A 72,089-nucleotide genomic window follows, 5' to 3' on the forward strand; every position below is an offset into this window, starting at 1 on the left:
GATGCTAATGATGAGGATGACTCTGCTCCCACCTACTGCTTCATGGCACGTGGCGCCAAGGTAAACTCACGCGATGCTTACTTTCGAACATCAAGTGAAGATGACTCTGATTGTGAATCCAAACCTAGCTACAAAACACTTGCTAAAATTGCAACTGAACAACAAAAAGCTATGGAACATATTCAAAAATTGCTAGACAAAAGCGATGACCTGTTGGACGTGGAAATGACCCGATCTCAGTCCTTCATTGAAGACATCAAATATCTTCATGTTAAGTACGAAGAACTTGAAAGTCGTCATGAAACGCTCTCAACAACTCATGAAAAGCTTTCCTATGATTATCTTCAAAGGAAGCAAGAACTTGAGAAATTGAGAGCGGCTCATGAAGATCTTCAAAAAGAGAATGAGTCACTTCGCGCTCAACAGATCAGTCCCGCTCAGGAAGGATTTGAACCATCATGTCTAAAATGTCTTGAGCGTGATAACGTTGTCTCTATTGTTGAATGTTCTACTGCTGCTACTGTTGCAATATCTTCAACTGCTGATGTGGTAACTAACCCCTCTACTGAGGATAGCACTACTATTGCTGATGAGAACGCCAGGTTGAAGACATTGCTTGAGACAGGAATGTACAAAAGTCTCAAAGGGCATCAAACACTATGTGATGTCTGATGTCTACTACACAACCTTCTTCTTGTAGAGGTTGTTGGGCCTCCAAGTGCAGAGGTTTGTAGGACAGTAGCAAATTTCCCTCAAGTGGATGACCTAAGGTTTATCAATCCATGGGAGGCGTACGATGAAGATGGTCTCTCTCAAACAACCCTGCAACCAAATAACAAAGAGTCTCTTGTGTCCCCAACACACCCAATACAATGGTAAATTGTATAGGTGCACTAGTTCGGCGAAGAGATGGTGATACAAGTGCAATATGGATGGTAGATATAGGTTTTTGTAATCTGAAAATATAAAAACAGGAAGGTAACTAATGATAAAAGTGAGCGTAAACGGTATTACAATGCTAGGAAACAAGGCCTAGGGTTCATACTTTCACTAGTGCAAGTTCTCTCAACAATAATAACATAATTGGACCATATAACTATCCCTCAAGATGCAACAAAGAGTCACTCCAAAGTCACTAATAGCGGAGAACAAACGAGGAGATTATTGTAGGGTACGAAACCACATCAAAGTTATTCTTTCTGATCGATTTATTCAAGAGTCCGTAGTAAAATAATATGAAGCTATTCTTTCCGTTCAATCTAGCATAGAGTTCGTACAAGAATAACACCTTAAGACACAAATCAACCAAAACCCTAATGTCACCTAGATACTCCAATGTCACCTCAAGTATCCGTGGGTATGATTATACGATATGCATCACACAATCTCAGATTCATCTATTCAAACCAACACAAAGTACTTCAAAGAGTGCCCCAATGTTTCTACCGGAGAGTCAAGACGAAAACGTGTGCCAACCCCTATGCATAAGTTCACGAGCGGAACCCGCAAGTTGATCACCAAAACATACATCAAGTGGATCACGTGATATCCCATTGTCACCACAGATAAGCACATGCAAGACATACATCAAGTGTTCTCAAATCCTTAAAGACTCAATCCGATAAGATAACTTCAAAGGGAAAACTCAATCCATTACAAAAGAGTAGAGGGGGAGAAACATCATAAGATCCAACTATAATAGCAAAGCTCGCGATACATCAAGATCGTATCATCTCAAGAAAACGAGAGAGAGAGATCAAACACATAGCTACTGGTACATACCCTCAGCCCCGAGGGTGAACTACTCCCTCCTTGTCATGGAGAGCGCCGGGATGATGAAGATGGCCACCGGTGAGGGATCCCCCCTCCGGCAGGGTGCCGGAACAGGGTCCTGATTGGTTTTTGGTGGCTACAGAGGCTTGCGGCAGCGGAACTCCCGATCTATTCTATTCTTCGATGGTTTTAGGGTATATGGATATATATATAGGCGAAAGAAGTCGGTCAGGGGAGCCACGAGGGGCCCACGAGGATGGAGGGACGCGCCTGGGGGGGTAGGCGCGCCCCCTGCCTCGTGCTCTCCTCGTTGATTCCCTGACGTGTACTCCAAGTCTCCTGGATTGCTTCCGTTCCAAAAATAACTCTCCCGAAGGTTTCATTCCGTTTGGACTCCGTTTGATATTCCTTTTCTGCGAAACACTGAAACAAGGGGAAAAACAGAAACTGGCACTGGGCTCTGGGTTAATAGCTTAGTCCCAAAAATAATATAAAAGTGTATAGTAAATCCCATTAAACATCCAAGATGGATAATATAATAGCATGAATACTTCATAAATTATAGATACGTTGGAGACGTATCAGCATCCCCAAGCTTAATTCCTGCTCGTCCTCGAGTAGGTAAATGATAAAAGAAATAATTTATGAAGTGTGAATGCTAGCAGGTGCACAAGTTTGATCAATGATAATTTCAATCACCTTTTCTAGCATCATCATATGTCATAACAGTAGCTCAACTCATAGAACTTTTCATGATCAAGTTACAAACTATTCACATGTTAAAGTATAGATCATAAACTTTCTTGAAAACTAACAAACCGTGTTATCAGTCATCAAACAACTGCAATTCATCTTATTTTCAGGAAGAGTCTATGTCAGAGCTTTGATTCAGCAAACTTCACATACTCAACTATCATTTCGTCTTCCATGATTGCTACCACTCAAAGCATATTTTTTGAACAAATAGTATTCATCGAACACAGAGAAAGGTAGGGGCTTAATGTTTCACCTCCCAACCTTTTACCTCAAGGGTAATGTCAACAATAATAATTCATGCTCAAATATATTTGAATGGCCATATATGCTTAGATCTTTCCATCACATGATGCTTGCCAACAAAAGAGTGGGTTGGAATGAGAAGGAATACTACGGACTCTTGCATAAAAGTAAAAGATAGGCCCTTCGCAGAGGGAAGCAGGGATTTGCAGAGGTGCCAGAGCTCGAAGCTAAAACAGAGATGAAAATAATTTTGAGAGGTATGCTTTCAGTGTCAACATAACGACCATGAGTTCCCAATATCTTCCATACTAGATACATTATAGGCGGTTCCCACGCAGAAAGGTAAAGTTTTTACTCCCCCTCCACCAACATTCACACTCCATGGCTTGTCCGAAACAACGGGTGCCGTCCAACTATCAACATTCCTGGGGGAGTTTTGTTTAAATTATTTGCGAATTTGTTTTTGATCTTTTGATCATAGGACTGGGCATCCCAGTTACCAGCCATTTTCTCGTGAATGATGAGCGGAGTCCACTCATCGTGAGAATAACCCACCTAGCATGGAAGATACTGACAGCCCCTAGTCGCTACATGAGCGATTCGGGCATACAAAACAGATTATTATTTGAAGGTTTAGAGTTTGGCACATGCAAATTTACTTGGAACGGCAGGTAAATACCGCATATAGGTAGATATGGTGGACACTCATGGAAGAAACTTGGTTCAAGGAATTTGGATGCACAAGCAGTATTCCCGCTTAGTACAGATATTTTGGCTAGCAAAGGATTCTAAATAGCAAGCACCACATGTTAGAGGATCCATAACAATATAACTTCTATACAAATATACCCCAGCATAACTCATTATGTTGTCTTGTCCAACTTCAACTAATTTGCTCAGGTTTGAAATAATTAATGGGGCTCACAATCATAGAAGATGTCCAAGATAGTATATTTATATGTGAAATCTCTCTTCCTTCAATATTCTTTCATGAATTGTTCAAGTGACCAATACAATGTTTGCTAACCTTCAAAAAATTACCACCTCTACTTCTTATATGTGAAGTCATTACTCCCCATGGGATAAGCATATGAAACATATATAATTTCAGATTTATGACATTCAAATCATTCAACCATTTACTCATAGGATATAAGTGAAGCACACGAGTAAATGACAAACTACTCCAAAAAGATATGAGTGAAGATCAATGAGTAGTTAAATAATTATGTAGCTTTGTGAAGACTCTCTCTCATTTAAGAATTCAGATCTTGGTATTTTATTCAAACAGCAAGCAAAGCTAAAGAAAATAAAATGACGCTCCAAGCAAAACACATATCATGTGGTGAATAAAAATATAGCTCCAAGTAAAGTTACCGATGAACGAAGACGAAAGAGGGGATGCCATCCGGGGCATCCCCAAGCTTAGGCTCTTGGTTGTCCTTGAATATTACCTTGGGGTGCCTTGGGCATCCCCAAGCTTAGGCTCTTGCCACTCCTTATTCCATAGTCCATCGAATCTTTACCCAAAACTTGAAAACTTCACAACACAAAACTTAACAGAAGATCTCGTGAGCTCCGTTAGCGAAAGAAAACAAAACACCACTTCAAGGTACTGTAATGAACTCATTCTTTATTTGTATTGGTGTTAAATCTACTGTGTTCCAACTTCTCTATGGTTTATAAACTATTTTACTAGCCATAGATTCATCAAAATAAGCAAACAACACATGAAAAACAGAATCTGTCAAAAACAGAACAGTCTGTAGTAATCTGTAACTAACGCAAACTTCTGGAACTCAAAAATTCTACCAAAATAGGACGACCTAGATAATTTGATTATTGATCTGCTGCAATTGGAATCAGTATTTTATCACGTTCTGGTGATTTTAAACAATTGTTTTCGTGAACAAAAAGTTTCTGGAATTTTCAGCAAGATCAAATAACTATCATCCAAGAAGATCCTATAGGTCTTACTTGGCACAAACACTAATTAAAACATAAAACCACATCTAACCAGAGGCTAGATGAATTATTTATTACTAAACAGAACCAAAAATCAAGAACAAAAATAAAATTGGGTTGCCTCCCAACAAGCGCTAACGTTTAACGCACCTAGCTAGGCATGATGATTTCAATGATGCTCACATAAAAGATAAGAATTGAAACATAAAGAAAGCATCATGAAGAATATGACTAGCACATTTAAGTCTAACCCACTTCCTATTCATAGGTATTTTGTGAGCAAACAACTTATGGGAACAATAATCGACTAGCATAGGAAGGAAAAACAAGCATAACTTCAAAACTTTAAGCACATAGAGAGGAAACTTGATATTATTGCAATTCCTACAAGCATATATTCCTCCCTCATAATAATTTTCAGTAGCATCATGAATGAATTCAACAATATAACCAGCACCTAAAGCATTCTTTTCATGATCTACAAGCATAGAATTTTTATTACTCTCCACATAAGCAAATTTCTTCTCATGAGGAATAGTGGGAGTATCATAAGGGACTCGAATACTATAAATTGTTTCCACATTAAAAGAGTAATATTCAGAAAAAGGTAATCATAATCATGACAAAGTTTCATAAATATAATCATCACTACTTTTTATAGCATAAGTTTCATCACAATAATCATCATAAGTAGCAATTTTGTTCTCATCATAATCAATTGAAACCTCTTCCAAGATAGTGGAATCATTACCAAATAAAGTCATGACCTCTTCAAATCCACTTTCATAATTATCATAAGATTCATCACCCTCCAAAATAGTGGGATCATTACTTCCTAAAATTGACACTCTTCCAAACCCACTTTCATCAATATAATCATCATAAGTAGGAGGCATGCTATCATCATTATAAATTTGCATATCAAAACTTGGGAGACTAAAAATATCATCTTCATTAAACGTAGCATCCCCAAGCTTGGGACAAACATTAATTGCAGCAAATATATTCTCAAAAACATCATCTTCATCAAACATAGCATCCCCAAGCTTGGGCCTTTTCATATCATAAGCATAATCACTCTTATCATTAATAGTATGGATAGCACCAATAGTATAGCAATTATCATATTCTTCCAAGCAAGTGCCAAAAAGATTTTCAAGATCATAAGAAGTATAATTATCTTCCCAATCATAATCATCACAATAAGCAATAGGCATAACGAGATCATCATCAAGTGCATCATCTTCCACAATTATTTTTGATTCATTTTCATGAGGCACAACAATAATAGGAGCAACATTATTTGGGAGAGATATCTTTTTACCTCTCTTCCTTTTTCTTTTCTTCTTCTTCACCACATCATGTGTGGGTTCAATCCTCTTTTTGGAGCTCCTTATTAATGAGATTGGTTGAATAGAAGGCTCCTCCTCGTTACCTGATTCATCATAAGAAATAATAGGAGGATATTGGGAAGTCTCTTCCCTTTCATTAGTATTCTCTTCATCTTCTATTTGTTTTCTTGTCTTTATGTAATTGGCAATATAAGGATTTTCAATGCAATTCACCGCACAATACATATAAATTTTCTCTAGATCAAAATCAAGAAGTTTATAACGGGCAAATTCTGGAAGATGCTTAGTTATACGTTTCATTTCTTCGTAACCCATAAGCAAACTAAGTTCATTATAATGTGCAAGGGAAATCAAGTCATCACAATTTTTGGACACGATTAGATCATGAAACAATTTGCATCGGATAGTTAAATGACCCCGTTCATTGCAAAGTTCACAAGTACGGCTAAGAAAATTTAAATTTTCAGCACAAACATCTAGCCTTTCTTGCAACAATTTAGTTTCTAAATGCTTATGCCTCTTGCAATATCTATCTTCCCTATTTGGTGTGTACTTGCAAACCCAATGCACTCCACAAAAATTGACATGTTTATAGGAGACATTTTCATCATAACTAGTGCAATCATCATTAGTACTATGGATATTCAAAGAGTTCATACTAACAACATTGCAATCATGCTCATCATTCAAAGATTTAGTGCCAAACATTTTAATGCATTCTTCTTCTAGCACTTTGAGCACAATTTTCCTTTCCATCATACTCACGAAAGATATTAAAAAGATGAAGCGTATGAGGCAAACTCAATTCCATTTTTTTGTAGTTTTCTTTTATAAACTAAACTAGTGATAAAACAAGAAACTAAAAGATTCGATTGCAAGATCTAAAGATATACCTTCAAGCACTCACCTCCCCGGCAACGGCGCCAGAAAAGAGCTTGATGTCTACTACACAACCTTCTTCTTGTAGACGTTGTTGGGCCTCCAAGTGCAGAGGTTTGTAGGACAGTAGCAAATTTCCCTCAAGTGGATGACCTAAGGTTTATCAATCCGTGGGAGGCGTAGGATGAAGATGGTCTCTCTCAAGCAACCCTGCAACCAAATAACAAAGAGTCTCTTGTGTCCCCAACACACCCAATACAATGGTAAATTGTATAGGTGCACTAGTTCGGCGAAGAGATGGTGATACAAGTGCAATATGGATGGTAGATATAGGTTTTTGTAATCTGAAAATATAAAAACAGGAAGGTAACTAATGATAAAAGTGAGCGTAAACGGTATTGCAATGCTAGGAAACAAGGCCTAGGGTTCATACTTTCACTAGTGCAAGTTCTCTCAACAATAATAACATAATTGGATCATATAACTATCCCTCAACATGCAACAAAGAGTCACTCCAAAGTCACTAATAGCGGAGAACAAACGAAGAGATTATTGTAGGGTACGAAACCACCTCAAAGTTATCCTTTCTGATCGATCTATTCAAGAGTCCGTAGTAAAATAACACGAAGCTATTCTTTTCGTTCAATCTATCATAGAGTTCGTACTAGAATAACACCTTAAGACACAAATCAACCAAAACCCTAATGTCACCTAGATACTCCAATGTCACCTCAAGTATCCATGGGTATGATTATACGATATGCATCACACAATCTCAGATTCATCTATTCAAACCAACACAAAGTACTTCAAAGAGTGCCCCAAAGTTTCTACCGGAGAGTCAAGACGAAAACGTCTGCCAACCCCTATGCATAAGTTCACGAGCGGAACCTGCAAGTTGATCACCAAAACATACATCAAGTGGATCACGTGATATCCCATTGTCACCACAGATAAGCACATGCAAGACATACATCAAGTGTTCTCAAATCCATAAAGACTCAATCCGATAAGATAACTTCAAAGGGAAAATTCAATCCATTACAAGAGAGTAGAGGGGGAGAAACGTCATAAGATCCAACTATAATAGCAAAGCTCATGATACATGAAGATCATACCATCTCAAGAACACGAGAGAGAGAGAGAGAGAGAGAGAGAGAGAGATCAAACACATAGCTACTGGTACATACCCTCAGCCCCGAGGGTGAACTACTCCCTCCTCGTCATGGAGAGCGCCGAAATGATGAAGATGGCCACCGGTGAGGGATCCCCCCTCCGGCAGGGTGCCGGAATAGGGTCCCGATTGGTTTTTGGTGGCTACAGAGGCTTGCGGCAGCGGAACTCCCGATCTATTCTATTCTTCGATGGTTTTAGGGTATATGGATATATATAGGCGAAAGAAGTCGGTCAGGGGAGCCACGAGGGGCCCACGAGGGTGGAGGGCGCGCCTGGGGGGTAGGCGTGCCCCCCTGCCTCGTGCTCTCCTCGTTGATTCCCTGACGTGTACTCCAAGTCTCCTGGATTGCTTCTGTTCCAAAAATAACTCTCCAGAAGGTTTCATTCCGTTTGGACTCCGTTTGATATTCCTTTTCTGCAAAACACTGGAACAAGGGAAAAAACAGAAACTGGCACTGGGCTCTGGGTTAATAGGTTAGTCCCAAAAATAATATAAAAGTGTATAGTAAATCCCATTAAACATCCAAGATGGATAATATAATAGCATGAATACTTCACAAATTATAGATACGTTGGAGACATATCAATGTCCTCAAAAAGTAGATTTTGAACCGAAACCCTAGGAAAGAGGGTGCTGGGTTTGAGAGGAAAATGAATGTTGATGGTTCTTACTGGAAACCTGAGCAGTATCCCAAAACCACATGGGTTGCTGCAAAGGGACCTTCAGCGGATCTGTCTACCTTGTCTGGCTTCACTTGCGCTAACCCGATTATCATTGATGAATCCTTTAATGCAAACTATAAACTATTTAAGAATCAGAATGGTGAAGTGTTTGCCAGGTATATTGGTACTAACTGCAAGAAAGGACCACCTATGAAGAAGATCTGGGTACCTAAAAGTTGTCTTGAGAATCTTCCTGTGAATGTCATCATGACACCACCAGGGAAGAAGACAAATCCCAGACCAAAGGCTTCATACAGACAGAGGACTCACCAGAGTCACCCTAACGCCAATGTTTTGCAGGGAAACCATACTCAGACTTGTGAATATGAGCGTGTTTCTTCAAACCGCTATGTTCATAAGACCAAGAACTATTCTGCTTATTCTTATGAGTATTATTCACCACCTGCAAGGCTATTTGCTAGGGCCCCAAAGCCGAAGTTCTCAGATGTTGCACTTAGACTCATTGCTTCTAAGCCACCCCTGAAGATGTGGGTGGCTAAGAAAAATTAACTCTCTTTTATAGGGAAAGGTCTCCATCCGGAAATCAAAGGCGTCTGATGCTTATGCTGGGGACCTAAAACATCTTGTGGGACGCACGATAAAATGTCCAAATGGTCTTACTATGTATTTCGTCCCAGGATTCCTTGACAATCGTCCTATCTATCCTATCCAAGATCTGAACTTTCATAATCCACTTGTTCGTCAAATGTTTATGATTCACAATACCCTCGGTGAAGCCTATCCCCCTAACTGCACTGTAGGGTATGACACCAAAGGCTTTAGAATGGATTATGGACAGTCGATGCACTAACCACATTGATACGTCTCCAACGTATCTATAATTTTTTATTGTTCCATGCTATTATATTATCCATCTAGGATGCTTTATATGCATTTGTATGCTATTTTATATGATTTTTGGGACTAACCTATTAGCCCAGAGCCTAGTGCCAGTTTCTGTTTTTTCCTTGTTTTGAGTATCGCAGAAAAGGAAAACCAGATGGAGTCCAATTGACCTGAAAATTGACGGAAATTATTTTTGGACCAGAAGAAGCCCACGGAGCATCGAAGATGGACCAGAAGAGTCCCGAGGCACCAATGAGGGTGGGGGGCATGCCCTACCCCCCTGGGCGCGCCCCCCTACCTCGTGGCCGCCTCGGAGACCCCCTGACTTGTTCTCGACGCCAAAACCTCTTATATATACAGAAACCCCCAGAACATAACCTAGATCAGGAGTTCCGCCGCCACAAGCCTCTGTAGCCACCAAAAACCAATCGGGGCCCTTCCGGCACCCTGCCGGAGGGAGGATCCCTCATCGGTGGCCATCTTCATCATCCCGGCGCTCTCCATGACAAGGAGGGAGTAGTTCACCCTCGGGGCTGAGGGTATGTACCAGTAGCTATGTGTTTGATCTCTCTCTCGCGTGCACGTTCTTGATTCGGCACTATCTTGATGTATCGCGAGCTTTGCCATTATAGTTGGATCTTATGATGTTTCTCCCCCTCTACTCTCTTTTAATGGATTGAGTTTTCCCTTTGAAGTTATCTTATCGGATTGAGTCTTTAAGGATTTGAGAACACTTGATGTATGTCTTGCATGTGCTTATCTGTGGTGACAATGGGATATGCGCGTGATCTACTTGATGTATGTTTTGGTGATCAACTTGCGGGTTCAGTGACCTTGTGAACTTATGCATAGGGGTTGGCACACGTTTTCGTCTTGACTCTCCGGTAGAAACTTCGGGGCACTCTTTGAAGTTCTTTGTGTTGGTTGAATAGATGAATCTGAGATTGTGTGATGCATATCATATAATCATACCCACGGATACTTGAGGTGACATTAGGGTTTTGGTTGATTTGTGTCTTAAGGTGTTATTCTAGTATGAACTCTATGATAGATCGAACGGAAAGAATAGCTTCGTGTGTTGGGAGGCAACCCAATTTTATTTTTGTTATTTGCTTTTTGCTCCTGTCTAATAATAAATAATTCATCTAGACTCTGTTTAGATGTGGTTTTATGTTTTAATTAGTGTTTGTGCCAAGTAGAACCTTTGGGAAGACTTGGGTGAAGTCTTTGCGATCTTGCTGTAAAAAACAGAAACTTTTGCGCTCACGAGATTAGCTGCCATTTTTTTTACTGGAGAGTGCTTTTAGGTTGATTCTTTTTGAAGATGATTAATATACAAATTCATCAGGTCCACCAATTTATTTCATAATTTTTGGAGTTACAGAAGTATTCGAATGATACAGATTACTACAGACTATTCTGTTTTTGACAGATTCTGTTTTCATTGTGTTGTTTGCTTATTTTGATGAATCTATGAGTAGTATCGGAGGGTATGAACCATAGAGAAGTTGGAATGCAGTATATATTACACCAATATGAATTTATAATGAGTTAAAAACAGTACCTAAGTGGTGATTTATTTTCTTATACAAACGGAGCTTACGAGTTTTCTGTTGAGTTTTGTGTTGTGAAGTTTTCAAGTTTTGGGTAAAGATTCGATGAACTATGGAATAAGGAGTGGCAAGAGCCTAAGCTTGGGGTTGCCCAAGGCACCCCAAGGTAATATTCAAGGACAACCAAGAGCCTAAGCTTGGGGATGCCCCGGATGGCATCCCCTCTTTCGTCTTCATTCATCGGTAACTTTACTTGGAGCTATATTTTTATTCACCACATGATATGTGTTTTGCTTGGGCGTCATTTTATTTTCTTTTGTTTTGCTTGTTGTTTGAATAAAATACCAAGATCTGAAATCCCTAAATGTTAGAGAGTCTTCACATAGTTACATAACTATTCGACTACTCATTGATCTTCACTTATATCTTTTGGAGTAGTTTGTCATTTGCTCTAGTGCTTCACTTATATCTTTTTAGAGCACGGCGGTGGTTTTATTTTGAAGAAATAGATGAACTCTCATGCTTCACTTATATTATTTTGAGAGTCTTAAACAGCATGGTAATTTGCTTTGGTTATGAATTTAGTCCTAATATGATGGGCATCCAAGAGGGATATAATAAAAACTTTCATATAAAGTGCATTGAATACTATGAGAAGTTTGATTCTTTATGATTGTTTTGAGATATGAAGATGGTGATATTAGAGTCATGCTAGTTGAGTAGTTGTGAATTTGAGAGATACTTGTGTTAAAGTTTGTGATTCCCGTAGCATGCACATATGGTGAACCGTTATGTGATGAAGTCGGAGCATGATTTAATTTTTGATTGTCCTCCTTATGAGTGGCGGTCGGGGACGAGCGATGGTCTTTTCCTACCAATCTATCCCCCTAGGAGCATGCGCGTAGTACTTCATTTCGATAACTAATAGATTTTTGCAATAAGTATATGAGTTCTTTATGACTAATGTTGAGTCCATGGATTATACGCACTCTCACCCTTCCACCATTTCTAGCCTCTCTAGTATCGCGCAACTTTCGCCGGTACCATACACCCACCATTACCTTCCTCAAAACAGCCACCATACCTACCTATTTATGGCATTTCCATAGCCATTCCGAGATATATTGCCATGCAACTTTCCAACGTTCTGTTTATTATGACACGCTCCATCATTGTCATATTGCTTTGCATGATCATGTAGTTGACATCGTATTTGTGGCAAAGCCACCTTCATAATTCTTTCATACATGTCACTCTTGATTCATTGCACATCCCGGTACACCACCGGAGGCATTCATATAGAGTCATATCTTGTTCTAGGTATCGAGTTGTAATTCTTGAGTTGTAAGTAAATAAAAGTGTGATGGTCTTCATTATTAGAGCATTGTCCCAGTGAGGAAAGGATGATGGAGACTATGATTCCACCACAAGTCGGGATGAGACTCCGGATGAAAAAAAGAAAAAAAAAGGCCATAAAAAGGAGAAAAGGCCCAAATAAAAAAATAAAAAAATGAGAGAAAAAGAGAGAAGGGGCAATGCTACTATCCTTTACCACACTTGTGCTTCAAAGTAGCACCATGATCTTCATGATAGAGACTCTCCTATGTTGTCACTTTCATATACTAGTGGGAATTTGTCATTATAGAACTTGGCTTGTATATTCCAATGATGGGCTTCCTCAAATTACCCTAGGTCTTCGTGAGCAAGCAAGTTGGATGCACACCCACTTAGTTTCTTTTTTTTGAGCTTTCATACACTTATAGCTCTAGTGCATCCGTTGCATGGCAATCCCTACTCACTCACATTGATATCTATTGATGGGCAACTTCATAGCCCGTTGATACGCCTAGTTGATGTGAGACTATCTTCTCCCTTTTTGTCTTCTCCACAACCACCATTCTATTCCACCTATAGTGCTATGTCCATGGCTCACGCTCATGTATTGCGTGAAGATTGAAAAAGTTTGAGAACATCAAAAGTATGAAACAATTGCTTGGCTTGTCGTCGGGGTTGTGCATGATTTAAATATTTTGTGTGATGAAGATAGAGCATAGCCAGACTATATGATTTTGTAGGGATAGCTTGCTTTGGCCATGTTATTTCGAGGAGACATGATTGCTTTGTTAGTATGCTTGAAGTATTATTGTTTTCATGTCAATATTAAACTTTTGTTCTGAATCATATGGATCTCAATATTCTTGCCACAATAAAGAAGATTACATTGATAAATATGTTAGGTAGCATTCCACGTCAAAAATTCTATTTTTATCATTTACCTACTCGAGGACGAGCAGGAATTAAGCTTGGGGATGCTTGATACGTCTCCAACGTATCTATAATTTTTGATTGTTCCATGCTATTATATTATCCATCTAGGATGTTTTATATGCATTTGTATGCTATTTTATATGATTTTTGGGACTAACCTATTAACCCAGAGTCCAGTGCCAGTTTCTGTTTTTTCCTTGTTTTTGAGTATCACAGAAAAGGAAAACCAAACGGAGTCCAATTGACCTAAAAATTGACGGAGATTATTTTTGGACTAGAAGAAGCCCATGGAGCATCGGAGACAGACCAGAAGAGTCCCGAGGCACCCACGAGGGTGGGGGGCGTGCCCTACCCTGGGCGCGCCCCCCTACCTCGTGGCTACCTCGGAGACCCCCCTGACTTGTTCCCGACGCCAAAACCTCTTATATATACAGAAACCCCCAGAACATAACCGAGATCGGAAGTTCCACCGCTGCAAGCCTCTGTAGCCACCAAAAACGAATCGGGGCCCTGTTCCGGCACCCTGCCGGAGGGGGGATCCCTCACCGGTGGCCATCTTCATCATCCCGGCGCTCTCCATGACGAGGAGGGAGTAGTTCACCCTCGGGGCTGAGGGCATGTACCAGTAGCTATCTGTTTGATCCCTCTCTCGCGCGCGTTCTTGATTCGGCACGATCTTGATGTATCGCGAGCTTTGCTATTATAGTTGGATCTTATGATGTTTCTCCCCCTCTACTCTCTTGTAATGGATTGAGTTTTCCCTTTGAAGTTATCTTACCGGATTGAGTCTTTAAGGATTTGAGAACACTTGATGTATGTCTTGCATGTGCTTATCTGTAGTGACAATGGGATATTCACGTGATCTACTTGATGTATGTTTTGGTGATCAACTTGCGGGTTCAGTGACCTTGTGAACTTATGCATAGGGGTTGGCACACGTTTTCGTCTTGACTCTCCGGTAGTAACTTTGGGGCACTCTTTGAAGTTCTTTGTGTTCGTTGAATAGATGAATCTGAGATTGTGTGATGCATATCGTATAATCATACCCACGATACTTGAGGTGACATTGGAGTATCTAGGTGACATTAGGGTTTTGGTTGATTTGTGTCTTAAGGTGTTATTCTAGTACGAACTCTATGATAGATCAAACGGAAAGTATAGCTTCGTGTTATTTTACTACGGACTCTTGAATAGATCGATCAGAAAGAATAACTTTGAGGTGGTTTCGTACCCTACAATAATCTCTTCGTTTGTTCTCCGCTAATAGTGACTTTGGAGTGACTCTTTGTTGCATGTTGAGGGATAGCTATATGATCGAATTATGTTATTATTGTTGAGAGAACTTGCACTAGTGAAAGTATGAACCCTAGGACTTGTTTCCTAGCATTGCAATACCATTTACGCTCACTTTTATCGATTGCTACCTTGCTGTTTTTATATTTTCAGATTACAAAAACCTATATCTACCATCTATATTGCACTTGTATTACCATCTCTTCGCCGAACTAGTGCACCTATACAATTTACCATTGTATTGGGTGTGTTGGGGACACAAGAGACTCTTTGTTATTTGGTTGCAGGGTTGCTTGAGAGAGACCATCTTCATCCTACGCCTCCCACGGATTGATAAACCTTAGGTCATCCACTTGAGGGAAATTCTCTACTGTCCTACAAACCTCTGCACTTGGAGGCCCAACAACGTCTACAAGAAGAAGGTTGTATAGTAGACATCACACATGACTGGTGATCGAAGTCTTCTGATGGATTCAACCTACGTCCATCTGACAAAAGTCACATCACATTTGCTTACACTGGTAAAAGCAAGGTATTGGGTCTAGGTAGAGTTGCAATCTCAAAGGATCAGCACATGGACAAAGTGATGCTTGTAGAATCCCTTGGTTTCAACTTAATGTCTGTCTCAATGCTTTGTGATCTGAACATGATTGTGATATTTGGAAAATATCGTTGCCTTGTGCTTATGGAATCTGACAAATCTCTAGTCTTTGAAGGGTATCGAAAAGATGATCTGTACATGGTAGATTTCTCAGCAGGACCACAGTTGGCCGTATGTCTTCTAGCAAAAGCTTTAGAGTGCTAGCTCTGGCATCGGAGGCTAGGGCATGCTGGCATGAGGAACTTGTACACTCTCGCGAAGAAGAAACACGTCGTTGGCATCGAGGGCGTCAAGTTCAAGAAGGATCAACTGTGTGGTGCCTGCGAAGCTGGAAAGATGACTAGGGCCAAGCATCCCTCGAAGACAATCATGACGACATCAAGTCCCTTCGAGCTACTACACATGGACTTATTTGGCCCTACTCACTAATCTACCCTTACTACCACTGCTTGCCTCTATGGCTTTGTCATTGTTGATGATTACTCAAGATATACATGGGTGCATATAATCCTCTACAAGAATGAAGTGCAGGATGTCTTCAGACGATTCGCCAATCGCGTCATGAAGAACTATGGCATCAAGATCAAGCACATCAGAAGTGAAAATGGCACAGAATTCAAGAACACTGGCCTCGACACTTATCTTGATACATTGGGCATCACTCATGAGTTCTCAGGTCCTTACACACCTCAGCAGAATGGCATCATGGAGCGCAAGAACAGTACCCTCATTGAGATGGCTCGGACGATGCTCGATGAGTACAAGACTCCAAGGAATTTCTGGCCTGGAGCCATTGATACTGCATGCTACGTCATCAACCGTGTTTATCTTCACAAGCTTCTAAAGAAGACATCCTATGAGCTACTAACTGGTAAGAAGCCAAACATAAGTTACTTCAGAGTATTTGGTGCTAGGTGCTGGATCAAGGATCCACATCACACTTCAAAATTTGCACCGAAAGCACATGAAGGTTTTATGCTTGGTTACGGAAAGGATTCGCACTCCTACAGAGTCTTCAACCTCTTTCACTATAAAGTGGTTGAAGCTGTGGATATGCGGTTCGATGAGACTAACGTCTCGCAAAGAGAGCACCTGCCAAATGTGCTAGATGAAGTCCCACCAAGTGAATCGATCAAGCTTATGGGTACTGGAGAAATCATACCTTCAGAGGCACAGGCTGAAGAGGAACTTATCATTTCTGCACCTAATCAACCTGAAGACACTGCTTAGCCTGACGCTAATGCTGATGAAGAAGACAATGGTCAGCAAGGGCAAAATCTTCGTCCAGTTCATCCTCGTGTTGCAAATGAAGTACAGATTGAGAAGATAATTGATAGCATCAATGCACCTGGTCCACTCACTTGTTCAAGAGCAACACAGCTAGCAAATGTATGTGGGCACTTTGCATTTGTCTCTATATCTGAACCCAAGAAAGTTGCTGAAGCCTTCATGGAACCTGAATGGATTCAAGCTATGCAAGAAGAGCTTCAACAGTTCGAGCTGAATAATGTGTGGAAATTGGTTAAGCGTCCTGATCCTCGCAAGCACAATATCATTGGCACCAAATGGATCTATCGCAACAAACAAGATGAGCATGGTCAAGTTGTCAGAAACAAGGCTCGTCTCGTTGCTCAAGGATACACTCAAGTAGAGGGATTGACTTCGATGAAACATTCGCTCCGGTGGCTAGGCTTGAAGCCATTCGCATACTGCTAGCCTATGCCAACCATCACAACATCCTCCTGTACCAAATAGATGTGAAGAGTGCTTTTCTCAATGGCAAGATTGAAGAAGAAGTGTACGTTGCACAACCACCTGGCTTTGAAGATCCAAAACATCCTGACATGGTATACAAGCTCAATAAAGCACTGTATGGCCTCAAACAAGCCCCTCGCGCTTGGTATGACACACTCAAAGATTTCCCGAAGAGCAAAGGCTTCAAACCTGGATCCCACTCTCTTTACGAAGACATACGATGGTGAACTGTTTGTATGCCAGATCTATGTGGATGACATTATCTTCGGCTGCACTGACAAGAGATACAGTGATGAGTTTGGGCACATGATGCAAGAGCAATATTAGATGTCCATGATGGGTGAGCTGAAATTCTTCCTCGGTCTTCAAATCCGTCAGCAGAGCAATGGCATCTTCATATCACAAGAGAAATACCTCAAAGATTGCCTGAAGAAGTTTGGAATGCAAGACTGCAAAGGGTACACGACGCCAATGCCAACCAAAGGTCAATTGGGTCCCGACGACAATGGTAAAGAGTTCGATCAAAAGGTATACCGCTCCATGATTGGTTCTTTACTCTATTTATGTGCATCTAGGCCAGATATAATGCTTAGCGTTTGCATGTGTGCCCGATTCCAAGCGGCACCAAAGGAATCGCATCACTTAGCTGTGAAGCAAATTCTTTGATATTTGACTTACTCCCCAACGCTAGGATTATGGTATCCAAAGGGCTCAGAGTTTGATCCATTTGGATTCTCAGATGCTGATTATGCTGGTGACAAGGTTGATCGTGTTGGAAATATGCCCTAGAGGCAATAATAAATGGTTATTATTATATTTCTTTGTTCATGGTAATTGTCTATTATTCATGCTATAATTGTATTGTCCGGAAATCGTAATACATGTGTGAATACATAGACCACAACGTGTCCCTAGTAAGCCTCTAGTTGACTAGCTCGTTGATCAACAGATAGTCATGGTTTCCTGACTATGGACATTGGATGTCATTGATAACGGGATCACATCATTACGAGAATGATGTGATGGACAAGACCCAATCCTAAGCATAGCATAAAAGATCGTGTAGTTTCGTTTGCTAGAGCTTTTCCAATGTCAAGTATGTTTTCCTTAGACCATGAGATCGTGCAACTCCTGGATACCGTAGGAGTGCTTTGGGTGTGCCAAACATCACAACATAACTGGGTGACTATAAAGGTGCACTACGGGTATCTCCGAAAGTGTCTGTTGGGTTGGCACGGATCGAGACTGGGATTTGTCACTCCGTGTGACGGAGAGGTATCTCTGGGCCCACTCGGTAAAGCATCATCATAATGAGCTCTATGTGACTAAGGCGTTAGTCACGGGATCATGCATTGCGGTACGAGTAAAGAGACTTGCCGGTAACGAGATTGAACAAGGTATTGGGATACCGACAATCGAATCTCGGGCAAGTAACATACCGATTGACAAAGGGAATTGTATACGGGATTGATTGAATCCTCGACACCGTGGTTCATCCGATGAGATCATCGTGGAACATGTGGGAGCCAACATGGGTATCCAGATCCCGCTGTTGGTTATTGACCGGAGAGGCGTCTCGGTCATGTCTACATGTCTCCCGAACCCGTAGGGTCTACACACTTAAGGTTCGGTGACGTCAGGGTTGTAGAGATATGTGTATGCGGAAACCCGAAAGTTGTTCGGAGTCCCGGATGAGATCCCGGACGTCACGAGAGGTTCCGGAATGGTCCGGAGGTGAAGAATTATATATAGGAAGTCCAGTTTCGGCCACCGGGAAAGTTTCGGGGGTTACCGGTATTGTACCGGGACCACCGGAAGGGTCCCGGGGGTCCACCGGGTGGGGCCACCTATCCCGGAGGGCCCCATGGGCTGAAATTGGAAGGGAACCAGCCCCTAGTGGGCTGGGCGCCCCCCCCCCCATGGGCCTCCCCCATGCGCCTAGGGTTGGGAACCCTAGGGTGGGGGGGACTTCCCACTTGCCTTGGGGGGCAAGGCAACCCCTTCCCCCCTTTGGCCGCCGCCCCCCCTTGAGATCCCATCTCTAGGGCCGGCGCCCCCCCCCCCCCCAGGGGGCCTATATAAAGGGGGGGAGGGAGGGAAGCAACACACAGCCTTGGGCGCCTCCCTCCTCCCCTGCAACACCTCTCTCTCTCTCGCAGAAGCTCGGCGAAGCCCTGCCGGAGACCCGCTACATCCACCACCACGCCGTCGTGCTGCTGGATCTCCATCAACCTCTCCTTCCCCCTTGCTGGATCAAGAAGGAGGAGATGCCGCTGCACCATACGTGTGTTGAACGCGGAGGTGCCGTCCGTTCGGCACTCGGTCATCGGTGATTTGGATCACGGCGAGTACGACTCCGTCATCCACGTTCATTGGAACGCTTCCGCTCGCGATCTACAAGGGTATGTAGATGCACTCCTTTCCCCTCGTTGCTAGTACACTCCATAGGTGCATCTTGGTGAGCGTAGGAAAATTTTAAAATTATGCTACGATTCCCAACAGTGGCATCATGAGCCAGGCCTATGCGTAGTTACTATGCACGAGTAGAACACAAAGCAGTTGTGGGCGTTGAGTTTGCCAATTCTTCTTGCCGCTACTAGTCTTTTCTTGTTTCGGCGGCATTGTAGGATGAAGCGGCCCGGACCGACCTTACACGTACGCTTACGTGAGACAGGTTCCACCGATTGACATGCACTAGTTGCATAAGGTGGCTAGCGGGTGTCTGTCTCTCCTACTTTAGTCGGAACGGATTCGATGAAAAGGGTCCTTATGAAGGGTAAATAGAAATTGGCAAATCACGTTGTGGTCATACGTAGGTAAGAAAACGTTCTTGCTAGAAACCTACAAACCACGTAAAAACTTGCAACAACAATTAGAGGACGTCTAACTTGTTTTTGCAGCAAGTGCTATGTGATGTGATATGGCCAGAAGATGTGATGAATGATATATGTGATGTATGAGATTGATCATATTCTTGTAATAGGAATCACGACTTGCATGTCGATGAGCATGACAACCGGCAGGAGCCATAGGAGTTGTCTTTATTATTTTGCATGACCTGCGTGTCATTGAATAACGCCATGTAAATTACTTTACTTTGTTGCTAAACGCGTTAGCCATAGAAGTAGAAGTAATCGTTGGCGTGACGACTTCATGAAGACACAATGATGGAGATCATGATGATGGAGATCATGGTGTCATGCCGGTGACGAAGATGATCATGGTGCCCCGAAGATGGAGATCAAAGGAGCATAATGATATTGGCCATATCATGTCACTATTTGATTGCATGTGATGTTTATCATGTTTTTGCATCTTATTTGCTTAGAACGACGGTAGTAAGTAAGATGATCCCTTATAATAATTTCAAGAAAGTGTTCACCCTAACTGTGCACCGTTGCGAAGGTTCGTTGTTTCGAAGCACCACGTGATGATCGGGTGTGATAGATTCTAACGTTCGAATACAATGGGTGTTGACGAGCCTAGCATGTACAGACATGGCCTCGGAACACACGCAATACACTTAGGTTGACTTGACGAGCCTAGCATGTACAGACATGGCCTCGGAACACGGAGGACCGAAAGGTCGAGCATGAGTCGTATAGAAGATACGATCAACATGGAGATGTTCACCGATCTTGACTAGTCCGTCTCACGTGATGATCGGACACGGCCTAGTTAAACTCGGATCATGTTTCACTTAGATGACTAGAGGGATGTCTATCTGAGTGGGAGTTCATTAAATAATTTGATTAGATGAACTTAATTATCATGAACTTAGTCTAAAATCTTTACACTATGTATTGTAGATCAAATGGCCAATGTTGTCCTCAATTTCAACGCGTTCCTAGAGAAAACCAAGCTGAAAGATGATGGCAGCAACTATACGGACTGGGTCCGGAACCTGAGGATCATCCTCATAGTAGCCAAGAAAGATTATGTCTTAGAAGCACCGCTAGGTGATGCACCAATCCCACAGAACCAAGACGTTATGAACGCTTGGCAGCAGCGTGCTGATGATTACTCCCTCGTTCAGTGCGGCATGCTTTACAGCCTAGAACCGGGTCTCCAAAAGCGTTTTGAGAAACATGGAGCATATGAGATGTTCGAGGAGCTGAAACTAGTTTTCCAAGCTCATGCACGGGTCGAGAGATATGATGTCTCCGACAAGTTCTTCAGCTATAAAATGGAGGAGAACAGTTCTGTTAGTGAGCACATACTCAGAATGTCTGGGTTGCACAACCGCTTGTCTCAGCTGGGAGTCAATCTCCCGGATGACGCGGTCATTGACAGAATCCTCCAGTCGCTTCCACCAAGCTTCAAGAGCTTTGTGATGAACTACAATATGCAGGGGATGGAAAAGACCATTCCTGAGGTATATTCGATGCTGAAATCAGCGGAGGTAGAAATCAGAAAGGAACATCAAGTGTTCATGGTGAATAAAACCACTAAGTTCAAGAAGGGCAAGGGTAAGAAGAACTTCAAGAAGGACGGCAAGGGAGTTGCCGCGCCCGGTAAGCCAGTTACTGGGAAGAAGTCAAAGAATGGACCCAAGCCTGAAACTGAGTGCTTTTATTGCAAGGGAAGTGGTCACTGGAAGCGGAACTGCCCCAAATACTTAGCGGACAAGAAGAATGCCGGCAACACCAAAGGTATATGTGATATACAAGTTATTGATGTGTACCTTACCAGTACTCGTAGTAGCTCCTGGGTATTTGATACCGGTGCGGTTGCTCATATTTGTAACTCAAAACAGGAACTACGGAATAAACGGAGACTGGCAAAGGACGAGGTGACGATGCGCGTCGGGAATGGTTCCAAGGTCGATGTGATCGCCGTCGGCACGCTACCTCTGCATCTACCCACGGGATTAGTTTTAAACCTCAATAATTGTTATTTAGTGCCAGCTTTGAGCATGAACATTGTATCAGGATCTCGTTTAATTCGAGATGGCTACTCATTTAATCCGAGAATAATGGTTGTTCTATTTATTTGAGAGATATGTTTTATGGTCATGCCCCGCTGGTCAATGGTTTATTTTTGATGAATCTCGAACGTGATGTTACACATGTTCATAGTGTGAATACCAAAAGATGTAAAGTTGATAACGATAGTCCCACATACTTGTGGCACTGCCGCCTTGGTCACATTGGTGTCAAGTGCATGAAGAAGCTCCATGCAGATGGACTTTTGGAGTCTCTTGATTACGAATCATTTGACACGTGCGAACCATGCCTCATGAGTAAGATGACCAAGACTCCGTTCTCCGGAACAATGGAGCGAGCAACCAACTTATTGGAAATCATACATACCGATGTGTGTGGTCCAATGAGTGTTGAGGCTCGCGGAGGATATCGTTATGTTCTCACTCTCACTGATGATTTAAGTAGATATGGGTATGTCTACCTAATGAAACACAAGTCTGAAACCTTTGAAAAGTTCAAGGAATTTCAGAGTGAAGTTGAGAATCAACGTGACAGGAAAATAAAATTCTTACGATCAGATCGTGGTGGAGAATATTTAAGTCACGAATTTGGTACACACTTAAGGAAATGTGGAATAGTTTCACAACTCACGCCGCCTGGAACACCTCAGAGAAATGGTGTGTCCGAACGTCGTAATCGCACTCTATTGGATATGGTGCGATCTATGATGTCTCTTACCGATTTACCGCTCTCATTTTGGGGTTATGCTTTAGAGACTGCCGCATTCACTTTAAATAGGGCTCCGTCGAAATCCGTTGAGACGACACCGTATGAATTATGGTTTGGGAAGAAACCTAAGCTGTCGTTTCTAAAAGTTTGGGGATGCGATGCTTATGTCAAGAAACTTCAACCTGAAAAGCTCGAACCCAAGTCGGAAAAATGCGTCTTCATAGGATACCCTAAGGAAACTATTGGGTATACCTTCTACCTCAGATCCGAAGGCAAGATCTTCGTTGCCAAGAACGGGTCCTTTCTGGAGAAGGAGTTTCTCTCGAAAGAATTGAGTGGGAGGAAAGTGGAACTTGATGAGGTGATAGTCACCCCTTCCGAACCGGAAAGTAGCGCAGCGCGGGAAAATGTTCCTGTGGTGCCTACACCGACTGGGGAGGAAGTTAATGATGATGATCATGAAGCTTCAGATCAAGTTCTACTGAACTTCGTAGGTCCACAAGGACACGTTCCGCACCAGAGTGGTACGGCAACCCTGTCCTGGAAATCATGTTGTTAGACAACGGTGAACCTTCGAACTATGAAGAAGCGATGGCGGGCCCGGATTCCGACAAATGGCTAGAAGCCATGAAATCCGAGATAGAATCCATGTATGAAAACAAAGTATGGACTTTGACTGACTTGCCCGATGAGCGGCGAGCCATAGAAAACAAATGGATCTTTAAGAAGAAGACGGACGCGGATGGTAATGTGACCATCTACAAAGCTCGACTTGTCGCTAAGGGTTATCGACAAGTTCAAGGGGTTGACTACGATGAGACTTTCTCACCCGTAGCGAAGCTGAAGTCCGTCCGAATCATGTTAGCAATTGCCGCATACTATGATTATGAGATATGGCAGATGGACGTCAAAACGGCATTCCTTAACGGCTTCCTTAAGGAAGAGTTGTATATGATGCAGCCGGAAGGTTTTGTCGATCCTAAGAATGCTAACAAAGTATGCAAGCTCCAGCGCTCAATCTATGGGCTGGTGCAAGCATCTCGGAGTTGGAACATTCGCTTTGATGAGATGATCAAAGCGTTTGGGTTTACACAGACTTATGGAGAAGCCTGTGTTTACAAGAAAGTGAGTGGGAGCTCTGTAGCATTTCTCATATTATATGTGGATGACATACTATTGATGGGAAATGATATAGAATTCTTGGAAAGTATAAAGGCCTATTTGAATAAGTGTTTTTCAATGAAGGACCTTGGAGAAGCTGCTTATATATTAGGCATCAAGATCTATAGAGATAGATCAAGACGCCTCATTGGTCTTTCACAGAGTACATACCTTGACAAGATATTGAAGAAGTTCAGTATGGATCAGTCCAAGAAGGGGTTCTTGCCTGTATTGCAAGGTGTGCAATTGAGCACGGCTCAATGCCCGACCACGGCAGAAGATATAGAAAAGATGAGTGTCATCCCCTATGCCTCGGCCATAGGGTCTATTATGTATGCCATGCTGTGTACCAGACCTGATGTAAACCTTGCCGTAAGTTTGGTAGGAAGGTACCAAAGTAATCCCGGCATGGAACACTGGACAGCGGTCAAGAATATCCTAAAGTACCTGAAAAGGACTAAGGATATGTTTCTCGTTTATGGAGGTGACGAAGAGCTCGTCGTAAAGGGTTACGTCGACGCTAGCTTCGACACAGATCTGGATGACTCGAAGTCACAGACCGGATACGTGTATATTTTGAATGGAGGAGCAGTAAGCTGGTGCAGTTGCAAGCAAAGCGTCGTGGCGGGATCTACATGTGAAGCGGAGTACATGGCAGCCTCGGAGGCAGCACAGGAAGCAGTCTGGATGAAGGAGTTCATTACCGACCTAGGGGTGATTCCCAATGCGTCGGGCCCGATGACTCTCTTCTGTGACAACACTGGAGCTATTGCCCTTGCGAAGGAGCCCAGGTTTCACAGGAAGACCAGGCATATCAAGCGTCGCTTCAACTCCATTCGTGAAAGTGTTCAAAATGGAGACATAGATATTTGTAAAGTACATACGGACCTGAATGTAGCAGATCCGTTGACTAAACCTCTCCCTAGGGCAAAACATGATCAACACCAGGACGCAATGGGTGTTCGATTCATCACAATGTAACTAGATTATTGACTCTAGTGCAAGTGGGAGACTGTTGGAAATATGCCCTAGAGGCAATAATAAATGGTTATTATTATATTTCTTTGTTCATGGTAATTGTCTATTATTCATGCTATAATTGTATTGTCCGGAAATCGTAATACATGTGTGAATACATAGACCACAACGTGTCCCTAGTAAGCCTCTAGTTGACTAGCTCGTTGATCAACAGATAGTCATGGTTTCCTGACTATGGACATTGGATGTCATTGATAACGGGATCACATCATTAGGAGAATGATGTGATGGACAAGACCCAATCCTAAGCATAGCATAAAAGATCGTGTAGTTTCGTTTGCTAGAGCTTTTCCAATGTCAAGTATCTTTTCCTTAGACCATGAGATCGTGCAACTCCCGGATACCGTAGGAGTGCTTTGGGTGTGCCAAACGTCACAACGTAACTGGGTGACTATAAAGGTGCACTACGGGTATCTCCGAAAGTGTCTGTTGGGTTGGCACGGATCGAGACTGGGATTTGTCACTCCGTGTGACGGAGAGGTATCTCTGGGCCCACTCGGTAATGCATCATCATAATGAGCTCTATGTGACTAAGGCGTTAGTCACGGGATCATGCATTGCGGTACGAGTAAAGAGACTTGCCGGTAACGAGATTGAACAAGGTATTGGGATACCGACGATCGAATCTCGGGCAAGTAACATACCGATTGACAAAGGGAATTGTATACGGGATTGATTGAATCCTCGACACCGTGGTTCATCCGATGAGATCATCGTGGAACATGTGGGAGCCAACATGGGTATCCAGATCCCGCTGTTGGTTATTGACCGGAGAGGCGTCTCGGTCATGTCTGCATGTCTCCCGAACCCGTAGGGTCTACACACTTAAGGTTCGGTGACGCTAGGGTTGTAGAGATATGTGTATGCGGAAACCCGAAAGTTGTTCGGAGTCTCGGATGAGATCCCGGACGTCACGAGAGGTTCCGGAATGGTCCGGAGGTGAAGAATTATATATAGGAAGTCCAGTTTCGGCCACCGGGAAAGTTTCGGGGGTTACCGGTATTGTACCGGGACCACCGGAAGGGTCCCGGGGGTCCACCGGGTGGGGCCACCTATCCCGGAGGGACCCATGGGCTGAAAGTGGAAGGGAACCAGCCCCTAGTGGGCTGGGCGCCCCCCCCCCATGGGCCTCCCCCCATGCGCCTAGGGTTGGGAACCCTAGGGTGGGGGGGACTTCCCACTTGCCTTGGGGGGCAAGGCAACCCCTTCCCCCCTTTGGCCGCCCCCCCCCCTTGAGATCCCATCTCTAGGGCCGGCGCCCCCCCAGGGGGCCTATATAAAGGGGGGAGGGAGGGCAGCAACACACAGCCTTGGGCGCCTCCCTCCTCCCCTACAACACCTCTCTCTCTCTCTCGCAGAAGCTCGGCGAAGCCCTGCCGGAGACCCGCTACATCCACCACCACGCCGTCGTGCTGCTGGATCTCCATCAACCTCTCCTTCCCCCTTGCTGGATCAAGAAGGAGGAGACGTCGCTGCACCGTACGTGTGTTGAACGCGGAGGTGCCGTCCGTTCGGCACTCGGTCATCGGTGATTTGGATCACGGCGAGTACGACTCCGTCATCCACGTTCATTGGAACGCTTCCGCTCGCGATCTACAAGGGTATGTAGATGCACTCCTTTCCCCTCGTTGCTAGTACACTCCATAGATGCATCTTCGTGAGCGTAGGAAAATTTTAAAATTATGCTACGATTCCCAACAGATCGCAAGTCCACATCAGGCACATGTCACTTTCTTGGACGATCTCTTGTCTGTTGGTCTTCAAAGAAGCAGAATTGTGTGTCTCTCTCCACTGCTGATCTGAATACATTACTGCTGGATCTTGCTGTGCTCAGCTTCTATGGATGAAGCAAACTCTCAAGGACTATGGCATCCACCTGAAGCAAGTGCCACTTTACTGCGACAATGAAAGCGCCATCAAGATTGCCAACAACCCAGTTCAACACTCGAAGACAAAGCAAATTCAGATCCGTCATCACTTTCTCAGAGATCATGTCATGAAGGAAGATATTGATATTATTCACGTCAACACTGAAGAGCAATTGGCAGATATTTTCACAAAGCCCTTGGATGAGAAAAGGTTTTGCAAGTTGCGGTGTGAGCTAAATATCTTAGAATCCTCGAATGTCCTGTAATTGGACACACATCCTAACGCTTATGCATGTTGATGACTTAGATGTGCAACACACGAAGTAACGTATATCTTCAATCAATGAAGACATACACTCTAAGTGTGAATACATTAACGCGGAATTTGACTACGGAGCGCCACGATAATTGTGCGTCATGTCTGGGTCTAATACTTCCTATACGCTGTGTAACGCCACCACCAAATTCTTTTGAAGTGTTTCATTTGGCGTCATAATAGCATAGTCTTCACGTTCGGTTTGTCTTCAACATTGATTTGACTTCATGTTTATCTTCACAATGTTGATTGGGACTTATGCTGATATATACATATATTTGTGTTCTGTCCTCTACAGCATTCACTTATAGCTATGTCTTCATGTTTGCTTCTTTCTCGAGGTAAGTGAATGTGATCGGACCCTAACCCCTTCTATGCTTCTACCTCAGGTTCTATCTATCCAAATCATATGCCTTCTATTGAAACTGTCGATTGTGTTCTCTGAGTCCTTGTCAGTAGAAGACAAAGAGATAAAAGTTAAATCTGTTTTAATGCTACATCCTGATTGCCTGAAAACTGGAGAAGCCGGAACGACCACCCAACAATCCAGGCGTGCGTGGGAACATGGAACAACTTCCCATGAGTTGCATGCATGCCACGTGTCCTTCAGATGTGAACCGCCAGGGGCACCTGCGTAATTACGTTGTGTTGTCCCTTTCCTTATAAATACACAACTCACCACGGTCATTATCTCTTCTCCCACCTCACCACCTCGCACAAACCCTAGCGCCTCCGCTAGCTCGCGTTGACGCCGGAGACGAAGCGCTTAGCTGCCGCAACTTCTTCGACGCCGTCCTCACGCCGGCCGCGGACCTCGTCCTCTCCGCCGTCGCCGTAGGTGTCTTCCGTCGCCAAGTTAGGGCATGGGAGATTGAACTGCTCGGCCTCTCTCTTCGCCTCGTCTAGCAGTTCGTCAAGCGATAATTATAGCTTACTTTTTACTGCCTTTTTTATCCGTCAAATCCATCCACTTCAACCAAAAGTGGTTTCTTAACTTCCAAATCTGGATCTGTCTTCTTATGCATCTCATATCTTGCCGAGTATATTCACTTATGCTTCATAACTAGTTTGATTCCTCACTTGTACTTATTCATGGATTCGTACAAATCTGGAACCAACTCTCTTCAAATAAGTGAATGTCTTCGCACGATGAGGTCAATGTCTTCAAACTGATTTATCTTCAAAATCTTCTGAGAATGCATATGACCTCTTCCCCTCCCCTCGCACCTCTAATGCTGTCACAGGTACATGTCCGTGGGAGAATCCCTTGGTTCTCATAGTCTGCATTCATTTGCTGAGTTCATACAGCGTCATATTCACTCACCAGAAGCCAGTTCCTGTCTAACCAGCAGAAGGAAGCCATTAACTGTCTTGAAGCCATTTAGTTTGAATATAATGGCCACAATGAAATCAGCTAGAAAGGGCGGCAGGCAGCGCCGTGGGGATACAGCCAAGGATTTGCCACCAGATCTATTTGAAATGTACAAGACTGATCCTGAAGAAAATTACAATCAGCGCAAGACTCGAATCCAATGGATTCGAAGATATTGGGCAGAAGAATGGTTCAAATACAGATTTGTGACTGCTGAATATGCTGAAAAGAATGCCATCAAGCGCCCATGGGGAGATATTCTATACAGAAATCTGCAGCCCAAGTCCAAGTCCGAAGTCATTGCTCAAGGCTTCTACCCATGCATGGTACGCGGACCGAAGCCAGAAAATGCCAACCCATCATCTATGTTATGGTGTCGTGACGACAATCTTTTCAAGCACAATTATCAGTTTGCAAAAGATTCTGCTGTGAAGAACAAGAAAAATCTTGGCATCAACTTCAACCCAGGTCTGTCTGCTCCAAGGGCTGATGGCACATGCGATGCCAATCCCAATGTCATCGGCCCCTTCAACAACTTTGATGGCCTCCTCTCTCACATCGCAGCTCAGAGGGCCACGGTGGATCAGTCTGCTGATGATGCTGACTCTGAAGAAGCACCAGCTCCACCAAAGCCGCAGAAGAAGAAGAAAACAAAGGCTTCAAAGCCCTCTGCCTCACCAAAAGCTTTGCGTGTGAAGCCATTGGCCACTGCACCTCCTGAATCCAGTGTGCAATCAGAAGATTTGTCTCGTGTTTCCAAGAAGACCGAGAAGACAAAGAAAACCATGAGGCCCAAGAAAATTTCTAGGCATGAACTGACTCCAGCTGCCGTTCTCAGGAACGAAGAAGACACCATTGATCTGTCCAGTGACGAAGATCTTGGTCATGAAGCTCTTGAAATGCTTATCAAGAGCAAGCAAGAGGCGGAGATCTTCAACGATCTGCCCCTCTTTGATGTGGACATTCTGAACAACTTCATCGACGAGTGGTTTGATGACCAGACTATCAGTATTGATGATCTTCAGCTTCGTGTGGACATCAGCGTCACACTCCATGGAGCCATTGCTAATGAGTTGGCCTTGGCTCAGAAGATAGTCGAGCTCAAGAACAAAATTGATTATGAAAAGGCTCACTTCAAGAAGAACATGGCCAAGCTTAGCGTGGCAGACATTCAGACCTTCAAGAAGATGTTGCATGAGCTAAAGGAACAGTTTCACAAGAAGCATGAAGAAGCAAAAGGTTCAAGAGAGCGCATGAAATACTTTGCACAGAAATGTGTCCAAGCACACAATAAGGCTGAGAAACACAAGGCTCTTGGTCGTCCTGGCATTGACCCCAAGATGGCTGCCAAGCAAAAGAAGTCTGCTGTGGCCCAAACTGAAGTACCAAGGCAGGAAGCACCTCACATTGTCTTCCCTGCCAGCATGACAGGCTCGAAGCCTAAGGTCCCCTCAGCAGCTTCAGAATTGAAGAAGACAAGGGCAGCCGAAGCCGAAGCCGAGAAGCGCAAGTACAAGAATGCTTCTGATGATGCACCATCAAAGAAGAAATTGAAGAAGTCTTCAAAGAAAGAGCGTGTTGAGCCCATTTCTGTTGCTCGACCAGCCTCTACCAACCAAGAACGTCGCCTTGTGATCCACGAGCCTGCTTTCATAGAGGCTCCTGAAGATGAAGAAGTTCCAGCTGTTGACCCCATCACAGCTGAAGACATTGGTCGTGAAGACAATATAGAAGATGATGAAGTCCTTCCTCAACTCGAGCACCAATTGGTATCATCGCCTATTCTTACGAACAGCGAAATCATCAGCATTGGTCATCCTTTGACGCCAATTGCTCAGGATGATCCGTGGGCCGATCGCCCTCAACAAGACACCCCCATTCATGATGATACACCCCAAGCTCCACCACCTCAAGTCACCACTCCGGTGCTTGACGACGACAATTACATGGTGCAGATCACTCCATCACCACAGGCGTCGCCCCCATTCCGTAGGCTTCGCAAAGGCCCTAGGCCGCAGGTCACCATGTCGAGCATTCCAGAAGGGGAAGCGCAACCAAGCTCAGTAGCACGTCAAGTGTTTCCTGAAGCCACCCCTACTGCGAATGTCTCTGAGTCTGACACCAAAGCTGCTGAAGACATTCCGGCTGCATCAGCCGATGAAAATCAAGGAGAAAGAGAATAAGAACGAGTTGCCACACCCCCTGCCATAGACCAAGTCATTCTCGAGGAGAATTTGATTGTGCCAGACCCTCCGATTATTGAAGAAACGGAGGTTGAAAACACAGAGGTTGCCACAACCAACACTGCTGACGCCAATGACATTGTCATGGCTGAAGACAATGTGGAGCCTGAAGCCAATGTTGTACCTGAAGCCACAGTCCATGCTGAAGCCACAGTTCCACCCCCAAGGCCACACACCATTGAGCAGGCCTACAATCGTGGTGAGCTTGTCACTGTACGATGGCCCGTTTTGGTTCCTCCCGCAGCTCCCGGACCACAGTATGATTACCACGTGGAGCAAAGGCCTCAGGTCCAGAAGCCAAAGCCCAGACTGCCAAGGCTTCCAGGTGCTGCTACATCACCAGGATCATTCAGTGTGAATAGCTTCAGGGCACACAACACATTCTTTGACAGTGCCAAGAATCCATACTTGAAGCCAAAGATCTCTTCTGATCGCTTCTGGAGCTATCAGCAGCACAGCTATTACTCATGTCTCTTATACAATCAAGAGCGAATCTTTCCTCACATGCGTCTGGATTGTGAAGCCATTGCTGGTCTGCCCTGCCTTGAAGAAGCTCTCGACTGTTTTAGAGATGTTGGTCTTCTGCAATTCGTAACTGACAAAGAGCACTGGAATGAAGAGCTTCTGCTGCAATTCTATGCCACTCTTCACATTCGTGGCTACAATAGGGATCCGAAGATATGGATCCTTGAGTGGATGTCAAGGGATGTGCATCATGAAGCCAAAGCTCAGACATCATCGAGCTGTCTTCCCTGCCCACTCCAGGTGAACTGTATGAGCCTGGTTGTCAGCTTCACAGCAATGAACTGCAGAGTAATTTTCAGAAACCTGAACCCAATATGAGTCAGATGCTCAGCATGATGAAGCCACTACCCCAAGATGTTGAATACCCCAAAGAATTCTTCGTCAAGGACCATGAGTACCTGCCCCGCACAATTTACCATATTCTGAGGGGCACTCTATGGCCAATCAAGGGATTTTCTTCTGAAGCCAAACTAGAAGGAACCATGAAGACTTTGGTATTCTATATTGTCAATGGCATCAGATTCAAGACCCAGGATTTCTTCATCAGACAACTTGCTGCATCTGGGATTGATCTGTTTGGCCTAAAGTTTTATGCTCCATGGGTGATGCACCTGATCAAACTTCATTCATCTGTTGATTATCAGCCCTCAGCGCGCAATCACATTGTCTTTCTACCTGAGGTTGATCTGTTAGTTGAAGCCATCTACCCTGAGCCTGCCAAAGAACCCCTATATCTTCACAATGTTGATCGTCAAAGCTTCACGCAACCCATAGAAGGGATTCATGTTCCAAATGCTGCGAATCCTGCTTATCCTCTGGCTGGCAATATGCGTGAGCCACGTCGTGCCAACACTGATGCCACTGCCAGTACAATCGCTCAAAGGCCTCGGAAGCGTTCTCGCATTCTCAATGACCGAGAGCTTCTTGTTGCCTTACATCAGAAGCAGGACAAGCACCATGACTGGCTAAAGCATCAGATGTAGAGTATATTGGTGGACGTCAATCACATCAGAAACTTGGCCACCAAGAACTCATTCGTAGCCCATGAAGCCTGTCGGCGGTCTTGGAAGAGTCTCACACTGCTATGCCCTGAAGAAGATCTTTGCGAAGATGGCTTCACAGAAGGCTTCAAATTTGACTCCAGACCTCCACGCAATGCAAGCTGGCGCCGCACTCCCTCAATTGAAGATTCTGAGTATTCATCTTCGGCTCCAACTATTGTTGCAAGAGTCGTCGATGAAGAAGACGACGCCACTTCACCAACCATGGCTGCACTGCATCTCGACACTGCACCAGGCCCTTCTGCACCACCAAACTCAAGCGTCGACCCTGCTCCTTCTTCTACTCCTGATGGGAACGAGTAGATGCTCTATGTCTTCAAACCTTTTTTGGTCATTACTGACAGAAGGGGAGAAGCATATGAGTTGATAGTCTTCAAGCGGGTCCTTATGGGTGGTTGCTATTTTTTGCCAAGTGTTTACAACTCTCGTCTTTTCATACATTTGGTTCCTTGGGTTGTAACACTTAAACTTGATGGTCGCCTGCTACGTTTATGCTATTCTGTGATGCGATGATAAATTCCGCATGAAGTCATTCCGCAGACATCCATTTTTCATTATGCATGTCATTATCTTTGTTATATCTTTATATGCATGATGAATTGTCTTCATAAGTTGAAGAGGATCTCCGTAAGTAAAACCTGCCATGTGCATTTGCATTCAAAAGCAAACTACTTATATGCACATCTTCAGGGGGGCCTTTTGCTACTTATGAAGACAATGCCTTAATCCTTAAACTTTCACATACTTTTATCCCCGTTGAAAACTTCAACCAGTTTGTCATCAATCACCAAAAAGGGGGAGATTGTAAGTGCATCTAGTGCCACCCATAGTTGGTTTTGGAGTATTGACGACAAACTTGGTTGAGGGACTAATGTGTTTGTGAGAATTGCAGGATAACACAGGTAGTAGTCCCACATTGATTCGGTTTACCTACCAGAGATGACCCCTAAAAATGTGTGAAGACATTGAAGACAATGGTGGTTTGTGAAGATATTCACAACGAAGATTATGACTTGAGAAGACATTCACGTGAAGACTATGGAGTGCGAAGACATAGTTGTTTCATAGTTTCCTTTTCTTCTTTGTTGGGTAATAGGAACCACCGCACTGTTAAGTGGGGTCCAAGTGAACAAAGTCAGAGTGACTAAGCTGATGCTCAACCAAATCCTATGTCTTCGAGCGAAGACAATGAGAGCAAATCTTATCCAGAGCTGGATGAGTCAGCTTTACTTGTAGCCCAAGTCAAGCTGCCGCGTGTGTTTGAAATCTGACCGTTGGACACGTGTCAGTTCCTTAGTGACCCAGGGTCATTTTGGACAAATCAGGTCGGGTTGCCTCCTGGCTATAAATAGCCCACCCCCTACACCATAAATTGGTGGCTGCTCAGAGTTAGTACACGGCTTTTGTCGTTTGAGAGCAACCCACCTCCGAAGCATTTGAGAGAGAGATCCTTGCGAGGACAAAGCCCAAAACACCCAGAGCCAAAGAGTGTTAGGCATCACTGAAGTCTTTCTGTCCGCGTGATCTGAAGACTTGTTACACTTGAGGACTGTGAATCCTCCAGCCGGTTAGGCGTCGTGTTCTGAGCATCCAAGAGTCATTGTGGATTGCCGGTGAACGAAGTCTGTGAAGGTTTGGAAGTCTACCTTGAAGACTTACCAGAGTGATTGGGCGAGGACTAAGTGTCCTTAGCTCAAGGGGAATAAGGTGAAGACACGGTCTTCTGAGTTGAATCTCAGCCTCCCTAACCAGACGTACAGTTGTCACAGCAACTGGAACTGGTCCAACAAATCCTTGTCCTCGCCAAGCAACTGGTTCTATCTCTTACCTCTCTTTACGTACAGTTTGTCTTCGTGAAGTCATTGCCTGCTTGCTTGATCTGATTGACTTCATTGTGTGACGACTATTGTTGTTTGGCTTCATACTATCTTCCATCCCGATCCATACTACCTAGCTGCTAATAGTCTTCGTGCTTTCACTTCATTGCTTACTTGACTATGGCTTGTCTAGTGTAGTCTACATTCCGCTGCATATCAATAGGCTCATATCTACTATTTGTCTTCAAAGCCCCCAAGTTTGAAGACTTTCATAAAAATCGCCTATTCACCGCCCCTCTAGTCAATAACTAGCACTTTCAGGCCTTGGGATTGAATCTCCTTGAAAGTAATCTTATTGTCTTTAAAAAAATTATACTTGCTATGCGCAGAACACCGCATGGGAGAACAAGTGCCTCTTCAAAGGACAATGTTCTATCCCGGTAAACATTGAACCTTCATAAGTCATCTTTTAATTTTTTTTATACTTGCTATGCACAGAACACAACGCAAACCGAGCTCAACTCTACCAATCAGCAGATTCAGGCCACCAGGGAAGAGACCAAGAAGACCACAACCCACCTTGTGCAAGAACAAGAGGTGTGAAAGGCTTTCTAGATGCGTCTGGCCTGCTTCAGCAAGAGCTTGAAAAGAGCCAAGCTGAGCATGACCAGTCGAGGGCTCAGAAGACCGGGCTGGCCAGAGGTGAAGAAGGTGCATAATAGTCTCAAAGAGTCCAATGTTTACCGGCACAGTGCCCAAGAAGAAATTGGTTAGGACGGAGAAATTGTAGCAAGTAAGCCCTATCTTCTCCAATGCCTATTAGGATCTCGAGGATATGCGGTGCTAACCCAACTTTGGCACGACGCACAAATCTTCGCGGATCTCCCTGTGAGCTCTGCCCGTGCCTAACGGTTCTACCAAGGACTCTATGATCCCCGAGCAGGGAGAATTTTGGGCCTTCTGGGCACAGTTCAAGTACATCAACCGACAAGTGATCTTGTCCGAATAGCTGAAGCAGATTGTTCAATTGCATGCACTTGCTAGGCTAGACATGGAGGCCGTTGACGTTGTGGCCCGAGGAAGCTCTTCCAGGCAACTTCTTTGACCTTACAGTGAGCCTGCAAGGGGCTTCTCCTAGGATCACGGAGGGTGAGTCTTCAGTAGCTCGGGAGGGAGCTTGCCAAGCTTGGGCAACCCCGAAGGCCCACTACCCCGGCCTTGACCTCACCCCCATCATCGCGACCAACCTGATAGGTGCTAATGAAGGAAATATGCCCTAGAGGCAATAATAAAGTTATTATTTATTTCCTTATATCATGATAAATGTTTATTATTCATGCTAGAATTGTATTAACCGGAAACATAATACATGTGTGAATACATAGACAAACAGAGTGTCACTAGTATGCCTCTACTTGACTAGCTCGTTAATCAAAGATGGTTATGTTTCCTAGCCATAGACATGAGTTGTCATTTGATTAACGGGATCACCTCATTAGGAGAATGACGTGATTGACTTGACCCATTCCGTTAGCTTAGCACCCGATCGTTTAGTATGTTGCTATTGCTTTCTTCATGACTTATACATGTTCCTATGACTATGAGATTATGCAACTCCCGTTTACCGGAGGAACACTTTGTGTGCTACCAAACGTCACAACGTAAATGGGTGATTATAAAGGTACTCTACAAGTGTCTCCGAAGGTACTTGTTGGGTTGGCGTATTTCGAGATTAGGATTTGTCACTCCGATTGTCGGAGAGGTATCTCTGGGCCCTCTCGGTAATGCACATCACTTAAGCCTTGCAAGCATTGCAACTAATGAGTTTGTTGCGAGATGATGTATTACGGAACGAGTAAAGAGACTTGCCGGTAACGAGATTGAACTAGGTATCGAGATACCGACGATCAAATCTCGAGCAAGTAACATACCGGTGACAAAGGGAACAACGTATGTTGTTATGCGGTCTGACCGATAAAGATCTTCGTAGAATATGTGGGAGCCAATATGGGCATCGAGGTCCCGCTATTGGTTATTGACCGGAGACGTGTCTCGGTCATGTCTACATAGTTCTCGAACCCGTAGGGTCCGCACGCTTAACGTTACGATGACAGTTTTATTGAGTTTTGATGTACCGAAGGAGTTCGGAGCCCGGATGAGATCGGGGATATGACGAGGAGTCTCGAAATGGTCGAGACGTAAAAATCAATATATTGGACGACTATATTCGGACTTCGGAAAGGTTCCGAGTGATTCGGGTATTTTTCGGAGTACCGAAGAGTTACGGGAATTCGTATTGGGCCTTAATGGGCCATACGGGAAAGGAGAGAAAGGCCTCAAAAGGTGGCCGCACCCCTCCCCATGGTCTGGTCCAAATTGGATTAGGGAAGGGGGGCGCACCCTTCCTTCTTTCTCCTTCCCCCTTCCCTTCTCCTACTCCCACAAGGAAAGGAGGAGTCCTACTCCCGATGGGAGTAGGACTCCCCCCTATGGCGCGCCTCTCCCCTTGGCCGGCTGCCTCCCCCTTGCTCCTTTATATACGGGGGCAGGGGGCACCCCAGAGACACAACAATTGATCCTTGAGATCTCTTAGCCGTGTGCGGTGCCTCCCTCCACCATATTACACCTCGAGAATACCGTTGCGGAGCTTAGGCGAAGCCCTGCGTCGGTGGAACATCATCGTCACCACGCCGTCGTGCTGACGAAACTCTCCCTCAACACTCGGCTGGATCGGAGTTCGAGGGACGTCATCGAGCTGAACGTGTGTAGAACTCGGAGGTGCCGTACGTTCGGTACTTGATCGGTCGGATTGTGAAGACGTACGACTACATCAACCGCGTTGTGATAACGCTTCCGCTGTCGGTCTACGAGGGTACGTGGACAACACTCTCCCCTCTCGTTGCTATGCATCACCATGATCTTGTGTGTGCGTAGGAAAATTTGGAAATTACTACGTTCCCCAACAGCTAATGGGCTGGAGGTGAAGCCAAAGTCCTTCGATGTCGTCTTGGAGTTCGCCGGGACCACCGAGGAAGACTGTCACCTAGAGGATTTCATTGAGTAGAGTAGGAGTAGTCAAGCTCTGTATGCGGAGTTGGAAACGTAAAAACATTAAACATGAATTAAGTCAAGTCTTTTGCCAAGTTACTTGGTCTTAAAATCAATTTGTGCTTTTGTTGTGCCTAAAAAGAAATTTGTTTATGAGTTTTCTGTATTGTGTCGGCTAGCCTTTGACTTGAACTCCTCGGCTGCCGACTAGGAGAAATGCGACTGCAACAGAGGATCGCCCCGTTGTGAACATAGTCAAACTAGCAGTCTATGGACGAACGATGGAGCAGGGCGACCTAGCTTGGCCAAGACACAAGTCGAAAATCACTTGACAGAAAAATCGGCAAACAACTAAGCAAGAAAATACTTAGTCCAGCTAGTAGCGCAAATTGAATAATGGTTATAAGAGGCCGCAAGTCTGGTCGGGGGAACAAAATCTAACAGCCAGAACACTAGACTGGATATATTATCAAGCACAATCAAAATTAAATAAAGGCACAGAAGCATATAAGATACCTCGACTTAGCGTAGATAATCTTTGTTTAATTCATCTAAAAATGTCTGGATCGAGCTAAACAGTATTTTAAACTAAAAGAACTAAAGAGCTTAAGCGTAAAAGCGACGTAGCATGGCAATGTTCTAGAAGCTCGGCTCAAGGACGCCAGATTCTGCATCCAGAATCCGATATGCTCCGTCGTGCATCACTTTGTCAACGATGACGGTTCCGTCCCATGGTGGCGAAAGTTTGTGCAATCCCTTCCTGTCTTGTATCAGATGGAGAACATGGTCGCCGACGTTGAACACCCAGCTATGTACTTCGTGCGTTTGATAGCGGCGAAGCTATTGCTAGTAGATAGCCAACCTGGCTACTGCGACGTCGTCTTCATCCAGTGCATCCAAGTTGTCCTGATGCTCCAGCTCAGCATCATACTCCACGTAGCGAGATACGCAAGAAGAATCATGCTCGACGTTGTTGGGGAGGATGACTTCAGCTCCATATCCATGAAGAAAGGAGTGTAGCCGATAGATAGGTTAGTCGTAGTTCTCAGACTCCATATGTGCAGATAGTTTTTTTGCCTGTATTCATAGTTGAGCCACAAATGCAAATAAAAAACGATGCAGATCATACTGAAAGAGCGAGCAATGGAAAGAGCATCTACAAGCGGGCTCCTTCAACGCCGCCCCTTCGACCGTGGATGCCTACGTCGAGGAAAACTACCGCCGCTCCCGTGACCGCAAGGGGCAAGGGCCCGACATGGAATTGTTAAGTCTAATGCCCCTCCATTTGTTTCTAGTATCTACCTAGTTTAATTATCTAGTGTCCGGTGATGAATTTCTTTTGGTTCGGTTGTACATGTCCGGTGATGAGCTTTTGTTGCTATGTCCGCGAATTTTATCTATGTCTGCTTCTTTCTATGGCTGCTAAGTTGATGATCTATGTAATTTATCACGCCTGCATGGATTTGGGGGCCCGAGTATGATGAGGATGGTTGCGAACACTAAAATATGAGGGGGAGCGACTGGGATTGTCCATGGACGCATATGGGGTCAAATTTGTGAAGTCCGGATGTAGATGCTTTAAGCCAATCGGTCAAAGTGCAACTTCCACTGTTTCGTCTGGCCAATTTTTTTTAAAAAAGGCAACTTTCACTTCTGTTATACTTGTCTAAAATTCGGATATCAATCTAGGATTTCTTTTAAAAAAAAGTGGACTGAGAATTAACAAAAAAAAACATCAAACTGAGCGCATGAGCTTGCTGCGTTGTCGAAAGCAAAAAAAATGCTGAAACAGAAGAACAAAAGGCTACGGCACCTTCACGGAGCCCAGCCTAGCGTGCTCACCGTCCGGCGGCCGGCACGGCCCAAGCAATCACCACTCACTCAGACTCGGGGAGTCGCCACTGGGGTACTAGTCAGCCGTCCGTCGCTTCCAAATCTCGCCAATCCTCCCACCACCCCGTGTCGAGCCTGTCCTCTTCTCCACTTCTCTCCCCATCCATCCACCCCCACCCCCACCCAGCGGCGCAGTCCAACTCCTCTCCACCCCAACCCAAAGCCGCCCCACCAAAACGCGCACACGCGACACACCAGCAGTACCGCCCATCCACTCCGCCCCCGCCCGCCCGCAGTCTCCCCACCTGGTCAAACCACCCCCCCACCACCACCACGGCCTCCACCACCAATCCGCCATGCCGCCCTCGCTCCGCCTCCTCCTGCTGCTAGCCCTGGCCCTAGCCCTCACCCTCCCGCCCGCCGCGCCGCAGCCGGCGCCGGGGTCGGCGGCGGAGCCGCAGGAGGACGACGCGCGGTGCCTCAAGGGCGTCAAGGCCGACCTCAGGGACCCCGAGGGCCGCCTCACCTCCTGGACCAGCAACACCTCGGCGGGCGCCGTCTGCGACTTCTCCGGCATCTCCTGCTGGAACCCGCAGGAGTCGCGCATCCTCGCCGTCTCCCTCTCCGGCTTCGGCCTCCAGGGCAAAATCCCCCCCGCGCTCCAGTACTGCCGCTCCGCCAACACGCTCGACCTCTCCTCCAACGCGCTCGAGGGCCAGATACCCCCCGCGCTCTGCGACTGGATCCCCTTCGTCGTCAACCTCGACCTCTCCGGCAACCGCCTCACCGGCCCGCTCCCCTCCGAGCTCGCCAACTGCCGCTTCCTCAATTCGCTCAAGCTCAGCGACAACGCCTTCTCCGGCCAGATCCCCGCCTCCCTCGCGCGCCTCGACCGCCTCAAGGCGCTCGACCTCTCCGGGAACCGCCTCGAGGGCCAGATCCCGTCCCAGCTCGGCTCTGCCTTCTCCAAGGACTCCTTCTCCGGGAACTCGGGCCTCTGCGGCCACCCCGTGTCCTCGCGCTGCGGCAGCGGCCTTGGGGGCACCGGCCTCGGCATCGTTATTGCTGCCGGGGTCTTCGGCGCCGCCGCTTCGCTGCTCCTCGCCTTCTTCTTCTGGCGATGCACCGGGAAGGGCAAGGCTGGCCGCCGCCGCCAGGGCCGCGGAGGAAGCGAGTCGGAGGTCACTGCCGCCGAGGACGGGAGCTGGTGGGCGGAGCGCCTGCGGGCTGCACACAACCGGCTGGCCCCGGTGTCCTTGTTCCAGAAACCGATCGTCAAGGTCAAGCTTGCCGACCTGCTGGCAGCCACACAGGACTTCAGCACAAGCCACATCGTGGTGGCGGGGAGCTCGCGGGCAGGGACCGCATACCGGGCCGTGCTGCGCGACGGGTCCGCGCTGACGGTGAAGCGCCTGCACTCATGCCCTCTCTCAGAGAAGGCGTTCAGGTCGGAGATGGGGCGGATTGGGCAGCTGCGGCACCCCAACATCGTGCCGCTGCTGGGGTTCTGTGTTGTTGAGGAGGAGCGGCTGCTGGTGTACAAGCATATGGAGAGTGGGGCTCTTTCCAAGGTGATGAAGGAGCCAGGGGAGACATTGCTGGACTGGGCGACGCGGCTCAGGATTGCTGTTGGGGCGGCGCGCGGTCTTGCGTGGCTGCACCATGGTTTCCAGATGCCACAGATTCACCAGAACTTGAGCTCGAGTGCGGTGCTTCTCGACGAGGACTATGAAGCTCGGATCACAGATGTTGGGCTCACAAGGCTGGTCCGGATGGCGCCAGGTGAAGGTGGAGACACAAGCCCCTTCCTCAATGGTGACTTCGGGGAGTTTGGGTATGTTGCCCCAGAGTATGCTAGCAATCCAGTTGGTACCATGAAGGGCGATACATATGCGTTTGGGGTCATACTATTGGAGCTCGTGAGCGGGCAGGAGGCTGCCTCTGTATCAAGTGATGTGGGTGAAGGATTCAAGGGGACACTGGTGGATTGGGTATTTCAGCTCAAGAGCACCGGACGAATCGCCGATGCCGTGGATAAGTCATTGAAGGGCTCTGATGCAGAGATCAGCGAGTTCTTGAAGGTGGCTTTTCAGTGTATCGTGGCGCGGCCAAAGGAGAGGATCTCAATGTACAGGGTTTACCACTCTCTGAAGAGCATTGGAACGGGCCGTGATGTCTCGGAGCAGTTTGACGAATTTCCGCTGGCCTATAACAAGGACGACTCGGACACCTGATGGCGGCGAACGCCTCGGATGGATTGTGAACCGCTTGGTCAGGCTTAATATGCTACTACTTGCGTAGCTCTGGCTGTTGAATTGATCGAGAGCACGCCGAGACATCCATGGCAAAACCATTATTACTGCCGGATAATCAGTTCGATCATGGCACCGTCTCATGGTGAGATAATCATGTAAGCTGTAAGATTAGTCTGCATTGTCTCTTTAAGTTATTGCTAGTGCTTGTAGTATCTCGGTGGAACTGTAATTCTTGTTGTGTCTAAATTCTGATATCACCTTCTTGGAACAACTGGCCTGCTCTCCAGTCCCCTATACAAATGAGACTGGCATTCAAAAAATTGATCGTCTATCAATTTATCTTAATTTTACAGGAATATTTAACTTTGTTTGCATGGCCGTTTTGTATCACCCTGTTATCTCCTGCTCATATATGCTAATTATGTAGCATGCTAATCCCATTTACTCCCTCCGATCCATAATAAGTGTCGCGGTTTTGTGAATTTGCTCGATGATATTACCCTATCTCATTTATCTCTTATTTTGGTCATCTGTCTCTTATTTCGGATCGGAGGGAGTACCATTTTCTCTGTTGTGAATTTGCTGGATGATATGATATCCCCTATCTCATTCTCATATATTTTGTGTGTTCTGCGTTAGACACTTTGCTGTTGTTGGCAATACTCCAATTTGGGTGCTAAAATCCTTCAACATACATTTCCAAGCCATGTGTCTTTGTCCTATACCTTTCAACCTTGGACCATTTACTTGTAGCCTCTGCTCTGTATTCTGAAGACTAATTTTGAAGCATTGTGCAAACGACATAGTCAACCTGACTTTTAAATTTTATTAGTAGCTTTTCATTTCCCCCTAAACCCGCGATACCTCTGTTCTTATCTGGCTGGCCCTGCTGTTATATTGTATGCTTTGTTTGATTTGAAAGTCAGCTCTTTGTGATTGATAACAATAAGCAGTTCCACCGCACATGCCCAGTCTGCATGCATAATTGTCACCATCACGGGCTCTCACGATCAGATCAGAGTCCTAAATTTGACCTTTCCTGGCGATAGCGAGCGTTATTCGGCCGGTCTCTTGACTAGCAGAAGAGTACGTACTTTAGGGCGTGTTTGGTTCGCTGCGTTGCAGCTGGCTCGCATCCACCGTGCAATATTTGAGTTGTTTGGTACTACTCTGCATGGGCTCTTCAGCCTGGCCCGGTGGATGAAAAAAAGGCCCTCTCAGCCAGGCTAAGGGAAACGTAGGAATCGAGCGTAGCACGCATGCAGGCTCGTTCGTTCGCTTTTTTCTTATCCCTTCCATCTCGTCAACGCATAGAGCAAGCACCACAGGCAGGGCATCTCCTCCCCGTAGCCCAGCGCCGCTATCCTCGAGCAGGCACCGCCGCCGCCGTCCTCAACAAGCACCACCGCTGCCGTCGCCCTCGTCAAGCGCCACCGCCGCCCGTAGCATGTCGCCGCCTGGATCCCTCGGCAAGCGCCACCACCATCCCCGAATCCCTCGTCTAGCGAGGCCGCTGTCCCCAGATCCCTCGTCTAGCGCCGCTGCCGTCCCTGGATACCTTGTCAAGTGCCGCCATCGCCCTCCAGTGGTCGCATCCAGGCATGTCGCCGCCGCCCATAGCCTGTCGCCGCCTGGATCCCTCGGGCCAAGCGCAGCCGCCGTCCCCGGATACCTCGTCTAGCATCGGCGCCGTCCCAGGATCTCTCGTCAAGCGCCACCGTCGTCCTCGTCCAAGAGCCGCCACCGCCCCCGGATCCCGTTTCCCCCTTACTCTCTGCGTGATCCCTGTTAAGTGACATTCAGCTCCTCATACAGGCATATCATACAGGTTCACCAAACACCCATCTCAACTCACCCTTGCACCATCTCAACCAGGCCACACTCAACCAGGATCCCTCATGCGATGCAGCGTGAAGTTACCCAGAGAACCAAACACGCCCTTAATGCTTGGATTGGATGGCTAAAAACTTTGAAACTGAGAAAAACGAGTTGTGGTGGGACGGCGTCGCGGTATTTCAGCCATTTATTTTAGGGTTCCTTGAGAATCACTGTGGGGAGGTGGAGATGCACAGAGCAGACAGACAGATGTACCATGGCGGCCCTGTTTGAATCGTCTGCTTAGCTGTCGCCTGCAGTTATTGTATTATTGTTTGCATGTTGCGCATAGAAAAGACAAAATACGCAGCTAAACTAAACTAACCCCTCTGCCCAAAGTTTGTCGTGGGAATTACACTACTGTATTGTGTAAAGATGTATGTTGCCTGTGTCTCGGCTAGAATTTTACTGCTTGGTAGTAAGTTGCCAGTTGCCATACCTCATCTTTATTCCTCCGGCAAATCCGGCCTGATCATCCTCAGCCGCTGAACCAAGTTCTACTCCTCTCTCAACTGAACACCAAGCACAGCTGCGAGTTTTCTGCTCGTAACTTGTAGTGATACTATTGATTCTGTAGTGTGACCTGGAAGGCTGGAGGTGCTCGGCAGCTGGCATCCGCAGATCCGTTGCAATGATGGCATGCCTTATCTGTAGGATACACCAGCGCTGGGCCTCCCCCTACACATATGATCGGGGGACCTGCGCGATTCATCAACAGAAGGGTAGCGAAGAACGATGGTCTGATCGGATGCTGTGTTTGACCGGCTCCTTAATATGTCGCCATGAATGCTGGAACGCCATGGCTGGACGAAGGAGCCGTGCAGTGCAGAATTTCATGTACGGAGACATTGGAAGTTACGCAATACTACCAACAAGACTGCATTGAGAGCTCTGCTATCGCATACGACACGAACTGTCCGCGGATGCTCGGCAGATTTTCCTTTTTGACACACTTATAATTTACTCCCTCCCTTTACTATTGCAATTACAAGATGGTTTCAATATTTTAATATGGAGCACGTACAGACTGAGATGAGTGAACAAGCACACTAGCTGTCTATATACACTGATAACTTGATGCTAAATCAGCAGACAGTTAATAAGTATCGGAGGGAGTAGAACATCTATAATAATAGCGAACACAGGGAGGGAGTAGAAAACAAAAGAGGGAATGTGAATGAAACATGCCCGGAGGGCCGCTGGTCGACACAAATCCACGGATGAAGATCACAGTACTGATTAAACCTGTCCCTCCGATTGCAGCCCGCAGGCAGGACAGCAGGAGACCTGGATGTGATGTGCGAGATACTATTCGTTTGCCAAGTGACGCTTTGCTAATTGGGAGGAGGATGGAGTGCAGATTCAGACACGAGCGCTGGGATCTGAGGCAACCACATCGGCCATGTCCCCGTCGTTGACTGACTTGCGGTTTTCTTGGTAGTAAGACTAGTTCTTTTTTTCCCCTAGGATGATTGTTTTTCTTGGCCGCTAAACTGCAAACAAGTCTCCGTCCAAAAGGAGCGGAGGATCCTGCCAGCCACTTCTTCTGCCGTGCAGTTCCCGCAACTGTAGAAACGTCAATAAAACTCAAGCAAAAGACACGGGACGTTTTTTTACTATGCTGGTATATAAAAATCAGACGACCACGCGAACGTTCCAAACGATACTTTTAACCCAAAAAACAACAAAGCTTCCAGGTTCTCGGCTTATGCAGAGGAAAAGCTAGTCCAGGCCTGCGCAGAAAAAATTATCTCGAGATTGCCACTTTGCTGCCAGTCTTAACCGATACTCCTACAGACGTACCCAGAAAGGCATACTCCTTCCATCTGGTCAAAATACCGGGGCGCACAAGTAACTGAATTTCTTCGGAACAGACCAACGCATCTCACGTATACAGTCAAGAGTTATTTAGCAGCACGGAACACAGCACATCTACACAGAAACCTATTTTTCTAGCTAACACACTCATGCCAAATTGCCAGCAAGTTACAAACAAAGGGGCACCGAGCCACTTCAGCGAGCACCTTGGTTCCTCCACACACACACACAGCAATGCTTCTTTCGAGTACTGGGAGGGGTTTGGCGACGAAGGAACCATTTTAAATCCCAGACCAACCTCAGGCCTTGATACGTCGGTGAGGATCAGATGACGTAGCGGTAGGTCACGTATTCTCCGGCGACTTCGCTCTGCCGGGTGATCTTCACCACCTGCCCACGCTTCATGCCGTGGTATCTTGCTACCGGATCCGTGAGCTGAATCCTCGGGAGCTGCATCGTAAGATAGTAACTCCAAATCATCAGAAACTAGACTGCCACTGTAGTAAAAGATTGGGGGGAAGTATCTGTGTTCTGTTTGTTAGAGGTACTGCGCTAGGGGTCAAGCTTCTTAACGAAACCGAGGTACCGAAACTTGATGAATGTGAAATATGACCAATGCAAATTATGGGACTCTAACCGATTCCAAAACAACAAACTCATCAGACGATCATCACCAATGTACCAGGCCAGTACACTGATATACTTAATTTTATCCTAGAAAGCATTTAAAACAGTACAAATTACAAAATATGTTGCTAAACCTTGTCAGTTGATCACCCACAGATCCACCAGACATACGCAGACATATTGCACATATACATAGGACCCATTCACTACTCCCTCCGTGTCAAAATATAAGACGTTTTTTGACATTGTCATAGTACTTGTTAACTTCTACCGAAAAAGCCTTTCGCCCCGCTTTATATATAAAGCAACGATCGACGACATACAGACTGCAAACCACCCGACACCACACATACACACACCCAAGGTAGATACAAGGGGGCTGACGAACAGCAACACTACTCCAAATGCCCCAAAGCAGACAACTAGTTGACAGATAGAGGCATAGAGCATAGCTAAGGATCTAAGGAGCTCTCCACCGTGAACGAGTCACCGCGAGGAGACGAAGCCAAAACTCGACGAACCAGGGACACCAAAGCGGTGCTTCCATGAAAGAAACAACACTGTAGAGCCGCCACCGCCCGATCCACTGAATCGAGGTTTTCACCCGGAGTAACACGAAGGACGCAGGGCCACCCCGATGGAGCCTTCAAGAAGGGAATGACGCATAGCCGCCGCCGCCGTCATCAGTCTGGCCAGAGCCAGACGAGGTTTTCACCCCGGCCACCACCCTCCAACTCCACCTGGCGTACGGCCCTACACGAGAGCACCGACCGCACCACCACCGTAGATCGTCGAGAGCCCGCCCCATGCCGCCCACGCGGCCATGACAGTGAGCCCGTCTGCGCCCGAGTCACGAGCTCCGCCCACCCGCCACCAAGGCCGCCCCCTTGCATTCAGACACTCCGGAGACCATCAAAGGAACAGGCTTTGAGTCGACCAGCAGATCCCTAGCACAACCGGCACCGCCGGTGACCGTCCCGCCCTGAACAACGGTCTCCAGCCAGGAGGCACTAGGCCTTGAAAAGGGGAGGTGGGACGGAGCTCGTCCGGACCAGCGCACCCCTGCGCCCCCTGCGCCGGTGACAGGTAGTCGGGCTACCCATCCCTCCAGCAGCCTCCCCTGCGTCACCCTTGACGCCCTAGCACGGCCACCGGCCAGAACCACGCGAGGAAGATGCAGCCACCCGTCCGCCGGATCGATCGCACCCGCCTCCGAAGAAGGCCTCCAGAGGGGCCAGCACATTGACCCGCACCACCGTCATGATGCCAGAACGCCCCGCCGCCAGGAACCGTCGCCTGAGACACCCCCTGCTGCCCCCTCCCCCCCACCGCCAGCCGCAGGTCATGGCAGGAGTGCCGCCCGCAGCCCACGCCGCCCACGGCCCTCTCCACCCGATGCAGGCGCGGGCCGCATCGCCGCCACCTGCAGAGATGGCCAGCTTGACCAGAGGGGAGAACCACCACCTTGACGCCCGTCACACCGCCGCCAGGAGGTCGTCGCCGACCACTCCTCAGTACCGCCGCGCCGCCGCACCCTCCAACCAGTCCAACGCCCAGCCCTGGCGGATCTGGCTCGCGCCTAACCACCCGCGCGAAGGGACAAAGGAAGCCCTGCCGCCGCCTATGCTGACCGGGCTTCGCTCGACCGCACCCTCCGGCGGCGGCGAGGGAGGAGGAAGGGGTTTATTTGGTTGGCTAGCCAACACTTATTAACTTCTCAAAAGCATCACTTCCCAAGCAAACTATCAAATACCATCCTTTAAATTTTAAGAGTTCCTTAGGTGCCCATTCTACTTACAAATTTAATTATTCAAATTCAAACACACAAAAGGGTCCAAATGAAGGGAATGATAGAAAGTACAGGAATCGAGTGCTATGAAGTGCCCACAAGTGCTCAACAAGATCATCTTGGAGCTGGGTATGAACTTCTCGGTTACTTCATCCTACTACCAACTGCGTCACATTCTTACCCTTTCAGAAAAGTCGTTCACGTCCAGAATATCCACTGAGTAATGCAATATCCATGTGTTCCTAAATTAAGATCAACCATAATTTTTGAACAAAGATAAACTAAAACTAAACAACAACATGACATAAAAGTCCTGCAAACTCGCGAGGGCGGCCATGACATAAGTGCTTGCTCCATGATATCCAATTATTATTATTAGGGAAATAGGATTATTGTATATTTGTGAGGATATGATCCCAGTAGTTAGGCAGTAGGATTCGATCGGCCACGTCATCCACCTGCTGGTGTGTTAGTATAAAACAATGTTCAAGAGCACCAAAACAGCAGCATTGTCTGTCTAAACCGAGGAAGGGGAAGTGCTCCCATAATGATACTTGAAGGGAACAGAAATGAACCTTTGCAGAACTCATAGGGTGTTTCATACAATCAATTTGTAATGTGCACATACATTTTGATCTGATGGAATAGGTGGTCACATTTATCGATAACTTAATTCTTCATAGATTTTCTACATAAACCATCTCACGTATTATATGGCTTATTAAAAACGAAAAGATTTTTTTCATAATGGCATGCTTGCAAAAGGTTAGGATATCAGGCCAGTGAGGCAGTGGTCGCATCCAGGCATGTCGCCGCCGCCCATAGCCTGTCGCCGCCTGGATCCCTCGGGCCAAGCGCAGCCGCCGTCCCCGGATACCTCGTCTAGCATCGGCGCCGTCCCAGGATCTCTCGTCAAGCGCCACCGTCGTCCTCGTCCAAGAGCCGCCACCGCCCCCGGATCCCGTTTCCCCCTTACTCTCTGCGTGATCCCTGTTAAGTGACATTCAGCTCCTCATACAGGCATATCATACAGGTTCACCAAACACCCATCTCAACTCACCCTTGCACCATCTCAACCAGGCCACACTCAACCAGGATCCCTCATGCGATGCAGCGTGAAGTTACCCAGAGAACCAAACACGCCCTTAATGCTTGGATTGGATGGCTAAAAACTTTGAAACTGAGAAAAACGAGTTGTGGTGGGACGGCGTCGCGGTATTTCAGCCATTTATTTTAGGGTTCCTTGAGAATCACTGTGGGGAGGTGGAGATGCACAGAGCAGACAGACAGATGTACCATGGCGGCCCTGTTTGAATCGTCTGCTTAGCTGTCGCCTGCAGTTATTGTATTATTGTTTGCATGTTGCGCATAGAAAAGACAAAATACGCAGCTAAACTAAACTAACCCCTCTGCCCAAAGTTTGTCGTGGGAATTACACTACTGTATTGTGTAAAGATGTATGTTGCCTGTGTCTCGGCTAGAATTTTACTGCTTGGTAGTAAGTTGCCAGTTGCCATACCTCATCTTTATTCCTCCGGCAAATCCGGCCTGATCATCCTCAGCCGCTGAACCAAGTTCTACTCCTCTCTCAACTGAACACCCAGCCTAGCGCCCAGCCCTGGCGGATCTGGCTCGCGCCTAACCACCCGCGCGAAGGGACAAAGGAAGCCCTGCCGCCGCCTATGCTGACCGGGCTTCGCTCGACCGCACCCTCCGGCGGCGGCGAGGGAGGAGGAAGGGGTTTATTTGGTTGGCTAGCCAACACTTATTAACTTCTCAAAAGCATCACTTCCCAAGCAAACTATCAAATACCATCCTTTAAATTTTAAGAGTTCCTTAGGTGCCCATTCTACTTACAAATTTAATTATTCAAATTCAAACACACAAAAGGGTCCAAATGAAGGGAATGATAGAAAGTACAGGAATCGAGTGCTATGAAGTGCCCACAAGTGCTCAACAAGATCATCTTGGAGCTGGGTATGAACTTCTCGGTTACTTCATCCTACTACCAACTGCGTCACATTCTTACCCTTTCAGAAAAGTCGTTCACCCAGAATATCCACTGAGTAATGCAATATCCATGTGTTCCTAAATTAGGATCAACCGTAATTTTTGAACCAAGATAAACTAAAACTAAACAATCCAACATGACATAAAAGTCCTGCAAACTCGCGAGGGCGGCCATGACATAAGTGCTTGCTCCATGATATCCAATTATTATTATTAGGGAAATAGGATTATTGTATATTTGTGAGGATATGATCCCAGTAGTTAGGCAAGTAGGATTCGATCGGCCACGTCATCCACCTGCTGGTGTGTTAGTATAAAACAATGTTCAAGAGCACCAAAACAGCAGCATTGTCTGTCTAAACCGAGGAAGGGGAAGTGCTCCCATAATGATACTTGAAGGGAACAGAAATGAACCTTTGCAGAACTCATAGGGTGTTTCATACAATCAATTTGTAATGTGCACATACATTTTGATCTGATGGAATAGGTGGTCACATTTATCGATAATTTAATTCTTCATAGATTTTCTACATAAACCATCTCACGTATTATATGGCTTATTAAAAACGAAAAGATTTTTTTCATAATGGCATGCTTGCAAAAGGTTAGGATATCAGGCCAGTGAGGCAGTGACACAGAGAAAAGGAATATGCAAATTCATCTGACCTGAGTTTCGTGGGCAGTGTATTTCTGCAGCAGCTCCTTCTTCTCCTCGTCACTCAGGAGCTCGTGCTTCGGAACGAGATGGTGTTCAGTAATGTTTACAAGAAGCTCCCCTTCCTGCAGAACAGGGCAGCACATTAAACTTTAGCTATTGGTCCCTGGAGAGGGAAAGGCTCAAAAATAGCCAAGAGAGCACTAGGCAGGGAGGAAGGGATGCAGAGGAGGGCGACCTGGAAGACCTCGAGGTGGTACTTCTTGCTCTGTGCGACCTCGGTCCGGGCCGGGCCGCTCAGCGCCTTCTGCAGGACGAGTATACCATTGGTGGCGTTCCCCAGCTTCATCTTCTCGACGCAGCTCCTGACCACGGCCAGGCCGGTCTTGGACTCGTCGAGGAAGAAGACGTTGACCTGGAAGGGCAGGAGCGACACCGTCAGTCAGAAGACACCCCACCGTGGAAATCGAAGGAGGCGGCGGCGCAAGAAGGGGAGGGGACCTTGTCGTTGGGGTCGCCCTGCTTCTCGCAATGGATGACGATCTCGTCCCGGCGGACGGGGTCTCCGTAGCGGTCGACGAACTCGTACAGGGACAGCTTGATTTCCTCGTCCTTCACCGTGTACCCGCGGTCTCTCAGCATCTGCAACACCGTGCGCCGCACGCGGAACAGCCGCTTGTTGTCCCCGTTGGACGCCATCCCTCCTCCGCCTCCGATGCCCCCGCGCGAGGGTTTTGGCCTGTATCGGCGGGGAGAAGCGGCGCCGGCGCGGGTGGCGGGAGGGCGGCGTGGCGGCGGGTTAGGGTTTTCGGCTATGGCCGTCGCTTGGGCGGTTGGGCCTTTAGGTGAAAGCCTTGTGGTTCGGCTCAATCGGGGCTTTCCGAACAGGTGAAACACATGTGGCTCCCAAAAACAAAATGGACATGTTTTTATTTACTTTTGTGTGTGTGTGAAAAAATGGACATGTTTTTCTCTGTCTTTACCCCAGAAGAAAACATCTTTTATTGTACTTGCATCAAAATGATTTAGAATTGAGTGCCATTTACAGAAAATGACTCCATGCTCCACACTCTTGTTTTGTTTTCACTTTTCTTAAGTCGTTTGTGCTTGGGGAGGAAGTTGATCGGATCGAAACGGGAGTAGCATGTGTAGCATGTGGGGCAGACGTGAGGGGTACTAGAGACTAAGGGGGTGTTTGGTTCAGAAGTCTTAGGACTTTTTCTAGTCCCAGGGACTAATAAAAAAGACTCTCTAGTAGAGTCTTTTTCTAGTCCCTGTAGAAAAAGTCCCTCCCGTAGGGACTTTCTAGTCTCTGGGACTAAAAAGTCCCTGAACCAAACACCCTCTAATGTGCGTTACCCCAAGTTGTCCTTCGCTCGAGGGATTGTCTTTTCTTTCTAACTAATATTGCAACGGTTGTTTCGTTTCGGTTTAATCTGTGTTGGCTTGGCTTTTAATTATCTTCCAACACATGGATTGGTGCACGAACTCCCATTCGCTTAGCTTGGCTCACTTCTCTACTCACTCGCTTAACATTTTTTTCGCTCACTCCACTGCTATCTTACGAAAAGTCAGCTCTCTTTTTATTTCAAAATAGTTCGTTGAATTAAAAGATGTTCGTGGATTTAAAAAATCCTATATTTAAAAAATAGTATAAATAAAATACATAAGTTTAAAAGATTTCCAGAAATTTTAAAAATAATTATGGATTTTAAAAATATTCGCTAACTTGAATTAATATTTCGAAATTTAAAATGTTAACAAAATTTAAAAATGTTCATGAATATAAAATATGTTGTGAGTTAATTTTTTTCACTATTTGTTTTAAATCTTCAGAATTTTTAATAAACATTCATGAATTAAAATGTGCTAAAACAAATGAGAAGTAAAACAAACATGAACCCTTAAACCAACGACACCCTTACAGACGGCCCCAGCGACCCCATAGACCCCGATGCACCAGCAGCTCCAGATCTAGGGGGCTTAGTATCTTAATAGATACTAGCTTTCATTCAAAATATTATGATGGCGTGACCACAAAAACGAGGAGGAAAAATCCGTGTTATTTTGTCTAAGTGGGACTTAAGTGTGTGTTGTTCGCGAAGAAAAAAGATATATAAAAAGATGTGCTTTGGAGAAAGGCAAAAGGAGTGAGTGCCATTTCGTCGAATTCTCTTCAAAGAAAGGTGCGCCACTGCGAAGTCATATTCTGATCCTGAGCTCAAATGCACCCTGATGAATAGTAAAATCAAAAAAAAATACTAAAAAACAAAAATTATGATAAACTTTGACAAATATTTTGTATGCATACCAAATTTCAGCACCAAATGACTTTCTTGGAAGTCGTTGCCAAAAAAACAAAATCAGCACTCCAAAATGTTTTCAAAACTAGCAATTTTGGAGCATGGATTTTGTTTTGTTTTTTTTGACATGACTCCCACGAATGTCATTTCTTACTGAAATTTTGCAAGCATACAAAAAAATGTCAAAGTTTACCAAAAAAACTGAATTATTTGAATTTATTTACTTTTTTTTATTGTAATGTTCAGTAGGAGGCATTTGAGCTCGGGAGCAGATACACCACGTCCGCGCCACTTGTTTCTCAACAGAAAAAAAGTGACTCAAAAGTTGTTGGAGAACCCTTGTTGGCATTTGTGGCCCATTGCCTGTTGTTGGTATTGGAATACTTACGACAATGTCAGATAATTATTTTAATTTGCCTAAAAAAGATAATTATTTTAATGCCTCCACCGCGTGCCTAGTCATTGCATTGTGGCTCATAAATTGTCGAAGTACCCTTGTCCGCATTTGCAGGCATCTTGCCTGATTTTCTTAGATCTCAGTGTAGAAATTTTCTTAAAATGCTTGAGAATCTTGATGTTTTGTGTATTTAAAGGGTTTTTTTTTGTAAATTCTGGGCATAACTGTTTTATCTCTACCATTGCACTATTATAACAGAAAAAGGTTCGTTGATCAGCTGGAGTAGCAATCATTCTTCTAACCTGATTATTGGTGGTTGGTCACAAGTGACAGGCCAAATCAAACCAAACAGATATAATACGGCAGTCCTTCTGGACTCCATCTGAACAACCCTTGCGGCGAGCGAGGTTGATAATCAACTGCCTCCCGGCATGCATATGGTCAGCCGTGAGCAATGTGAAACCTAAAAAGGAAAAAGTTGAGGTTGATCATCAACCACCCATCACATCGCATAGGCAAGGCAAAAAAGCTCGAGGTTCACCAAACCGCCGCCATTCTCACCCTACTTCATGCATGCCGGGAGGGGAACCTCATGCTGCAAGCTTTGCTTTGCTCGTCAAACAAACAACCGTACCAGATTAAATGGTCATACCATTTATATATTTAGCTAAATACAGGAGCACTAAACTGAACTTTGAAACAGACCGACTATTTCGGGTAGCAAAGAGTTATTTAGCAGTGCCGAAAAAAGGAACGGAACTACCGAAATCTATTTCTAGATGCTAGCTAACAGAGTCATGTCAAACTGACAAGCAGATGTAAAGACAGAGCACTAAGGCAGTTCAGAAAGTAATTTCTGTTCCTCGAGAAAACAAGTGTCTACTACTGAGGACAGGAAGCATTTTAACTGGCAGTGCTTGCAGAACATCTCGACCCTTGAGAATGTAGTGGAACTCAGACGAGGGCGTATCTGGTACACCAGGGCAACTGGTGCTACCGGTGCACCGGACCCCGGTTGCACATCCAGAAATGTTCAAAAAATTCTGGAAAAAAAATAGTGCATTGACACAACATCGTTCGATGACCGATGTTGTCACAAAATTTCATATCAAAATTCGAAACATTGCACGAGATACAAAAATGATAAATTTGACATCAATGTGAACCTAATATAAGTTGGGCTTCAGATTCGGCCAATTATCACACTGATGTCAAATTTGTCTTTTTTGTATCTAGTGCAATGTTTCGAATTTTGATATGAAATTTTCCGCCAACATTGTTGTTTCAATGCACTTTTTTTTTGAATTTTTCGATGTGCAAGCGGTGTCCGGTGTACTGGTAGCAACAATTTCCCCGGCGCACCAGATACGCTCTTGAGCTCAGACAACATAGCGATACGTCACATATTTTCCAGCAGTCTCGCTGGGCCTGGTGATTTTCACGACCTGTCCACGCCTCATGCCATAGTACCTTGCTATTGGATCCGTGATTTGAATCCGAGGGAGCTGCGTCATCACAAGACAGCACAAGAGCATCAGAACCTAGAGTACCACTATAATAATAGAGGCTAATATCTGTTTCTTTATTAATGTACATAAGACATTTCTCCTTATACTATTGATTGGAAGAGCACCTGCCGTTTTACGGCAAAAAGGAAGACATATGGGCCAAACTCTTCTAAAGAATGAGATTATGAAAATTGATGAATGCAAAACGTTACCAATGCAAATCGTTCAACCACTACCAAGTAAAAAGGGTAAGCAACACTTAAACCAATGCAGCTTCCTACTAACTTCAGAGCATTATGCATCTTAATCTTAACAAACAACGCACGGAAACAAACAAGTACACCAAAACTGATATGAGAGTAACAAATTCTGGTACACTTATCTCTAACATTACCTAACAGAGCAAGTATCACTGTAGAAAATATGCACCACACCAGTGTCAGTAGAACACCCATAGACTCACTAACCTATGCGAAACATAATGCTCATACATCTAAGAATCCTTAAGTACACATTAACTCTGAAAGGAACACATCCGAAGCAGACTATATAGCATCATTCTTCAAGTTCTAGAAGAGCTTCTGGCATGTACATCCTACTAGCTTATCCTGCTACCACCTGTGTCTAACATTCCCAGCCTCTCATGACATCACCAGATTACTTTCATCAAAGTAGCACCTCAGCTACGGTCTTACACATGATCAGTTTCTTGCTCATCCCGATTCTACACTTGATAATACAGAATTCACATGTTTCTAAATTATGAACAACCATAATTGTTTAATCAAGATGACTTAAAGAGTAACAAACATACATGACTTAACAGTTGTCATACTGAACGCAAATTAACACGACACTGGCCAGGATATTCATCCACATACGTATATGGATCTTATTATCAGAAATGGCTTATGTCTACTATTTGTAGTGGACATAGGGATATGTCCTAGTAGTTCTGCAAGTAGGACTATATAAGATTGTATCCTTACTATTGCATTATTAGGGGATATGATCCTGGTACTTGGTGTCTAACAAAAACCTCGGCCTCTATGTGGCATACTAGCATGCAAAGCCGCTGTTTTCAGGACAAAAACCCATCTATGTAAACCAGGTTATGGGATAAAATAAAATGCTCCAGTTGGGATTAAGTATGAGGGACATTAGTTTGGTGAAATATAGCTTGAGGAAGTAGAGGGAACCTTTTCTTTCAAATCAATAATGTGTTTCATCCCAACACAACCGTCTGGAATATCTACATGAAGGTATGCTGGAATACAGGGTCGTGGTTTTTAGCTATAATTGTTTGTTCACAGATGATTATTAACGGCTTACATGGCTCAAACAGAAATACATTTCACATAATGACATGATTGCATCAATTGGAATATCAGGTCAGTTACAGTGAGCAAAGGGTTGGCAAATTTGTAAGACCTGAGTTTCTTTCACAGTGTATTTCTCCAACAGCGTCTTCTTCTGCTCCTTTGTGAGGAGCACGTGCTCGGGAACTAGATCGTGATTCTTAATGTTTATAAGAAGCTCCCCTTCCTGCAGGACAACACTACATTAAACGCCAGCCACTGGTTCCCATGGCGAGAGGCACTGGATATTAGTCAGACGAGTAAAGAGGCATGGATGTAGAGCGCGACCTGGAAGACCTCGAGCATCAATTTCTCCTTCTCCTGCGATAACCCGAGCACCGCGTTGCGGGCAAAGGCGGTCAGCGCCTGCTGCACCACGAGTATGCCATTGTTGACGTTCTCCTGCTTCATCTTCTCGGCGTAGCTCTTGACCGTCTTCATGCCGGGCTTGGGCTCGTTCGGGAAGAAGACGTAGATCTAGAGCGGCATTGCCAACGCCGTCCATCAGTCCATGCCCTAGTACGGAAATCGCGGGGAGGAGGTGGGGGGGAGGGGACGCACCTGTTCGTCGGGCTTGTCCTTCTTGGCGCGGTTGATGACGAGGTCATCGCGGCGCACGGGGTCGCCGTAGCGCCCGACGAACTCGCCCATGGTCATGTCGACGTCGGCGTCCACTACCAGGTACCCGCGGTCCCGCAGCATCTGCATCACCGTGCGCCGGACGCGGAACAGCCGGATCGCCTCCCCCTCTGCCGCCGCCATCCCTTCGCCGATCACCCACGCGAATTTTTCGCCCGCCTTCGGAGGAGGAAGGGCCGGCGGCACCGGAGGTAGGGGTTTGGGGGGAGAAAGGAGGGTTCCAGGAGACACCGGCACCGAGTGGCGAGGAGCGAGGAAGAGTGGGTCGGAGCCGGACCCGAGACCGAGTTATGGGGGTTTAATTGGGCCGGAGAATGATCTGGGCTGGGCTGGCCCTACGAACATATATGAGGAATACACACAGAGGACGCCTTTTGTCATTAATTTCTCGGGAGCTCCTATGGCATTTTTATAGAAACCGTGGCATTTCGTGGAGGAACCACGAACTTTTTTTGATAAACCATGGCATTTACAATGTACTATATACCATGACATTTTTATTTTTAAGAGCATGGCATTTTCTTTATTAAGAGCATGTCATTTCTATTTTAAAGAACATGACATTTTTGTTATTAAGAGCATGTCATTTTTGTATGAAGAGTATGGAATTTTGTTTGTATAAGCATGACACTTTTATTTTAAAAGAGCATGGCACTTTTATTTGAAAGAGCATGTCATTTCTATTATAAAGAGCATGGCACTTTTTTTATAGAGTGTGGCATTTTTTATTTTGCATTGTAGAGCATTGTAATTTTGTTAGTGAGAACATGCCCTTTTTTATTATTAAGAGCATGCCTTTTTTCTTTTATTAAGAGCATGAAATTTTTTAATCTATAGCGTGGTAAATTTATTTTTACCATGTTTTATAGCATGGCAAGTTTTAGAAAATCACATGATGTTCACATGGCAATTCATAAATGTTCAAAGAGCATGGCATTTTTATTACTAAGAGCATGATAGGATTTTCTTTTACTAACAGCATGTCACTTTTTGAAGAGCATGACAATTTTATTACTAGGAGCATGCCACTTTTTATCTGGAATATGATTAATTTTATTTTAATATATGGATCATGGCATTTTTTTGAGCTGTTTGTTATGACAAAGAACATGGCAATCTTAATTTTGGAGAATGCCATTTTTTATTTTTATTTCATGGCATTTTATTATCTCAGCCCCAAAATTTTCCTTTTTTACCTTTTATTATTTCTCAATTTTGAATCATTCTTTTATCGCAAAACTTAAAACTTATTGACATGGCAACTAATTTGTTGTTTTTGCAACTTAAATTATAGAACCATGACAATTAAAATACATTTTTGTCTTTGTTTTTTAGTGGACCATGGCATTTTTATATACACATTTTTTTTCTTAATACGCAAATATTCCTTGATCAATATGTGATCTATTTGAACATGATGGCATTTTTTATTATGTACATCATGGTATTTTTTGCGTCTGTTTAACTATTTAAAATGGGGTCCATACACCCATTTTAAAAAATCTCACGGAAAAATGGGCTTTTTTTGGCCCAACTGATTGGCCCAGACACACTTTTTTGGCGAGTCGGGGGAGGTGTAGGCCTTTTGCGCTGGGGAGGATATCGCAACGAAAACGTTCGCTCATTCCTTCCCGCGTGATTGGTCAAAACGTTCAAGGTTGTCCCCTCCCAGGTGAACATTCCCTAGTTATTCAGGTCCTAAGACAAAATGGACAAAAAAATTTGTGCCTTTGCCCCAGAAGAATACATCTTTTTACCAGGAAAAGAAAGAAGAAGAAGACACATCTCATTGTCTTTTCATCCAAATGATTCAGAATTGAGTGTCACTTACAAAAAATGACTCCATGCTTCTCTTTTGTTTCTCTAAATCGTTTGTGCTTGGGGAGGAAGTCGGTCCAATCGAACTGGGAGTAGCATAATGGGTAGACATGAGGGGTACTAGAGACTAACGCGCGTTTCACCGCGTCGCTCTTCACTCGTGTGATTGTCTTCTTTCTCTAGCAAGTTGTTGCGAACAATTTGTTTATCTGTGTTGGCTTGGGTCAATTATTTTTTTCATGGTGTTTTTGTTAGAGTACGTAATGGGCCTAATGGCCTGGGCTGACGGTATAGCCCGTTAGTCTTAGGGTTAATTAGAGATAAGGGTCTCTTGCTTAGGGGTCAAGTAAGTCTTGCTTGGGAGTCAAGTAAACCACTCTATATAAAGAGAGGAGATGTATCAATCTAATCAAGCAAGAATTAAGAAGGAAATCCCTTCCCTCTTGCCCGGCCGTGGGCAAAAAGGCCCCCGGTCGGCCCTCTCACACCCTCCTTCTAGCACCGCCATAACAATTTGGTATCAGCTAGCTTCGGTTCGATCATGTCTTCACCGCCGCCCAACCCGTCTCTTCCGCTGCCGGGATCCTCCATCACGCCCGCCCTCGCCGTCCTCACTCCGGAGGAGGTGTCCGGGGTGTTGCGGGACCTAACCCAGGCGGTCCAGGAGATCCGCCTGTTCTTGGCCGGGTCCTACGGGCCGCACCCGGCTGCGCCGCCCTGGCTGTCGTGGTAGCCGTTGCACCAAGTGGCCTCCGCCGCGCTCGCCGGGCCGCTGCAGCTGCCATCCACCGCCCGCCCTGGCTGCAGTGGCAGCCGTCGCTCCTGGCGGCCTCCGCCGCAGCAGCCGCTGCCGCTGCCCCATGGCGTCCCCGCCGCGCTCGCCGGGCCGCTGCAGCTGCCATCCACCGCCACTGAAGGAAATATGCCCTAGAGGCAATAATGAAGTTGTTATTTATATTTCCTTATATCATGATAAATATTTATTATTCATGCTAGAATTGTATTAACTGGAAACTTAGTACATGTGTGAATACATAGACAAAACAGAGTGTCCCTAGTATGCCTCTACTTGACTAGCTCGTTCATCAAAGATGGTTACGTTTCCTAGCCATGGACATGTCTTGTCATTTGATGAATGGGATCACATCACTAGAGAATGATGTGATGGACAAGACCCATCCGTTATCTTAGCATAATGATGGTTAAGTTTTATTGCTATTGCTTTCTTCATGACTTATACATATTGCTTTGACTATAAGATTATGCAAATTCCCGAATACCGGAGGAACACCTTATGTGCTATCAAACGTCACAACGTAACTGGGTGATTATAAAGATGCTTTACAGGTGTCTCCGAAGGTGTTTGTTGGGTTGGCATAGATCAAGATTAGGATTTATCACTCCATGTATCGGAGAGGTATCTCTGGGCCCTCTTGGTAATGCACATCATAATAAGCTTTGCAAGCAATGTGACTAATGAGTTAGTTACGGGACGATGTATTACAGAACGAGTAAAGAGACTTGCCGGTAACGAGATTGAACTAGGTATGAAGATACCGACGATCGAATCTCGGGCAAGTAACATACCGATGACAAAGGGAATAACGTATGTTGTCATAACGGTTCGACCGATAAAGATCTTCGTAGAATATGTAGGAGCCAATATGGGCACCCAGGTTCCGCTATTGGTTATTTACCAGAGAGGTGTCTCGGTCATGTCTACATAGTTCTCGAACCCGTAGGGTCCGCACGCTTAACGTTCGTTGACGATATAGTACTGTATGAGTTATGTATGTTGGTGACCAAATGTTGTTCGGAGTCCCGAATGAGATCACGGACACGACGAGGAGCTCCGGAGGTAAAGATTGATATATAGGATGATATGGTTTGGCCAAGGGGTGAAGCCCACGAGGCTTTAGGTCGGTGCAAAAGGAGTTTTGCGGAGGCCAGGGGGCCAAACGCCGAGGCCCATGGCGTCTGTGCCAGATGCCAAGGATTGTGGCGTTTGGTCCTGGAGTCCGAGTGGGACTCTTGCCTTTTGGGCAAAACCGACTTTGAGGAGGCTTTTGCTCCAAGTTTCGATCCTAGGGCTCAACATATAAATAGAGGGGCAGGGCTAGCACCCAAGACACATCAAGAAACACCAAGCCGTGTGCCGGCAACCCCGTCCCCTCTAGTTTATCCTCCGTCATAGTTTTCGTAGTGCTTATGTGAAGCCCTGCGGAGATTGTTCTTCACCAACACCGTCACCACGCTGTCGTGCTGCCGGAACTCATCTACTACTTCGCCCCTCTTGCTGGATCAAGAAGGCGAGGACGCCATCGAGCTGAACGTGTGCTGAACTCGGAGGTGCCGTACGTTCGGTACTTGATTGGGACGGATCATGAAGGTGTACGAGTACATCAACCGCGTTGGTAAACGCTTCCGCTTTTTGTCTACGAGGGTACGTAGATACACTCTCCCCTCTCGTTGATGTGCATCTCCTAGTTGATCTTGCGTGATCGTAGGAAAATTTTGAATTACTACGTTCCCCAACAGTGGCATCCAAGCCAGGTCTATGCGTTGATGTTATATGCACGAGTAGAACACAAAGAGTTGTGGGCGATAATAGTCATACTGCTTACCAGCATGTCATACTTTGATTCGGCGGTATTGTTGGATGAAGCGGCTCAGACCGACATTACGCGTACGCTTACGCGAGACTGGTTCTACCGCCGTGCTTCGCACGCAGGTGGCTAGTGGGTGTCAGTTTCTCCGACTTTAGTTGAATCGAGTGTGACTACGCCCGGTCCTTGTTGAAGGTTAAAACATCACACTTGACGAAAAATCGTTGTGGTTTTTGATGCGTAGGTAAGAACGGTTCTTTCTAAACCCGTAGCAGCCACGTAAAATTTGCAACAACAAGTAGAGGACGTCTAACTTGTTTTTGCAGGGCATGTTGTGATGTGATATGGTCAAGACGTGATGATATGTAAATTGTTGTATGAGATGATCATGTTTTGTAAAAGTTATCGGCAACCGGCATGAGCCTTATGGTTGTCGCTTTATTGTATGAAATGCAATCTCCATGTAATTGCTTTACTTTATCACTAAGCGGTAGCGATAATCGTGATAGCAATAGTTGGCGAGACGACAACGATGCTTCAATGGAGATCAAGGTGTCAAGCCGGTGACGATGGTGATCAGAACGGTGCTTTGGAGATGGAGATCAAAGGCACAAGATGATGATGGCAATATCATATCACTTATATTGATTGCATGTGATGTTTATCCTTTATGCATCTTATTTTCCTTAGTATGACGGTAGCATTATAAGATGATCCCTCATTAAATTTCAAGGTATAAGTGTTCTCCCTAAGTATGCACCGTTGCGACAGTTCTGTTGGGGAACGTAGCAATAATTCAAAAAAATTCCTATGTGTCACCAAGATCAATCTAGGAGATGCTAGCAACGAGAGAGAGGGAGTGCATCTTCATACCCTTGAAGATCGCTAAGCGGAAGTGTTACAAGACCGCGGTTGATGGAGTCGTACTCACGGTGATTCAAATCGCAGAAGATCCGATCTAGCGCCGAACGGACAGCGCCTCCGCGTTCAACACACGTACAGCCCGGGGACGTCTCCTCCTTCTTGATCCAGCAAGGGGAGAGGAGAAGTTGAGGGAGAACTCCAGCAGCACGCCGGCGTGGTGGCAATGGAGCTCGTGGTTCTCCGGTAGAGCTTCGCTAAGCACTACGGAGGAGCAGGAGGAGTTGGAGGAGGACAGGGCTGCGCTAGGCAAGGGGTGCGGCTGCCCTCCCACCCCCTAACTATATATAGGGGGAAGGGGAGAGGGGGCCGGCCCCTCTAGATGGATCTAGAGGAGGAGGCGGCGGCCAGGGGAAACCCTAGATGGGTTTGGGCGCCCCACCCCTAGGAAACTTGCCCCCCAAGCCGGGAGGGGCGGCTGCCCTAGGGGTGGCGCCCCCACCTCTCCTGGTTACGTGAGAGGGGTTGGGAGGGGTGCACAGCCCCTTAGTGGGCTGGTTTGACCCTTCCCCTTGGCCCATAAGGCCCCCCAACGCTTGCCGGGGCCTCCGAAACCCCTTTCGGACATGCTAGCCATAGCCTGGTACCCCCGGAACAATTCCGGACTCCAATACCCTTCGTCCAATATACCGATCTTCACCTCCGGACCATTCCGGAGCTCCTCGTCATGTCCGGGATCTTATCCGGGACTCCAAACAACCTTCGGTAACCACATACTATTTCCCATAACAACTCTAGCGTCACCAAACCTTAAGTGTGTAGACCCTACGGGTTCAGGAACCATGCAGACATGACCGAGACACCTCTCCGGCCAATAACCAATAGCAGGATCTGGATACCCATATTGGCTCCCACATGTTCCACGATGATCTCATCGGATGAACCACGATGTCGGGGATTCAATCAATCCCGTATACAATTCCCTTTGTCTATCGGTATGTTACTTGCCCGAGATTCGATCGTCGGTATCCCAATACCTCGTTCAATCTCGTTACCGGCAAGTCTCTTTACTCGTTCCGTAACACATGATCCCGTGGCTAACTCATTAGTCACATTGAGCTCATTATGATGATGCATTACCGAGTGGGCCCAGAGATACCTCTCCGTCATACGGAGTGACAAATCCCAGTCTCGCTTCGTGCCAACCCAACAGACACTTTCGGAGATACTTGTAGTGCACCTTTATAGCCACCCAGTTATGTTGTGACGTTTGATACACCCAAAGCATTCCTACGGTATCCGGGAGTTGCACAATCTTCTGGTCTAAGGAAATGATACTTGACATTAGAAAAGCTCTTAGCAAACAAACTACACGATCTTGTGCTATGCTTAGGATTGGGTCTTGTCCATCACATCATTCTCCTAATGATGTGATCCCGTTATCAATGACATCCAATGTCCATGGTCAGGAAACCATAACCATCTATTGATCAACGAGCTAGTCAACTAGAGGCTTACTAGGGACATGTTGTGGTCTATGTATTCACACATGTATTACGGTTTCGAGTTAATACAATTATAGCATGAACAATAGACAATTATCATGAACAAGGAAATACAATAATAACCATTTTATTATTGCCTCTAGGGCATATTTCCAACAATCTCCCACTTGCACTAGAGTCAATAATCTAGTTCACATCACTATGTGATTGTAATGAATCCAACACCCATGGGGTTTGTTCATATCTCGCTTGTGAGAGAGGTTATTAGTCAATGGGTCTGAACCTTTCAGATCCGCGTGTGCTCTACAAATCTCTATGTCATCTTGTAGATGCAGCTACCACGCGCTACTTGGAGCTATTCCAAATAACTGCTCTACTGTACGAATCCAGTTTACTACTCAGAGTCATCCGGATTAGTGTCATAGTTTGCATCGACGTAACCCTTTACGACGAACTCTTTTACCACCTCCATAATCGAGAAAATTCCCTAGTCCACTAGTTACTAAGGATAAGTTCGACCGCTGTCATGTGATCCATTCCTGGATCACTATTGTACCCCTTGACTAACTCATGGCAAGGCACACTTTAGGTGCGGTACACAACATAGCATACTGTAGAGCCTACGTCTAAAGCATAGGGGACGACCTTCGTCCTTTCTCTCTCTTCTGCCGTGGTCAGGTCTTGAGTCTTACTCAATACTCACACCTTGTAACACAGCCAAGAACTCCTTCTTTGCTGATCTATTTTGAACTCCTTCAAAATCTTGTCACGGAATGTATTCATTTTGAAAGTACTATTAAGCGTTTTTGATCTATCCTTATAGATCTTGATGCTCAATGTTCAAGTAGCTTAATCTAGGTTTTCCATTGAAAAACACTTTTCAAATAACCCTGTATGCTCTCCAGAAATTCTACATCATTTCTGATCAACAATATGTTAACAACATATACTCATCAAAAATTCTATAGTGCTCCCACTCACTTTGGAAATACAAGTTTCTCATAAACTTTGTATAAACCCAAAATCTTTGATCATCTCATCAAAGCATACATTCCAACTCCGAGATGCTTACTCCAGTCCTTAGAAGGATTGCTGGAGCTTTGCATACTTGTTAGCATATTTCAGGATTGAAAAAACCTTCTGGTTGTATCACATACAACCTTTCCTCAAGAAAATCGTCGAGGAAACAATGTTTTGACATCCTATATGCAAGATTTCATAAATAATGCAGTAATTGCTAATATAATTCCAACAGACTCTTAGCATCGCTACGAGTGAGAAAGTCTCATCGCAGTCAACTCCTTGAACTTGTCGGAAAACATCTTAACGACAAGTCGAGCTTTCTTAATGGTGACACTTACCATCATTGTCCGTCTTCCTTTTAAAAACCATCTGCACCCAACAGCCTTACGACCATCAAGTAGTTCTTCCAAAGTCTATACTTTGCTTTTATACATGGATCCTCTCTCGGATTTTATGGCCTCGAGCCATTCATCGGAATCCGGGCCCACCATCGCTTCTCCATAGCTCGTAGGTTCATTGTTGTCTAGCAACATGACTTCCAAGACAGGATTACGTACCACTCTGAAGTAGAACATATCCTTGTCGACCTATGAGGTTTGGTAGTGACTTGATCCGAAGTTTCATGATCACTATCATAAGCTTCCACTTCAATTGGTGTAGGTGCCACAGGAACAACTTCTTGTGCCCTGCTACACACTAGTTGAAGTGACGGTTCAATAACCTCATCAAGTCTCCACCATCCTCCCACTCAATTCTTTCGAGAGAAACTTTTCCTCGAGAAAGGACCCGTTTCTAGAAACAATCACTTTCGCTTCCATATCTGAAATAGGAGGTATATCCAACTGTTTTGGGTATTCTATGAAGATGCATTTATCCGCTTTGGGTTCGAGCTTATCAGCCTGAAACTTTTACACATAAGCATCGCAGCCCAAACTTTTAAGAAACGACAGCTTAGGTTTCTCTAAACCATAGTTCATACGGTGTCGTCTCAACGGAATTGCGTGGTGCCCTATTTAAAGTGAATGCGGTTGTCTCTAATGCCTAGCCCATAAACGATAGTGGTAATTCGATAAGAGACATCATGGTATGCACCATATCCAATAAGGTGCAGTTATGATGTTCAGACACACCATCACACTATGGCGTTCCACGCGGTATTAGTTGTGAAACAATTTCCACAATGTCTTAATTGTGTGCCAAACTCGTAACTCAGATATCTCTATGATCATATCATAGACATTTTATCCTCTTGTCACGACGATCTTCAACTTCACTCTGAAATCACTTGAACCTTTCAATAATTCAGACTTGTGTTTCATCAAGTAAATATTCTTAGCATTTACTCAAATCATCTGTGAAGTAAGAACATAACGATATCCACTGCGTGCCTCAGCACTCATTGGACTGCACACATCAAATGTATTACTTCCAACAAGTTGCTCTCTTGTTTCATCTTACTGAAAACGAGGCCTTTCAGTCATCTTGCCCATGTGGTATGATTTGCATGTCTCAAGTGATTCAAAATCAAGCGAGTCCAAATGATCCATCTGTATGGAGTTTCTTCATGCATATCTACCAATAGACATGGTTCGCATGTCTCAATCTTTTCAAAAATGAGTGAGTCCAAAGATCCATCAACATGGAGCTGCTTCATGCGTTTTATACCAATATGACTCAAATGGCAGTGCCACAAGTATGTGGTACTATCATTACTATCTTATATCTTTTGGCATGAACATGTGTATCACTACGATCGAGATTCAATAAACCATTCATTTTAGGTGCAAGACCATTGAAGGTATTATTCAAATAAACAGAGTAACCATTATTCTCCTTAAATGAATAACCGTATTGCGATAAACATAATCCAATCATGTCTATGCTCAATGCAAACACGAAATAACAATTATTTAGGTTTAACACCAATCTCGATGGTAGAGGGAGCGTGCGATGTTTGATCACATCAACCTTGGAAACACTTCCAACACATATCGTCATCTCACCTTCATCTAGTCTCCGTTTATTCCGTAGCTTTTTATTTCGAGTTACCAACACTTAGCAACCGAACCGGTATCTAATACCCTGGTGCTACTAGGAGTACTAGTAAAGTACACATTAATATAATGTATATCCAATATACTTCTGTCGACCTTGCCTGCCTTCTCATCTACCAAGTATCTAGGGTAGTTCTGCTTCAGTGACCGTTCCCCTCATTACAGAAGCACTTAGTCTCGGGTTTGGGTTCAACCTTGGGTTTCTTCACTAGAGCAGCAACTGATTTGCCGTTTCATGAAGTATCCCTTCTTTCCCTTGCCCTTCTTGAAACTAGTGGTTTTACTAACCATCAACAATTGATGCTCCTCCTTGATTTCTACTTTCGTGGTGTCAAACATCGCGAGTTGCTCAAGGATCATCATGTCTGTCCCTGATATGTTATAGTTCATCACGAAGCTCTAATAGCTTGGTGGCAGTGACTATGGAGAACCATCACTATCTCATCTGGAAGATTAACTCCCACTCGATTCAAGCGATTGTAGTACTCAGACAATCTGAGCACATGCTCAACGATTGAGCTTTTCTTCCTTAGTTTGCAGGCTTAAGAAACTTGTCAGAGGTCTCATACCTCTTGATGTGGGCACTAGTCTGAAATCCCAATTTCAGTCTTTGGAACATCTCATATGTTCTGCGACGTTTCAAAAACGTCTTTGGTGCCACAATTTTAAACTGTTAGCATTACGCACTGAACTATCACGTAGTCATCAAAACGTGTATGTCAGATGTTCACAACATCCACAGACGACGCTCGAGGTTCAGCACACCGAGCGGTGCATTAAGGACATAAGCCTTCTGCGCAGCAATGAGGATAATCCTCAGTTTACGGACCCAGTCCGCATAATTTCTACTATCAACTTTCAACTAAATTTTCTCTAGGAACATATCTTAAACAGTAGAACTAAAGCGTAAGCTACGACATAATTTGCAAAGACCTATTGACTATGTTCATGATAATTAAGTTCATCTGATTATTTAATGAACTCCCACTTAGATAGACATCCCTCTAGTCATCTAAGTGATACATGATCCGAGTCAACTAGGCCGTGTCCGATCATCACGTGAGACGGACTAGTCATCATCGGTGAACATCTTCATGTTGATCGTATCTACTATACGACTCATGTTCGACCTTTCGGTCTCTTGTGTTCCGAGGCCATGTCTGTACATGCTAGGCTCGTCAAGTCAACCGAAGTGTTTCGCATGTGTAAATCTGGCTTACACCCGTTGTATGCGAACTTTAGAATCTATCACACCCGATCATCACGTGGTGCTTCGAAACAACGAACCTTCGCAACGGTGCACAGTTAGGGGGAACACATCTCTTGAAATTTTAGTGAGGGATCATCTTATTTATGCTACCTGAAGGAAATATGCCCTAGAGGCAATAATAAAGTTATTATTTATTTCCTTATATCATGATAAATATTTATTATTCATGCTAGAATTGTATTAACCGGAAACTTGATACATGTGTGAATACATAGACAAACAGAGTGTCACTAGTATGCCTCTACTTGACTAGCTCGTTGATCAAAGATGGTTATGTTTCCTAGCCAATGACATGAGTTGTCATTTGATTAATGGGATCACATCATTAGGAGAATGATGTGATTGACTTGACCCATTCCGTTAGCTTAGCACTCGATCGTTTAGTATGTTGCTATTGCTTTCTTCATGACTTATACATGTTCCTATGACTATTAGATTATGCAACTCCCATTTACCGGAGGAACACTTTGTGTGCTACCAAACGTCACAACGTAACTGGGTGATTATAAAGGTGCTCTACAGGTGTCTCCGAAGGTACTTGTTGGGTTGGCGTATTTCGAGATTAGGATTTGTCACTCCGATTGTTGGAGAGGTATCTCTGGGCCCACTCGGTAATGCACATCACTATAAGCCTTGCAAGCATTGCAACTAATGAGCTAGTTGCGGGATGATGTATTACAGAACGAGTAAAGAGACTTGCCGGTAATGAGATTGAACTAGGTATTGAGATACCGACGATGGAATCTCGGGCAAGTAACATACCGATGACAAAGGGAACAACGTATGTTGTTATGCGGTTTGACCGATAAAGATCTTCGTAGAATATGTGGGAGCCAATATGGGCATCCAGGTCCCGCTATTGGTTATTGACCGGAGACATATCTCGGTCATGTCTACATAGTTCTCGAACCCGTAGGGTCCGCACGCTTAACGTTACGATGACAGTTTTATTATGAGTTTATGAGTTTTGATGTACCGAAGGAGTTCGGAGTCCCAGATGAGATCGGTGACATGACGAGGAGTCTCGAAATGGTCGAGACGTAAAGATCGATATATTGGACGACTATATTCGGACATCGGAAAGGTTCCGAGTGATTCGGGTATTTTTCGGAGTACCGGAGAGTTACGGGAATTCGTATTGGGCCTTAATGGGCCATACGGGAAAGGAGAGAAAGGCCCCAAAGGGTGGCCGCACCCCTCCCCATGGACTAGTCCGAATTGGACTAGGGAGGGGGGCGCCCCCTTCCTTCTTTCTTCTTCTCCCTTCCCTTCTCCTATTCCAACAAGGAAAGGAGGAGTCCTACTCCCGGTGGGAGTAGGACTCCCCCCTTGGCGCGCCCTCCTCCTTGGCCGGCGGCCTCCCCCTTGCTCCTTTATATACGGGGGCAGGGGGCACCTCTAGACACACAATTGATCAACGATCTTTTAGCCGTGTGCGGTGCTCCCCTCCACCATATTACACCTCGATAATATCGTAGCGGTGCTTAGGCGAAGCCCTGCGTCGGTAGAACATCATCATCGTCACCACGCCGTCGTGCTGACGAAACACTCCCTCAACACTCGGCTGGATCGGAGTTCGAGGGACGTCATCGAGCTGAACGTGTGCTGAACTCGGAGGTGCCGTGCGTTCGGTACTTGATCGGTCGGATCATGAAGACGTACGACTACATCAACCGCGTTGTGTTAACGCTTCCGCTTTCGGTCTACGAGGGTACGTTGTAGCGACCAGACCTCAAATAGTCTGTGCTGCTGTGCACCAGTGTCATCCCTGGATCAGTAATGCTGACACGCACAGTACAAATGGAGGATTTATAACAGAGTAGCAATCACACACTTATTACAACGAATATCTCCAAAGAGAATAAGTATGATAAATATGGCTTAAGGCCATCTAAAAACGATAACAGCGGAAGACTTGGAAGATAAGTGAGTCCATCAACTCCAGCGGCATCACTGAGTATAAGACCACGACCTAAGGCACCTTACTCGTCGTCTGAAAAGTCTGCAACATGAAACGTTGCAGCCCGAAAACGGGTCAACACATGGAATATGCTGGCAATGTAACACATAGAGAAATAATGAACAGTAATAATACTATACTACATGCATATAAGGCTAGTGGAAAGCTCTATGGTTAAAGTTTTTGCGGAAAGCCAATTTTTCCCTACTACAAAGGAATAAATTTTATTTAACTATCATGGTGGTTGTTAAACATTGAGACGGTTGACAGCATCTCAATTCCAATTAAGTGTCATCAATAACCCAACAAAATTAATTAAAAGTAACATGGTGATGGGATTCACATGATAATCCAGGTACTAGATACTCAAATTTGTCCATAACCGGGGACACGACTAACCATGATTAGTTTGTACACTCTGCAGAGGTTTGTGCACTTTTCCCCACAAGACTCGATCGCCTCCGCTTGATTCTCGCACTACATGATGTTTGAGAAACGGATGATCGAGACACAGTCTTTCAGAAGTGTTTGCACCTTACGTATGGGTAGACAGTTACACCTACTTTCCCCTACATCTGCTAGTCTACCACTGTAAGAGTTCACACAACTTAGTCAACTATGCTAGAGCCCATAATAGCTTGTGGCTGCACACGGAAGTTTCTAGCATGAATAATCTCATGATCCCTTTGAACCTGGGTGGCGGTCCAAAAGAAAAACAGGCAATCCTGGAATACCCAGGTACCTCAATCCACCCAGATGTGAGTTTTAGTTGCCACCTTAAGTAAACCATTATTAACAATCTCACATCTGTCATGAATATCACTCAAACCCAATCCACGTCTACGAGCATAGCATGGCAATATAATAGCAAACGTAGAAGTAACTCCCAAGGGTTTGATAAAAGAACAGGTAATAGGTACTACCTCAACTACTTCCCAATACCCACAATTTAATTAGATCCTAATCATGCAATGTTTGAGGAATAGATCTAATGCAATAAAAACTGGGTATGGAAGGTATATGATCAAAGTGTTACTTGCCTTGCTGATGATCCGCGAAACCTAGCGATTCGAAGTAACAAGCGGCACACTCCGGGTACTCTATCGCAAACAAACAAGCAAACAATAAGTACTCATCTAATGCACAGGTAAAACTCGAATGAGAGATCCAACCATAAAGTTCAACTTAAGAACTCCGGTTTGCAAAAAGAATCAACTCGAACGAAGCAACGAAAGTCAAACGGCAAAAGAAACAAACTTTGTTTACTAATCTGGATCTAGGTCAAATTTTACAGTAGCAAAAACTTGTTTGAGTAGGCTAAACGGAAAGAGAATTTCGAGACGAAACTCTAGGCGCTTGAATCGCCTGATTCCGATAAACGAGCGAAAAATTAAACAGAAACGAAGATTCGATCAGAAATCGAGATCTGAGATAATCGCGGAAAAATCCGATGAAAAAGAAAAACGGACGAATGGTTAAAGAACGGACGTTCGTTAACAGAGAAAATCCGACGAACGCGTTCGTTAAAACGAACGGGTCGGTGAACGTTCACAAAATAGCAAAACCGAAGAAATAAACCGATCTAGGTTTTTTTTGAACGAACGGTTTTTTTTAAACAAAACCGGCAACGACGGCGAGGTATACCTCGTCGGGGCAGGGCTCCGGCAGGGCTCCAGCTGGCTCCGGCGAGGGCGGCGGGGTGCGGCGGGGCTCAGGGGGCTCGGGGGTGGCGAGGGGCGGCTCCGGCGGCCGGGTTCGGCGAGCGGCGGCGGCCTTCGGGCTCCGGCTCCGGCGGCGGGGTGCGGGGCGGGTGCGGGGCGGCGGCGGGGTGAGAGGGAGGGGGCGGCGGCGGGGTTTATAAAGAGGGGGGAAGGGGTGCTTGGAGGAGGGGGCAAGGCGCGGTGGCGGGGTGTCCGTGGCAGACACGGCGGCGGCGTCCGGCGTGCTCGCGGAGGAGAACGCGGAGATGGGCCGGCGGCTCGGCTGGGCCTCGGCCCGGTCGGGCGCGGCGCGATTTTTTTAAAAACGTTCCGCCGAAAAATTCGTAGAAAAATAAATAAAAATCCAAAAAAGATAAAAAAATTCCCCGTCTAGTTAGAATATTTAGAACAGGGTGAACATTTTTTTGACACAAAAATAAATTTTTGAAAACATGCAATATTTCTTTAATGCAATTAAAATTGCAAATAAAATCTGAATAAAATCCACTAAATTATTTTAACATTTTTCCTCCAATATTTCAATTGTTTTGGAGAAGTGATATTTTCTCCTCTCATTTATTTTTAATGAAATATTTTTCCGGAGAGAAAAATAATTAAAACCAAAATCCTCGTTTTATTATTTGATGAAAATCAAATATGAAAATTCGAGAAAATCCCCAACTCTCTCCGAGGGTCCTTGAGTTGCTTAGGATTTATCGAGGATTTGTCAAAATGCAATAGAAAATATGATATGCAATGATGATCTATGTATAACATACCAAATTGAAAATTTGGGATGTTACATACGTAGACAACACTCTCCCCTCTCGTTGCTATGCATCACCATGATCTTGCGTGTGCGTATGAATTTTTTTGAAATTACTATGTTCCCCAACACTACCGTCGTTCTAAGCAAATAAGATGTAAACATGACAAACA

At 45.3% G+C, this 72,089-nt stretch overlaps 3 protein-coding genes across 3 annotated transcripts; 1 reads left to right on the forward strand and 2 right to left on the reverse strand.

The window, feature by feature from the left end:
* Window positions 1-39,315: 39,315 nt before the first annotated feature.
* Window positions 39,316-41,730, forward strand: LOC123053712 (probable inactive receptor kinase At1g27190). Its single transcript, XM_044477243.1, has one exon. It carries the CDS (start codon window positions 39,476-39,478, stop codon window positions 41,351-41,353), a length of 1,878 nt encoding a protein of 625 aa, XP_044333178.1. The 5' UTR covers window positions 39,316-39,475; the 3' UTR covers window positions 41,354-41,730.
* A 3,319-nt stretch (window positions 41,731-45,049) lies between these two features.
* LOC123053714 (DNA-directed RNA polymerases II and IV subunit 5A) lies at window positions 45,050-51,012 on the reverse strand. Its single transcript, XM_044477244.1, has 4 exons — window positions 50,650-51,012; window positions 50,387-50,563; window positions 50,160-50,273; window positions 45,050-45,517 (listed from the first exon to the last, which is right to left on the reverse strand). The coding sequence occupies exons 1-4, from the start codon at window positions 50,845-50,847 to the stop codon at window positions 45,392-45,394; spliced, it is 615 nt and encodes a 204-aa protein (XP_044333179.1). The 5' UTR covers window positions 50,848-51,012; the 3' UTR covers window positions 45,050-45,391.
* A 2,471-nt stretch (window positions 51,013-53,483) lies between these two features.
* On the reverse strand, window positions 53,484-56,616 carry LOC123053715 (DNA-directed RNA polymerases II and IV subunit 5A). Its single transcript, XM_044477245.1, has 4 exons — window positions 56,276-56,616; window positions 56,003-56,191; window positions 55,788-55,901; window positions 53,484-54,353 (listed from the first exon to the last, which is right to left on the reverse strand). The coding sequence occupies exons 1-4, from the start codon at window positions 56,474-56,476 to the stop codon at window positions 54,228-54,230; spliced, it is 630 nt and encodes a 209-aa protein (XP_044333180.1). The 5' UTR covers window positions 56,477-56,616; the 3' UTR covers window positions 53,484-54,227.
* Between the last annotated feature and the right edge of the window lie 15,473 nt (window positions 56,617-72,089).

Source organism: Triticum aestivum, chromosome 2D, assembly GCF_018294505.1.
Source record: "Triticum aestivum cultivar Chinese Spring chromosome 2D, IWGSC CS RefSeq v2.1, whole genome shotgun sequence".
Lineage (NCBI taxonomy): Eukaryota > Viridiplantae > Streptophyta > Magnoliopsida > Poales > Poaceae > Triticum > Triticum aestivum.

Coding starts and splice junctions, on each gene's coding strand:
- LOC123053712 (XM_044477243.1), top strand. CDS start 39,476: ATGCCGCCCTCGCTCCGCCTCCTCCTGCTGCTAGCCCTGGCCCTAGCC.
- LOC123053714 (XM_044477244.1), bottom strand. CDS start 50,847: ATGGCGTCCAACGGGGACAACAAGCGGCTGTTCCGCGTGCGGCGCACG. Junction 50,564..50,649: donor AGGGCGACCCCAACGACAAG/GTCCCCTCCCCT, acceptor CTGCCCTTCCAG/GTCAACGTCTTCTTCCTCGA. Junction 45,518..50,159: donor ACACTGCCCACGAAACTCAG/GTCAGATGAATT, acceptor CTTACGATGCAG/CTCCCGAGGATTCAGCTCAC.
- LOC123053715 (XM_044477245.1), bottom strand. CDS start 56,476: ATGGCGGCGGCAGAGGGGGAGGCGATCCGGCTGTTCCGCGTCCGGCGC. Junction 55,902..56,002: donor TGATGCTCGAGGTCTTCCAG/GTCGCGCTCTAC, acceptor GTTGTCCTGCAG/GAAGGGGAGCTTCTTATAAA. Junction 54,354..55,787: donor ACACTGTGAAAGAAACTCAG/GTCTTACAAATT, acceptor GTGATGACGCAG/CTCCCTCGGATTCAAATCAC.